Source organism: Hippocampus comes, unplaced genomic scaffold, assembly GCF_001891065.2.
Source record: "Hippocampus comes isolate QL1 unplaced genomic scaffold, H_comes_QL1_v1.1 scaffold122, whole genome shotgun sequence".
In the NCBI taxonomy this organism is placed as follows: Eukaryota; Metazoa; Chordata; class Actinopteri; order Syngnathiformes; family Syngnathidae; genus Hippocampus; species Hippocampus comes.
The window spans coordinates 1582336-1647722 of record NW_017842059.1 but is presented as its reverse complement, the minus strand read 5'-3'; the positions used below and the strand labels follow the sequence as shown (position 1 = coordinate 1647722).

Genomic DNA, 65387 nt, shown 5'->3' with positions numbered 1-65387 from the left:
GTGGGCTGGTGTGTGGTGTGTGGGTTTTTAAAATATTTTTTTTTTGGGGGGGGGGGGGGAGAAATAGTCCATCCCTCCCATTCAATTCTAATTATTCCTTGCGACTCTCTCAGGCTGCAATGTGTCAAATGGGAGTACCTCAAAACAGTGGCGTGGTATGTCTTCCCAATTTTTGAATCATGGAAAAAAAAAACGGGAACTGCTTGGTGGAAATATGGCCTTCATGGGTTTCTTCTGGCAGTGGCATAAAGGATATAAACATGTTAACAGAGTGCGCCTCTCTGTTAATGACACGTGTTGATTTCCTGAGGAATCTGATTGTGAGTTGGTGTTTTTAAAAAATTGGTGGAGTATTTGTGTTTTTTTGTAACAGTCAAGGCAAAGAGCTTGATTTTCAGGACACCTGCTTAGCACTTGTAAACGGGAAAACAAATGATTGGGCCTACAGTGACGTTAATTTTTTTTGGTGACGTCAAAACCCAGTAGCACCAGTAGACCAAAATCCTTTTTTACTAGACTTTTATTTCTATAAAAGTGATTTTTGTTTCAAAACTACTTTTTTTCCTGAGCCTGTTGGACTGAAACCATCATTTTGCAAAAATCATTTCACTGAAAAAAAAACCAAACTGTGTCCAACAAATGATATATATTTTTAAACTGTATCTTAATTCGACATTGTACTGGGAGCTGAACCCTGGAATGTTCTGGTCTAGTTTGCATACCTATAGTCGTGAATACCCTGTGTTTTGCTGGACTTATTCACTCATATAGTCCAACCTCTTGTACAATATATTTAAAGGTATTTTCATCTGCATCCTAAGGTCAAAAGTTGAATATGTTGGGGTTATCCAAATCTTTTGGGTGTCTGTTGAACTACAATCACCGAGTTGGTATTGTATCTGTACCGTCTGAACACCTCGGTCATTTATATACACTTGGCATTGTGATGCAATAGCTTGCGCACAGAAACATTATGGAGTTTATTTTATGTTCTCATAATTTTAAAAATATATAGATATATATATAGATATAGATATATATATAGATATATATAGATATAGATATAGATAGAGATATATATAGATATATATATAGATATATATCTATATATATATGTGTATATTTAAAAGTTATTGTTGAAGGAAACAGAAACATGCTTAATCTATCCATTCCACATGCAGTTAAAAAAAAAATCTAAATCAAATGTTGCATATCGCTTTGGCAAGGGAGGCAACGTAGCATATTTTCTTTGAGTCTTTTAGGCTTTCCGTTCTTGTTAATATTTGTATCTTTTGTTCTTTAACATACAAAAACTTTCCTTTTTTGACATGTTAGTGCACATTAAGAGCAACAGACAACAACATGAACCCACACGTCGAAAAGATAAGCAAATGAGACCCCCACAACCCTCCCAAAATAAAAATTGCATAATTTCACATTGACAAATAGAAAAACGGACTGTGTGTGGAGAGTAGTTGAATGTTGGAAGAAATTTGCTTTGGGTAGTGGTGGACCACTGAAAAAGCACACATTTTTCCCCGGTGTCCTTTTACGTCCCACAATGACAGAATCTTAGGCAGCTGCACGCCAAGTTCAACGTGTGTGTCCATCATATTCTAAAAATAGAGTCGGATGCCAGAAGTGACCTGCGTTGCGGAGATGAGAGCAGTTCTGGGTAGTGACTGCAGAAGGAGCTGCAGATAGTACAGGACATTGGCTTGGCTTTAAGGCTCAAGGTCAGTGATAAGCCTTTTACTACAAGTGCGAGCTCGAACTGAGGAGCAAGCCAAGACTCCAACTCTATTCTTAGCTATTCTGGAGTGTCCTTGTCAGCGTATCTGCCCAGCACAACACATCAATCCCAAATGAGGAGTATCCAAGATGCTTGGAAAGAGTCTAAATCTGGGGATAATCACCTGGAAGAATCGGAGAGATAATGAGAGTGTGAGTGAGTGGCGAAGTGAGATTTTAGTGTCATCCTTTGTCCTTTGTCGTTCCAAGACAGACTGGAGCGTGCGCTTGTTGACAAGAGAAGGCCCTGTTGTGTTATGACACACATTTACAAGGCTAACTCTATTAGCGCTAAGCGCGCAGTCTTGACTTTAATGGATGTTGGACAACGGTTGTTGAATTCACCATTTGTTATTTTCAAGAAAAGACTTCAGATAACTTTCATGAGTCATTGGATTAAGGACAACTATTGCTGGTGGCTCACAGAAGTACAAGAATGGACAAGTAACCGCTCCATGGCTCTGTACTGTACTGTATGCTTCTATTCTCACAGATTTAAGAGGAAACGAAATCCTGTATACTTTAGAGTCGCAATGTTGGCATTTAATGTTTCAATATGAATACAGAAGCAGAAGGCAGTAATAAAGCAATTCAATTTGCAAAGTTAATGTTGGCGAGGACCACCACGACGGTTTTGGCTCCAATTCAGCGAAGTCATTTATCTTCCTAAATGATTCAGGTTGGGGCTTTTACAAACAGTCTTGAATTAGAGCCCTCTTGAAATCTAATGCAAGTACAGTGGAGGCTCAATAGTAGAAACTTGGTTAGGGTTACGGTTGCTCTATTCGCTCAACTGGAGATAAGAAAATATTCTTTCTGATATCGGCAGTGATTCTAAACAAGGAGACTGCTTTTCCCTGTCGACTTTTTCTCCAATCAACTTCAGTTTTTCTACATATGGATTTCGAAAGACTGGTTCCATTGTGTCGATGTAATGAACAGGTGTCCTTATAGGGAGCTTTTTCACTTTCAACTAGACATAAGTAGGCCGATGACCAGTAAGACTAACAATGAATAAGGCTTCTTTTCGCGTTTTCCGTTTTGCGAGCAGGCCCTCAAATATGGCGCCGGAAACTGAACATTGTGGGTAAAATGACATCATCGAGAAGGGCCGAGATACGATGTTGCCAAATTGAAGGCAGTGTTTTATATTTTGGTTTCTGTTCTCACCAGTGGGGAAATGTTGTTAGGAGCCCTAACGAATCACTTCAAATATTTCAGTGCATCAGACGTGTCTGATTATAAATAAAACGTAATATGTTGCAGTCGCTTGATTGGAAGAACATGGAGAGCATCACCTTTCAAATATTTGGCATGTGTTTTTTTGTGCCAAGTAGCTATTACGATGTTGTGTACGTCCTCGTGTTGTGCGTGTCCTGACATTTTTCTTGAAGTAATATTCAAAAATCATAACAATTACAGTCATGTTTATGTGGGCCACACCTAATTCGGAAATCTTCTGGCAATATCCTCAGAAGCTCTAGTATTCAAGTTTGAAGCTGATGCAACGCCGCAGCTACTCTTAATTCGGAAATCTTCTGGCAATATCCTCAGAAGCTAAGTTCTAGCATTCAAGTTTAAAGCTGATGCAACGCCGCAGCTATTCTTAGCTGCAATCTGGATTTTTTTTTTTCGTTTGTCTGGTTACAACTGAGATCGCCACTGCGTTGAGACATTTCTTTGTCTCTGCAGCAGAATCAGCAAAACTATATTTGCATCATCCTTTGCACAACCTCTTGAAGCTTATTCCTGACAGATGAAGCAGTCCAAAGTACAGAATCACATGTTGTGTCTTTCCACCACTGTAATATACCGTATATTAGAATGACATTTTCAAAGTGGGGACCAAAGCATCCCTGTACTGTGTCTTATTTCATAGGCTCAGTGTGTTAACTGTATCTGTTTGTCTGAGAACCAAGAATTTTTCGAGACTGCTATCCCAGCTGACTAGTCACCAATCAATAACAGGGCACAGCCTCTCACACTCACATTCACACCTGTGATCCATTTATTTGTTTTCAATTAACCTCAAATGCATGTTTTGTTTTGTTTTTTTTTTCGAAGCCGCAGCACCCAATTGTAAAATTCCGCACAGGAAGCCCGAGATGAGATTTTGATTCCAGAATCTCTCGCCTGTGCGGCAGTATCACTACCCACTACACACCAATATACCCCCATAAACTGCAATTCACAGCCAAAATTCCTTCAGTCCACCACTCTCCCACTTGTCTTGAAAAATCAAGGTGCAACACTTTGAATTTTTGTTTTTTTCTGATACTTTCAGAGCGCTCTCTGACTTGTCTTTTACATTGCATGCATGCTGAAATAATTCCTTCAGTCCACCACTCTCCCACTTGTCTTGATAAATCAAGGTGCAACACTTTGAATTTTTTTTTTCTGATACTTTCAGAGTGCTCTCTGACTTGTCTTTTACATTGCATGCATACTGAAATCCGCTCACGGGTTTCAATGCACAAAAAAAAAAAAAACTCTCCATACAACAGCTTGATTCTTCAATAAAATTGCCTCACGTAAACATTTTAGTTGCTTGAACCCCATGCAGCTGATTTTGAAAACGCAAATCGAGGCTCTTTGTGGAAAAACAACATGTTAAATTTGATTGTTGCGTTTGAAATGTAAATTAGCAAGGTTTGTAAAAAAAAAACAAAAAAACATGTAAAAGCATTGGGTCAAACAAAATCAGGTGCATATCCTCAAAAAGATGGACAAACAAACAAAGCTCATAACCCTTCCCTCCATGGGCCAATTAAACAGTTTAGTCAGTGAAAAAGATTGAGAAAAATAAAATGAAACAAAAAAAAAAAAATTCATACAGTAGGAAAAAAAACACGAAAAGATGGACAAACAAACAAAGCTCATAACCCTTCTCTCCATGTGCCGATTAAACAGTTTAATCAGTGAAAAAGATTGAGAAAAATAAAATGAAACATTAAAAAAAAAAAAAAAAAGACAATTCATACAGTAGGAAAAAAAAAGCAATGCCACAAACGCCCCACACATAAAGATAAATAAATCTATTTGGATATACTCTAAATGGATAAATATCACTCATATACTCTTTTCATCTTTTCAACGATAAATCGGTCTCTCACTGATGGCACCATTGCATTCTAAAAAGAAAATGAGAACCCATTGTGATATTTTGGATACATTTGAAGTCCTCTGTCCTCCTTCTGTTCCCTTTTCCCACGCGTCCTTCTGGACGGGATCTCCCTCGACCCTCAGCACCCTGGAACGCTGCGAGGAGGAACGTTTGCTTTGTGCTTTGGGAGAGACAAACATTTACAACACCACGTCCACGTGTTCATGAGTTCATCTCCAACATCGACGTAGAAGGAGAGCAGCGAGGGTCGTTACTGTCATCCGAAGCCCCCCCTGGGCGCTACATAGCTGCCAACTCTGGTGTAAAAGCGAGCGAGAGATAGGAAAGAGGAGTGAAAAAAAAAAGTGCTCACGGTACTAGCTGTGTTTGTGTTAGAATAATATTTTGCCAAGAGACAAAACATAAACACCATCATTCTTCTCTTGGCTTTGGCTTGGATGGGGATGACGATAATCAGAAGCAGCTCCCTCTCGCTTGGCTTCATTTTCAGCCGCGGGAGGAAGCGACGGAGCCACGCACCCTCTGTTCCCCTCTTTCACGTTTTGCCAGAGCGTCATGTCCCCCTCCGAGTCTCTCACACTCACAAACTCTTTTCTCCTATCGTGCCTCTGACAGGTCTTCCGTTCCTTGTTTTTCTGCTGTTGCCGCTCATCATCTCTGTTCCATCCATCCGTTTTTTGTTTTTTTTTTTTTTTGGTTTTTTTTCAGTGAAGCGGACATAGTCCAGAAAAGCACCATGGGATGCGTCAAGAGACTGCCATCATCTCCCCCAGTGTCCCCAAATAACACAAAGCAGCCTCATTTGCTTGTTCCCTGTCCAGCCCTGCGAGCATTTGTCTCTCACAGTTCAGAGAGAGCTCGTAGTAGAAAATGGCAGTTAGAATATCTCTCGAAAATGAGATTAAAATGTGTTCATCGTGATTTCTGTCTTTATGTGTCTCTTGAGTCTTCCGTTTCTTGACTTAACTCTTGAAGTGAACGAGGTGGCTGCTTGGGTGTCGTTCCGTCATCACAGAGAGTGATTCATCCGGTTTGAGCCTTTGCGGTATCTTCATTGCACTCAAATCATAATAACTTCATTGTCACACTCTCACGTTCATCCCACTCCTCTTCCTCTACTCTTCACCATCAGACATAGGCTGACTCACTGGACTGTGTGCGCCCCAGGTTGGGCGGTTGGGACAGATGCGCCATGTCTTTCTTCCTGATCTCACAAATGGATTTCCTGCGGGCCTGGACGCCCCTGATGGCCGCTTTTATCTTGCGCCAACCCAGATGGTTGAGCTCGGCCAGGTTGAGCACCACGCAAATGCCACTCACCGCGAACATAAAGACCAGGAAAACCGTTTTTTCCGTGGGCCGCGATACGTAGCACTCCACCTCCTTCAGACACGGGTAGCGGTCACATTCAAAAATCCCAGGCACGCTAAAGCCATAGAGGAAGTATTGGCCTGCCAAAAATCCAATCTCGAGTGCATTTCGGAACACCACTTGAATGATGTAAAAACGAGAGATCCCTTCTTGTCGACGTACTTTGGAGCTCTTCCCGTGCGTGAGGCCTCGCGGGGCGTTGGGGATCTCCTTGACTTCCAAGCAGTCAGGTTCTTCCTTCCCACCGCCGCCGTCACCGCCGTGCTGAACCAAAATTCCGTTAATGTTGCGGAGCTTCCGTGCTCCATCCCGTCCACCGTAGTCCCGGTCCATTATGGGATAGAGAAACGAGTAGCGTCGGTCCCTCTGTTTGGCCGACTGGTGGACCGAGTAGGTAATGAAGCAAAGGCTGGGCGTGCACACCAGTATGATCTGGAATACCCAGTAGCGGATGTGAGAGATAGGAAAGGCCTTGTCATAACACGCCTGGTTGCAACCCGGCTGCAGGGTGTTACAGATGAACATGGTCTGCTCGTCCTCATACACCGTCTCGCCTACAATAGCCACGATCAGGATGCGGAAGATCACAACCACTGTCAACAGGATCCTAGAGAAGGAACAAAGAAAAAAAATCAATGATTTATTTTTCATTGTTGCATAATCAATCATTTGGATCTTAGTTTACCTAAAGGGAAATGGAAAACCTCTGGAAATAATCCACTGCTTGGTCATTATTTGACCTGCCATGAGTAACGCCTTTATGGGCATTTGATGGAATGCAGAACACGGTGTCTAGTTTGTTTCCTGTGTTGCGCCATCCTTCGGACTCTGTTAGGCCCCATTCACATCTAGTAAACGTTTTCAGAGAACCCTCACACGTTATTATTTTTGTTTTAAATGAATAGCATTTCCGCTGCATCCGCGCAGTGATTTCGTCGCGTGTGCCCAGAACCAAAATCAACAATTGAAAAAATAGTGCCAGGCTATATAAAGTATTGGCCCGAATATAAGATGGTGTTTTTTGCATTGAAAATAATAAGTGGGGGTCGTCTTATATTCGGGGTCTAGACATTATACCCATTCACGACGCTAGATGGCGCCAGATATCATTGAAGCGAATGCTGAACTTGACTCCCCAGGCCAAAGTGATCCCCTGTCACGAAGAATAAAAATAAAAATAGCGGTAGCACGAAGAAGAAAAATAAAAAATAGCGGCAAGAAAGAAAAGTGAAGAAAATAATAAAAGAGATAACAGAAAATGGAGAAACGTAGCGACAATCTGGAGAAAAGTGGGTTGAAGATCGGCCAGGTTAACCGGCAAGCTGAGAAGTTATGATGTAATTTACATTTCAAAAACCAGAAGCCATTCATTTACGAATGTGATTGGACTTTAGTTTACATATTGAAATGTTCAGATATTAAGATTTGAATGAGGCAAAATAACATGCTTTTTCTGTTAAATATATTGTTATAATCATTTGTTTCAGATGTACTGTCATTATTTTCTGTATAAAAATTAATGTGGTGTTCAAAAAGTCTTTTTTCAAACTGGAGTCTTGAAAAAGAGGGGGTCGTCTTATAATCAGGGCCGTCTTATATTCGGGCCAATATGGTAAATCCCTCAACAATCCTGCGGTATTTTAACATGGACAGGTCAGAGACCAACCACGATCTTCTGCTCTCTGGTGAGCAGCAACAGATCAGACGCTCCTAGGTTTGGGGAGTATGGAGTTTAACGAGAAGGGTAAACAGGCGACAGAATACTGCAAAAGGCTGTGTACGTCCGACATACATAACAAGAAACATGCTAGTGTCGTCGTAACCACGCTTTGTTGCAAGAACTGATGAAGGCTACTCGGATGAAAAGTGAAACGTAAAACAAACAAAGCAGTTCCAGTTGCGATCGAGTCGAGTGTTTTACTGTGTCTCTTCTACATTCCTCGTGGCATTATGATAGTTGGGGAAAAAAACTAAACATAAACGTAGGTACAGGTCAAGCAATCAGCCACCATTTCTAGTATTTTAATTTCTAGCAGATGAATGCACCACTTAACGAAAGTGTGTAAACCACAGTGACTTTGCAAAGGAAGGCGGTGCACTCTAGTCAACAAAGAAGATCTTGACTGACTTGTGACCTACTCTCCAACCGCTCTGTCGAAGCGGTTGAGACACCAAGTAGCTCTGAAAGAAATGGCCCATGCATAAGAATAAGGGGGAAAAAAACTCCAAATAAAGGTCAGGGAAGGCATCCCCTTCACCAGCAAGAGAGCAAAAGTGCTAGATCACATAGGTAAAGAAAATGGAAAACACCAAGTTCATGATGGAGAGCGACACGCTGTCACTTCTTGGCCACTGTTCATCCTGATGAGAACCAGGGAAGAAAAATTCAGTTCATCAGCAGGGTAGAAAATGCCACAAAATGTCCGCGCTTGGGCACTCCCATGACTCAGATCCGCTTTGTTTGTTTTTCTTCAGGTTTGTGTTCAGTGCCGTTCTGAATATGTTTAACCATGCCAAAAGTAAACAGAACACAGCAAAGGGGCTGTGCAATGAAAATCGTAAAACTGACAAGATGAACATGAGGCTAGTATAGAATGTGTGGTTCATACATGATTTCTTGATACATATTTTACTGTATGCAATATTAATTGTAGGAATTAATCTCTGCGCTGTAGGTAAATGCTAACTCCTCCATCCTCTCATCTCTAGAACTTTTAATGAGGTATAGGGGAGACCGAACTAAACCTCGGTGGCCACCCGCTGACACCCATCAGATTTACCGACAGATGTTCAGCTATCCCACTTCTGACACCAAATTCAGACATCCTGACATTTAAACACAAAATGAACTTCAGACGATATGTCCTCACCATGTCCTCAACTATTAGGCCCTCGGGAGGTGGAACCCCCCTACTCTGTTGCTTTCCAATTCTAGAAGTTGCCTTCTATTGTGAGATCAACAGTTAATATTATCTCTACCCATCCAACCATTTTCCAAACTGCTTTATCCTCACAAGGGTCGCCGGGGGTGCCGGAGCCTATCCCAGCTGTCTTTGGGCAGTAGGCGGCTCAAACCAGCCAATCGCAGGGCACACATAGACATACGACCATCCGAGCTCACACTCACACCTCGGGACAATTTCGAGTTATCATTAATATTATCTCTCACAAGAGATTAGCGGTTTCAAAAGAGATTGACAACTGAAGACAAAGACATCTCTGTAAATCAGGCACGAAGAGAAAAGTCAGCTGATCAACTGCCCACATGTAAAAAACAATTTTTTTCCCCCCTTTTCTTTTAGAACAGCCTCTTTTTCCACAATATATTTGTGTTTGGGTTCTCTCCAGCAAAATGATTCCCTTTGTTCTTTTCTTCCTTCATTCATCTCTCATTTATTTTTCAGATCTAAGGCCAAGCAAATAGCACGTCGATAGCAAGCTTTTTGCGTATCGCTGATTGTGCGTGAACGTTGGCTGCCTCACTCTACTCGTACTGTCGGTCTAAATACAGACTGCACGCAGACAAAGATATTTTTGCTGATTGAGCGCTGTCTTGAGGTTTGAGTCCGTTTCTACTAAAGATCATCTCTCACTAATCACCACCATTTATTTTAATGAGAATCTCATGAATAACAACATGATGAATGGCTCCATTTAATTCATGTGACTGAAAGTGCACAGCATTAAATAGCCCATCGAACGTGACCTCATTACATTAATCATGGATTTATGGCTCTGTGTGCATACAAGTGAAAAGATGATTTGTGTGTGTGTGTGTGTGTGTGTGTGTGTGTGTGTGTGTGTGTGTGTGTGTGTGTGTGCGTGTGTGTGTGTGTGTGTGTGTGTGTGTGTATACATGCAGGGTTCTAAATGAACTTTTTTGAGTCACCAGCCACATTGGCTGGTGACTCTAAATTTACCGGCCAATCAAAATTCCCGCTCGCCGCTTTTTTTTTTTTCAACTCTAGCTCAGTATATTGGGGTCTTGTTCACGAGTGAGGGCAGGAGGGAGCGAAAGATCAACAGGCGGATCGGTGCAGCCTCTGCTGTGATGCGGACTTCGTATCGGTCTGTCGTGGTGAAGAAGGAGCTGAGACAAAAGGCGTAGCTCTCAATTTACCGGTCAATCTACATTCCAACCCTCATCTATGGTCACGGTCATGACCGAAAGAACGAGATCCCGGATACAAGCGGCCAAAATGTTTTTTCTCCGCAGGGTGTCCGGGCTCTCGCTTAGAGATGAGGTGAGAAGCTCGGTCATCTCGGAGGGTCTCAGAGTAGAGCCGCTTCTCCTCCATGTCGACAGGAGCCAATGAGGTGGCTCGGGCATCTGATTAGGAAAGCCTCCTGGACGCCTCCCTAGTGAGGTGTTCCGGGCATGTCCCACTGGGAGGAGACCCCGGGGACGACCCAGGACACACTGGAGAGACTATGTCTCCCAGCTAGCATGGGAACGCCTCGGGATTTCCCGGGAAGAGCTGGAAGAAGTGGCTGGGGAGAGGGAAGTCTGGGCTTCACTGCTTAAAGCTGCTGCCCCCGCGACCTGACCCCGGATAAGTGGTAGAAGATGGATGGATGGATGGAGCTCAGGTGTTGTTATCTACCTCCCTCATACTATTTCTATTCATTTCTCAACATTGGTTGCACTCTAGTCCAGGCACGACCAGCTCCGATGCTCAAGGACTGCTGCCCTGCCTGTTTTCCATCTCTCCCTGCTGCAACGCACCGAATTCAAATGACCAGAGTCGAGTTTGGACATCACTGCTCCAGACTGTCGCGTGAAATACGGCATTCGCATCACCAATGGGCATATTTAATGTCATTATGTAGCATTCCAACACAGTATTTACTGGAACTATGAGTGTCACTACCAGGGGTGCAACGGACGGAAAACAAAACAGAGGTAATTAGAATTTGAATGATTCTAGTTTTCCTTCTTTTGATTACGGTTCCAAATAATTCTCAATTTGGATTGGAAAAAAACAAACAAAAAAAAAAAAACGACATAAACTGAGTTTGAGAGTGAATAATTGACCATCTCTGCCCAAGCAATCCTTTATTATCAAATTTATGATGCTGAATTGATAAGTTATTATTTTCTGTTTCCCTCAAGCTTTCTTTCTGAAAACCTCATGAGTACACACCGGCCTCACACTGATGGGCTAACTTGCTGTGTAGACAGACACAAGCAGATCAATTTGGTAACCTTTTTCAGATGAACAGCAGGTACAGTGTGTGTTTACAAAGAGCCCGTTGTGGACACATCATGTCTTTTCGTGCAGGTGAGAACACCAAAAATACTCTATATGCTGATGTAAGATGATTATTTGCATTTGAATTAAGTCACCATTTAGTTGTGAGATATGTCAATGTTGGCACGAGACATATTTTTAACTCACTTAATTATGACACTAATGTTCAACCTACTGTAGACTGATGCTGAAAGTGGGAGACTGCCAGACACAGCGCTCCGTCAACTGATGCACTTCGTCAACCTGCTTTGCGCAATTTTGTCTTATAATTTGTAAGTGTTGCACCAACACTTAATTTAGTTGAACTAAATTAAGTTGTGATTGACGTCTGGTGCACACGTGCAGCGTGAGCGTGCGCACTCTTCTTCCTTTTCTACTCTCCTGCATCTCCTGCCTCTCTGCTTTTTGGGTCTTCTACCATCTCGCCAAACCAGATGATTTTATTTCATGCAAAATTCAACAAAAACTTGAGTGTACATTTAGAAAGTTAAGTTTAAATACATGAAAAAAAAAGAGACGGCACGGTGGGTGATTGGTTAGAACAGTGGTGTCAAACATACGGCCCGCGGGCCGGATCCGGCCCGCAAGGAGGTTCAATTAGGCCCGCAGGATAATTTAAAAATGAAAAAAATGCATTAAAGACAGAATTAATATTTTTAATAAGGTGCAATTCATTGAGTATCCGCAAGGGGACACTGTTTTGATCAGAGAAGAAGACAACAGCAGCCTCAGTCCGTCACTGTGACAGACCCATGACAGCAGACGCTATCAATAGCACTCTCACATTTACACATTTAATAGCACTCTCCTTAGTTTGTAAGATTACATTTAGATTTTATATGCACGTGTAAATGGTTTAAAACTTCCTTTCTTTATGAATCTCGTTTAATCTTAAAGTGCATTACTATATTTTTCAATACCAATTACTTGTTAATGTTTGTACAATCAGTGGGATCATTTGCAATGCATATATGTGAATGATAAAAGTAAATTGCACATTTGTCGAAGGAAATGTAAGGTGCTTCATGAAATATTTTGTAAAAGATATGTTCATTAAATTTCAACATTTTCCTAATGTTCTTGTGCTTCTTTATACCAAAACAAAGGAAAGACATTGTTTTGGTTATTTATAGCAAAGTATGGTATCATTTTAATGGTCCGGCCCACTTGACATCTACCGAGGCCGTATGTGGCCCACCATGTGAAATGAGTTTGACAGCCCTGGGTTAGAAGGTCTGCCTTACTTTGCGCTTTGGTTTGTGGCCTTCCTGTGTGGAGTTTACATGTTCTGCCTGTGCCTGCTTGGGTTTTCTCCGCATGCTCCATTTTCATCCCATATTCCAAAAACATACATGGTAGGTTAATTGAACACTTTATATTTCCCCGAGGTGTGATTGTGAACACGAATGTTTGTTTGTCTATGCGTGCCCTGCAATTGGCTGGCAACCAATTGAGGCTGTAACCCGCCTGCTCGGATAGGCTCCAGCACACCCGCGACCGTTGATAGGATAAACGGATCAGATAATGGATGGATGGATGGACATGAAAGAAAGGAAGAAATATGGAAAGAAAGACAGAAAGAAAAATATTCTTCTTCTCTTTCAATTCATCTTAGTAGTCAGTGTCCCATCAATTGTAATCTATTTTTGGAACAGACCGACAGGCTACTCATGTTAAATAGTACCCACTACCACCATGTGTGTTTGTGGGGTTTTTTAGGATACTGTACACGTATCAACATCTCAAAAAGGCTATGGAAGCAGGAGTGATCGCATTGACCCTCTCTTGTCCCCCTCCATCCCTCCTTTCCACTCCCTGTGACTTCTCACCCCTCCCCTCCCTCCACAGCAAAAGAGGAAGGAAAAAAAAAGCTGCTGGACTTTTGTCATTAACTAAGAGGTAGCGCATTCACTGATTTCTGCAAGCTGTCTTTGCGGCTATTGATAACTTGATTTATTAAACCCTTGGTAAAACGGTCAAACCAGTCATCAATCGATACCGAGGGTGAACAGTACACCAGTGTAGTGTGGATTCATTCATTCATTCATTCATTCATTCAGAACCGCTTATCCTAACTACTGACTGCAAAGGTTGACAAGGCGGAGGGAAAGATTTGAGGCCACACAACACAAACGACTTCCGAATAAATGGTTTTGTCAGTAAATAAAGCGGGAAGGAAAGGCTGATGGACATCACATTCTCATGACATTGCACGTGTCACACTAATTAAACCTTAATGGTGGCACTGAGCGTTCCCCCTCAAAGGGTCTGACTCTGAAGCTGAGCCCAGCAAGGGAGCTTCATTCAACTCTGCCAGGGCTGTAGCAGAAAGCGTTGCCCAAACGTGGGAAATGTGAGAGTTGACATCAGAATGCGATCGGCAAGGCTGAATGTGCTGACATCTGTGGTTAGACTGCGAGCGGAAGCATACTGTGTCTTTGAGCCTCCTGGTCTCAGCACCCTCACCCATCCGCACTTTGTCACAGTGATAAACTGGGAGAAAATTTAACAACGATTGAATTTGGAGAACAAAATTAATCAGGCAAACGGGGCTGTGGCGTGGAATTTGGTGTTAACTAAGCATTTATTGTGAAGCGGTACTGAGTTTCCTTTGTGTTTGTGGGTGAAATAGTCTGGCTGTTCCTGTTGATCTCCTTGTGCTTTCCCTGATAATTGGGGCAGCTAAGTCCTCCACCCAAGGAAAAGGTGCCAAGGAAATCACATCGTGAGTGTGACTGGTGCATGCCTGGTGTTTTTGATGGTGCTTGGGAGAAATTCTGCCCCCCAACAAGTGCCTGCACACATATTGCATGACCTGGGAACACTCAGTTGATCTATGATAATATGATTGCGAACAAAGGAATCTCTTGTTAAGTTATAACATTGTACAATTCATGTAAAAATGTTGAATTTTGCTGTTTGTTGATTTCCCGCAAATGCATTACCCACAGGAAGAGAATAACACAGTGGAAAAAAAGTACATCAAACTATCAAAGAAAATATAGTACTTTTCTTTAGTAGCGATCCTGCTGTACATGAATACAATTGTATTGCTACTTTGTTAAATGTGAATTGAGGAAAAGGCCCTGTCCACTGAACCCAGGTCAGATAACAGTTGGGCTGAATTTGGAAGTGTGAAGGGAAATCTACCAATCACAGTCGTGTTGCCAGTCTTGTGTGGCACAGATGTGGATTCACAGGGCGGAGGTAATCCTTTGCAGCGCGTGAGGGCACGCAGTTGACATGCGCGGCTCATCAAAACGACAGACCACTCATGACCTCTAAAGTGGAAAAATATGAGGGCATTTTTTTATGCCAGTCTTTCCACCTGTGATGAGCTGCCAAGACAAAAAGTAAAGGGGCTGCAAAAAAAAAAAAATGGGGGTGGGTGGCTGGGAGGGGTTCTTTGTCATCTCAATTCAACTCAACTCAACTGTATTTATAGAGCACTTTCAAACAGCCATCGCTGCATACAAAGTGCTGTACATGGAGCAATTTAACATATACAACAAACAGTAAAGCAAATCGGTAATAAAGACGGTAGAAAGCACCGAACAGCAAAACCAAGAACAAATCTAAGTCATGCTGAGTCAAATGCATGTAGTCATGACTGTATTAAGAAACTTGGTGCAGGTACTTCCCAATTATGCGGCATAAAACACAAAAACATTTTGTGTCTCATCACAAGCAATACAAAATCAACTAGATGGTGATTACAAACGATTTCCACTCGCCGGTTTCAGGAAAAAAAAAAAAAGACATCAAATTGCGTTGAAGAATGAATCTGCTCCAGACTGGGATCAAAAGATTATAAAGTCACCCAAAAAAAAAAAAATCCAGTGCGGCTGAGACGACGACATCTCCTTAAATTAAAAGACAAACTTGCCGGTGCCAGGACAGTATGTGAGACATCGAGGGGGGCAGTAAGGAAACCAGCAATGGAAGAAAATCTCATCACAGAGAATGAATTATGTAATAGTTTCAACACGCAAACCCACTGCATGTAATCTGTGACTGGGCCAAGGGAGGATTCTTGCATTAGGTTTTTTTTTTCATTGTTAATGCATTCAAATAGCTTGAGATTATCCTAACCCATACAGTAAAACCCCCGCCTACCCAGTCCCCCATTTGTCAGAGGAGAGCCTTGAATTAACATCTACATTGGAGGGAGACAAGAAACCCTTCTGAATAAATACTGTATTAGTTTCAAATCAAATTGTGCAATTAATCCTTGCTTATGTTATAGAATTTTTTTTTTGTTTTTGCATACACAAATTACTGAACACAGATTCTCACTCCCATAAATAATCAAGAAGTAACCACGATTCATTGCTCCGCGCATTCGCTTTCTTCAAATTTAGATTCCTATGAGCAGGTTTCAGCACGCTCACACCCTCTGCTCCCAGCAGACGCTGTTTGTTGTTCCTTTTGAATAATATTTTGCCTGTGTGACCACGCCAGCCAGCGTTGGGGATTATGCAAAAACCACCAACGCATTGCACACACGTAAAGCAAGTGCAGCAATTGGGTTTCTGCCATGCGACTGTATATACCGTCTATTCATCCCCTGCGACCCCCGCTTCGCTATACGGGGTGTTGAGGAAGTCACTGTGCAAATGTATTTTGTATTGAAACGCGCTGGTTCATTTTGAAAACGAAAAAAAAAACAAAAAACAACAAGGGCAAAATGACTTCTCAACCATCATGTATAATGTTCTGGATGTGCAAAGCTGCTTCTAATAATGGACAACATATAGTTTTGTTAAAGTCCAGCCAATAGACGCGCCGCTTATTATGATGTTGTACAGTTCTGCAAACTGTCAAAACTACACACCACACCATATGTGTCAAGGCTAAATTTCAGTGAGTGTTGAACAAGAGGGCGGTGAAATCGGATAAGACTGCGAAGTCGAGGCAAAGTGGAGGAAGTCATTGACAGTGAGAAATAAGAAGACGTGATTGTGGAAATGAAATGGAAGAAGAGCAGCTGAGGTTCCTTACCCAGAAACCCCATCGCAACCCCCTGCCCCCCCCTCCTTCCTTTCCCCTGGTTTCTCATCCTTTCAATACCCCCCTCCACTCAACATCCTTCTGCTAGTTACCAAGGCAACAGGCAAGGAGCAGAAAGGAGATGAGGGGAGAGAGAAGTGTGCCGGCGAGCAGCAAAGTAAACTGAAACAGCTTGCTTTTGCTGAAGTTCTATTGGACGAGCCGTACGCTGCCGGTTGACTGCAATGTTGAAGACGCTTTGAAGATTTGGAGGGAAAATAGGCTCTATTGCCCTGATTTTACTTCATCCATAATTTATTTCGAAAGCTTGCTGGAAACTTAATAATGAGATACAGCTTAAAGATAATGATGCTCTTTTCAAAAGAAATTGAATGAGGCATTGAGTTTAGTGGTGGCGCTACGACGTGAGATTTTTCTTTTTGTTGGCAGCACTTGACAGTGATTTAAACCTCTTGAGTGTTATGGTGGATCCGTTAATCCTTTTCAGACTCACGCCTTTAACCTTCATCACTAACCTGCTCCCTCTCGACTAAGCTCTGCCTTTTCCCTGCTCAGCTCTGCCTCTCCTTCTCTGTCCGTCATTGTGTCTCTGGTTCAATTTTCTTTTTAATATTAAAAACATTGAAACATTCCCACAAAAAAACGGGCGGTAAAATGGGCAATCAAAAATCTGAAGAAATCTTGGGGGGGGGGGGGGGGAGTCCTTGAAAGTGCAAACGCGCAGGTGCCGAATGGTGAAAATACAACACAATACAATATCATACATTTTGCAAGGGTTGACTTTAGGTTTAAGTTGGAATATCACTGATCACCACTAGATGGCATACATATCTTGATTGTACTTACATTAGGTTTTTTTAGGTTTGCCCTATACTACAACATGAGTCGGCCTAAGAATGGTTGCTGGATTTGGAACGAAGGAGAAAAATAGTTCCTAAATAATGTTAAAACTTTGAGTGAGTGGAAAAAAAATGTACAGAATGACTTTTTGCAATGGTGGCTTGCCGTTCAGCAGTTTTGTGCCGTCTTTGAATTGCAATTTTGATGAAAGAGATCCCTTTCTATTGGGGAAAAAAAATACAGTATGTGGTTATTTTGTTTGCTTCCAACCCGTTATGTTTGGTTAGAATAGTGGATCTTATATACATGCACAGCAAAATGTATACTCAAAAACTACGTATATGTACAGCTCATATTGTGCATGTATGTCCATATTTTGTCCATATCTAAAATTGAATTTTTGTCATACATCTGGTTTGAAAGTGTCTACATCCTTATTGCAAAAAGTTGTAATCAGTAAATGGAAAAAAAAAAAAAAAATGACTGTCGCAACCACAATGTCCGTTTTTTTACACTTTACCAAATTGTTTTATGAAGAGTGGATATAGTGGCATATCTTAACGGCGTTTTCCATGCAGAGCATGTGATAATATGGTGTCCGCGTCGTAGATCAGCCTTCTTCATCTCTGTGAAACTAGGCCTGCCATGTTCTGATCAGGTCCCTCACGTTTTTTACAATTCTGTCAGAGCTTCTGTATGGATGAACCATGGACGTCGGGCAGCATTGGAGCACATTTGTGGCCTTGCCTGCTATACAGAGTCAGCGTTCGTGTCATAACACCGCTCAATAAAGGTTTGATTAAGTTTAATGATAATAGTTCTCTGTCAGCAAAACAATTGCAAATCCTCCTCTTGGATAAAAATGATTTACAGAGTCTCCCTCTGTTTCTCAGCATTATAAACAGGTAGGACATGGCGGCAATTGTTGGTAAATGAATCAAATGGCATCGCTTGAGGAGAGTTGTGGGCAGAGACTTTGAGATGCCAAGGAATAAATATTCTCCCGTCCCATTGCAGAAGACCTTCAAGTTGTGTTACACTCTATTTATGTACTGGCAGATTTTGTAGACGCGGAGCTTTAGATGGACAAGGCAGCACGTAGTGTTTGAAATCTGACTAGATACGCAATGAATAAATCAATAAATAACCACTTATACGTACTGAAGGCAGTGCAGCCTAGAGAAAAGATTGAAAAGAAGAGAACAGACTGTTGGGAATAAATTAAAACTATTTCATGGAACAAACACCGTATTAGAATTCAGGTTGTTAATGTTTTGGCCAGTAAAGAAGACCTTTGCATAAAGTTGTGTCATTTGAATGAATTTATTTCAGCGTCTGACTGTATGCAATTGGTCATTCCAACACAAAATAGCAATACATCGCATCTCTATTCCATCAAATATCAAGTTGAGAATACTGTAGCTTCACTCTGAGACTATCCTGCTGTGGTTTATCAATAGCTCATAGTTCACAGCAGGTCATCTGGCGTGAAGCTATATCCAAGCATACACACACACACACACAAACACACACACACAAACACACACACTCATAAGCCCCACAGGGATGTTCCGAGGCTTGAGGCCAGTAACAGAAGGGGTGAGGTGGCTGCACTCTCTCCTGCCGTCAGACCTTTATGCTGCATGGCCACCTTCTTCCTAAGGGGCATGCGCCACTCATACACACGCAACTGCACTCAAATGCATAGAAGAATGTAGTGTACTTCGGTCATAGAGGCTGACTATTTATCTGATACAAGGTAAGGACACCTCTTCAGTCACATGTGCATGCAAATACTTTTTAATCACAGAAAAACAAACTCTCCCAGATGTCGCAGGGCGTCACAAAGCCGATTGTGTCTGACATTGCCATGTTCACCCAATCCCCTCAGAGACGGATAAAACTACATTCCATGCCGACCAGGAATAGTTATTTTAGCATTAGTGTAACCGTTTGGGCTCTTAAACCTCTGGTAACTTTAATTAAAATGGTTTCCTATCAGGTATTCCAAATCATCTCCTTTGCTCAGATGACGTCAGTTGTATTCATTATTTTAGACACGATACAAAATACACACCTGCACAAAATCGAATACGACTCAAGTTGAGTTTTATTGCGTGCTATTATGTTTGTAACTTTAATGGGGCGGAACTCCACTGCCCCAAATTATTTGGTAAGAGCTGTTTGTAATACAGCGGTAAATAGACTGACGATGTCATCTCAACGCAATACAATGACATGAGTATGTCCCACCTCCTCGACAAACACAATCTGTATTTTTGATTACAAAAGTAGCACTCTACTGTACTGGACTGAAAAATGGACAATGCTATTCATTATTTTATCCCACGATGTGTGTGTGTGTGTGTGTGTGTGTGTGTGTGTGTGTGTGTGTGTGTGTGTGTGCGCGCGCGCGCGTGTGTGCACGTGTGTGTCTGGGGGTGCATTCAAAGAGCATTGACACATTAGGATTTTTAAGAGGGGACTGAAAAAGACTCCATCAATGCATTAAACGTTAAGAACCACAAATATCTAAACAATGTGTGCTTTCGAACAACCATAAAACCCAACACACAACTAAATTGGCGTGTGAAGTGCTTTCTTGCACCTGGAGTGGTTGTGAAAGTGCCATGTAAGTCGTCACTTGTGTTACAATTCAAATCACTGGTCATCCAACCACAATTCCCACAGTGGTTTGGGATGTCAAATGTTAAATATTTCACATTGTATAGTACCTGAAGGGAATCAGATATAAAATGATCCAGCATAACTTACTATGTCATCAGAGGCAAAAATTTCTCCGAACAGAAGATTCTTAGTTAAAAGGTACAGGTATTCAAACTTAATCGGATGTGTTTTTATTTTTATTTTTTATTTTTTTTAAACATACACACTGGCCTCTATGAAAACCCCCATTTGGCTGTTGGCACACAACATGTTCAGTGACAAGAACTCATACTGTTAAGTTGTAACAATTTCAATTTCAATTTAATTGATATATGTCTTGGGCAGTTTATACCTTTGTGCTTCATTTTATGAAACATACATTGGCATATGCCAACTCTCAACAAAGAGCTTTATGTTGAACGACCTAATTATTTCTTTTGGTGCATCACACTTAGGCTCTATTGAATATGTTGTTTGCTATTAAAAACAACAACAACAACAAATACCAAAAATTCATTCTGATCATTTAGTAGCACCCAGAGTGACGACCAGTTCAGTGTGTACCCTGGGGCACGATGCCCTGACTTAAATACTGGAAATTCATCTGGTTCTTTTGGTGAGCCCCGCCCACTGGCTGAAGACTGCTGGGATATGCTGCGGGATGCCTGCATCCCTCATGATGATAAGCAGCTCGGATAATGGATGAATATGTCAGCTAGAAGGCCTTTATTGGGGCATCGTGAACAATAGGACAAAGAGCAGCATCGCAATTCATGTATCTCATGACAGATTGTTAATAATGCTATTTATCATCATATACTTGCATTGTCTATTTGTGCAACCGAATATTCCGGGCCTTACTTTGATTCCGGGCACAAGTCTAGAGCAAAGCGAAGTCGAACTGTGCGCCTTGGTGGGGTTTTCTTTCTTTTGGTATTTTGCTAGACTTTATGGCAGTAGAATTAGGTGTAATGAGACATTTGCGCCTTTGTGCACCGTTGGGGGATGGAAGTACACGTTTCGGCGGCATCCCTCATTTGCGTCAAATTCAAGGAAGTCGTAGCGCACACCTGAGTGTGCTTTAACTGACATTGCGGAAACAGAAAACCATCAAGTCTTCCGGCTCAGTTATACTGTGTATAACCCAAAATACTTTCATATTCGGGATGTGGAGGGACCATTATCGCAGGATAAGCCCCCTCTATCCCAGCAGAATGCCCCTTCAGCATTCAGATTAATCTATTATGGATCAGCCGATCAACGTGCACCTAATACATTGTACGTCGATGGGGACAATGGGGGGCGGGCGGGGGGTGGGGGGTTGCATCGCTGTGGAAGCCCACTCCCAGGTGGCCACACAGGGTGCTATTAAAATATCTTTTCAGACAATGGTGATTATTATCAGTTCAATTGATAATTCAGAGGAACTGCTCTATGCATGTTGGTGTCATATTTATGAATGAAATAAAATGACGTCCACCACACACATCCGCAGAGTTACGAATCTGTCGACCTCCGCCTCGATCAAATACACCAATAGCGCGTTGGACCACTTGCACTGCAAAATAGACCTCCTTTTAGCCCATCTAAAATGTTGTCTACTCCATCCATCCATCATCTGCCCGAAGTTAGGCTGGAGCCTATCCCGCCTAACTTCGGGCAGGAGGCGGGTTACGCCCTGGACTGGTTGCCAACCAATGGCAGGGCACACATAGATAAAACACCATTTGCACTCACAATCCCACCTATTTATAGTGTTCAATTAAGCTATCGTGTATGTTTTTGGAATGTGGGATGAAACCAGAGTACCCGGAGATAACCCACACAGGCACGGAGAGAACATGCGAACTCCAAATAAAATGGCCGGGGCCCGGAATCGAACTCCTAACCTCTGCACTGTTTGGTAACTATTCGACCATCATGCTGCCAATTTAGTCTGCTATTTGCAACCAAATTTGCAGATGCGGTGGGGGACGAGGCATAAACAGCCAGTGAGGCATAGTGTGTCTACCAAATTCATAAACACGTTGAACTAGACCGTTGCCCCGGCAAGAAAATCACAATGTGCCAGTTTCTACGCCAAGCGTAGACAACTATTTGCTACCAAAATGTCAGATGAGTTGGAGGCAAGACAACACCGTGCACCGAAACACCCAGTTGGGCGCAATGTGGTCCCAAACACGCGAGAGTAGACTTGCATTGGCCCAAAAATTAAGTGACTCCCCTTTTTTACACCAGTCAACCAAAATAGAGTCGATTGGCATTATTTAGCTCCGTCACTGACAAACAACTATTGTAAGTAACATGAATGTACCCACACTCCCATCTATAAATACATTATAAAACAGTGAATATACCAGATGGGTTTCAGCAAAATGAAATGAGCCGAACTTGTTGGCGAATTAAATGAGTTATACCATGGCTCAAAACTGGTATTGTTTGAATGATGAATGGCTTGCAGATTAATAAAGGGGGGCTTTCTTCTGAGAAACATTCAGCAACATTGTACACCACAATCTCTGTGAAGATAAATGCTGCAGTTACCTTGGCAACAGATTAAGGGATCAAGTAGAGGTAAAAATAGAAACGCAGACACCAAAAATAGACTCACTAAAATATACTTCACAGAGCTCATTCACAGTAGATCAATGGCACACGTGACAAGCACAAGAAGTGACATGATGTGTCACCATGGAAACATAACAGCCATTGGGTTCTTAGTTTCGGGTTTTGCTGGTAGGGATGAGATTGAAGTAGGAGCAGGAGAAAGAGCAACGGAAAAGGGAAAGAGCGCAAAAGCCTGGGAGGCAAACTGGGAGGGGGAGGGTTGACGAGGGAAACACAGATAGAGGGAAATGATGGGCGTAATCCAGATTAAAATTGTGGGTTTTGGACAATCCCGAGTAAAGAGTGTTGTGTTCCTGCCAACTCCCCACCCACTGTACTTCTCCCGTGCCAAACTCCAACCCAAATCAGCTGCTCTGGCACATGCAGGGAGCCTCCATCACACACACATTCATCCCAAAAGCAAGTATGTTCATCTACCACCAGCTCTTAACCATAAATGGTCCAAACTGGCATCACCATCACTTCACGTTTTATTTTAATTCACCCTTACTTATTGAATGGGAATGTAAATGCAAACATTCAGTACAAGAATAAAATATGGACTGATCAGAAAATGCAAGGTAGGCAGGTGGCTGTGTAGAGGGTGTGTTGTGATGGAAGTACTTTTGTTTCCTTTTTGTTCAAGTTTATTTTGTACTTTACTCAATACTTAAGGAGTATTTCACTGCACAATTTCTCATTCCGTTCACTGAGCCTTTTCCAGAAGTGAGGATTCTGTTTGGCTAAAATAGACTTACATTTGGGCGCTATAGAAACCTTTGCTCTGCCTGGCAGCCAGCAAATGCATTTTGATCAGCACTGTACTGTATTCACATGAGTATCGGCTCATTAAAATGTTATTAGAACTCATACTGTATGAGAAGTAATGGACAATATTTACTTGGTTCATGTCTTATGTCATTCACAAAGCATGTTCAATTTAAAAGACGTCCAACAGCAAAGGTTTGCTGTTGAATCGAAAGTTCTGCAAACCAAAACATATCCGTCTCATTATTGCAGTTGCCACCAAAAAAACTCGCCATAATTGGGTAGGAGTGCCAGTGTAACATATTGCCCAGAACACTCCTGCAACTTCAGTGCTTAATTGAAGAGCTTGCAAATGGGATTTTGTGTGAGAGAAAGTGTTAGTGTGTCTAGGTGTGAAAGCACTCATATAACTCTGGATATGTTTGTGTGAGAGAGAGAGAGAGAGAGAGAGAGAGAGAGAGAGAGAGTTTGTCTGTTTTTTGACCCTGTATAGTGATTAAATATAGTAACCACGCTGCTAATCAGATGGCTCCTTTCTTATTGTGTTTTTGGTTTTCAGGTTGTATGCATTTATTATTCATGTTGAGTCAGTCACACTGCAAAGATGATACTGCCTCGAAGGAAAGTGTCTCACACACACACACGCACACACACACACACACACACACACACACACACACACACACACACACACACACACACACACACACTGGCTCCTCTGATTACCTTTAAATTCTGTGCAGGAGAGGCACGTGGTCTACATGGTGTAAGCAGAACTGACTTGCGCAATGTACAGTATGCTTATCAGGATCTGCAAGAAAATCTCCACTTGATGATGTAAAGTTGTCCGCTGTGAAGTGGCCACTTGGAGAGATGATTTTTAAAATGTTAGACATTAATGCCTTCAATGAATTGATTTCTACAATGATTCAAAGGTTCAATGCACGCTGTTATCATATTTGGATAGTCATATTTAAGAATGAAATATGATGATATCCACCGCACACATCTGGGGAGCTCAGAATTTTCTGCCTTTGCCTTGATCATATTCACCAACATTTCATTACTCTCTTTGCGCCACAACTTAGACTTGCTTTTCGTTTGTCAAAAGCAGGAACGTGCTCGTAGCATAATTTAGCCCGGGAATAGTCATCGATGGCAGCCGTCACTTGCCAAAAATAATTGTCTAAGGGTGTGGTATTTGCTGGGAGGTTGTGTCTGATCATGTGCTGAAATGTCGTCAATGGGTTGCAACAGTCACATGCTGAAACGTAATCATTGAGGCGGGGGAGACGATAGCGGGGGTCGGGTGGGGACGAATGGTTGGAGATGATGCTACTGGCTGCGATGGCCAGGATGGGCCCAGAAATACACCGCCCGTTCGAGAAAATTAACATATAGCATAGTCTGCCAAATTCCCAAATATGGTAAACTAGACTTGCCCCAGCACAAAAAGCAAGATGCGGCAATTTTTATCCCGAGCGCACACACTCTGTGTACGAAAATAGAGCCCATACAGTCCTATGTGTTCATTGTTCTAATAGCCTAGATACATCCTTCTTCATGAGAAACCGCAGTGTAAAGATGCAGCCAATGACACGAGTTGAGCAGCGTAAGGTTAAGTAAAAATAAATCAAAGCTTGAGCCCGCATCCTTTTTTTATCTTCATATGAGAGTTATTGCTATAATGAGCAGCGTAAGGTTAAGTAAAAATAAATCAAAGCTCGAGCCCGCATCCTTGTTTATCTTCATATGAGAGTTATTGCTATAACGGAGCAGCACAGGTATGTATGAACAAACGATTGACTGATGCAGTAAGATGTGCAGGGCAGCAGTTGTACTTTAAGCTTGCCATACAAACATCCAATAGAATGATGAATTAACCAGAGGTGGGCATTCCATGACTGTTTCCGTTAGTATTTCAGGCCGACCCACGTGGGTCCAGTGTGTCCCTTGTCAGGGACAGCCACTCAGCATCAAGAATGTAATTACCACGTCAAGCACAAATAAAGAAGAAATAATATATATGCATGTATAGATCAGGGGTCGGGAAACTAGGGCTCGCGATCCAGGTGTGGCTCTTTTGATGATTGCATCTGGCTCGCAGATAAAACAAAATATTTTCTTTTGTTTAATCCATCCATCGATTTTTCATTGCTCATGTCCTGTTCAGGGCTGCAGTTGGCTGGAGGAGCAATTATCCATGATTTTAATTGGATGATACTGGCCCACGTTGGCCGGGAAACAGATAAACGCCCCCTTTTGAATCAGCCCGCTCGGTCATTAGCTCAAAGCTAATCCTTCGACGAATAAGATGGTGAAAAGAAAAAAAGATGACGAGTATGCTACACTTGAGGACGAATGGACCAAAGGATTCGCCTTTGTGGAGAGAACAGGTTCTGCGGTGTGTCTAATTTGCAATGACAAAATACCATCGATGAAACGGTCGAATGTAAAGCGGCACTTTGACATGCGCCATGCTACGTTCGCGTTAAAATACGCTGCGGGAGACACCAGAAAGGAAGCGAGAAGGCTACTGAGCAGGGTGCAAGCTCGCCAGCAGCAACTCCACGTATGGACCCGGCTGGATTTTTAGCAATAGTGAGGAACGGAAAACCATTCACATTAATGGTGTGCATGGTAGAGGACCCGAGCTGAATGTCGGACGGACACCACCCGAGGAGTGAGAGGAGGATTTTTTTTTTTTTTTAATATTATATGGCTCTCACTGAAATACATTTCCAAATATTTTGCCTTCATGGCTCTCTTAGTCAAAAAAGGTTCGCAGCAGCTGGAATGGATAGATAGATATCTATAAAGAAAATAAATAAAATACAGACACACACACACACACACACATGCACACGTACAGCGAGGAGCGTGGTGATTGGCGAAACAAACACGATATGGGCCGCAAGCTGTTGACTTCTGTGGAACTGAAAGGTACACAACACAGCTTTCTTTTTTTTCTGTATTTGTCTGGGTGTTAGGTGGGCGGCACCTGTGTGTGACGTGGTATCTCTATTCTCCATACCGTTTGGCTGTCGGCAACAACATGGATGGACTCGACCGGCCTGAAATAATGCCGGCAGCTCACTGACGGATTCACCGAATGACGATGCACACCTCGGGAAATAACTACACCACCTGCGCCACAACTTAGATCAGTTTCCAGCTGGTTTTAAGTTCAGTCTACGTTGAGCCATCAAATTGTCAGATGTACCGGGGCGTGTAAAAGAAAAAAAAAAACCCTCGGTGTCTGACAAATTCTCAAGCATCAAAATCAAGATCAACAGTTTTGCTGTCTATGAAAGTAGCGTTTAGTAATCGAGATTACTCACTGATATCAAGCGTGTGTCTGTGCGCATGTGTGGCTCACATGCATTCATATTTTTGTGTGCCAATCAAAACAAAAGCGTTCATGTTCTCATCTCGAGTGTCGTGGCAGCTTGGGTTCCTTGAGAACTTGCTGTACAAACGACGCAGGAAGAGGTAGACCTGATCATATACTTTAACTCAAGATCAGACGAAGAGGATGCAATGGAGCGGAAATGTGATAAATCAACATGCCAAAAATTAAACAATTATTCTGTTGACCAAACTGCCGTAAAAATACTCATCTTCAAGCAAAATGAGAGTAATTTCTCAGAGTTTACAGCATCAAACACATTTATTCGATTGGGGTCGTTTTTGACCCCACTCATTGAAACGCATAGGTAAGGGCTATTCTGCTTTTAGAGCATTGGCACATCGAAAGGCTATTTTGCAAAATACTGGGAAAGAGCTTTCTTAACATTTTATACATCCATCCATCCATTTTCCGAACCACTTAATCCTCACTAGGGTCGCGGTGGATGCTGGAGCCTATCCCAGCCGTCTTCGGGCAGTAGGCGGGGGACACCCTGAACCAGTTGCCAGCCAATCGCAGGGCACACAGAGACGAACAACCATGCACGCTCACACTCACACTTAGGGACAATTTAGTCCGTTCAATCAGCCAGCCATGCATGTTTTTGGAATGTGGGAGGAAACCGGAGCACCCGGAGAAAACCCACACAGGCCCGGGGAGAACATGCAAACTCCACACAGGGAGGCCGGAGCTGGAATTGAACCCGGTACCTCTGCACTGTGAAGTCGACGTGCTAACCACCGGACTACCGGGCCGCCCAGCATTTTATACATTAATACTGAAATTCAAAGTAACTACAGGGAAACATTACAGCAGAAAAATATGACATTTTTAAGGGTGAGCACATATTTCCAAGAATGATGTCATCTTATGCTCATCAACACACCCAAAATGTATACATACAGGTAGCAATACAGTGCACATCACTACCAAGTATTTACAAGAGTACCAAAAAAAAAATGTACGGAAATCACTTCTGCCATGAAGGCCTCAAGTGTGGTGGCATGTTTGCCCCTCAGTGAATGATATATAAGCTGGCCAAAAGTCAACCTGTTCAATCATGACATCCCTCATCTCGGAAGACGGTTGGGTTGTTTTTCACGGTGGTGTGTTCATCTCAGGATTTACAGCTGGTCAGCCCATTGAGGACGCTGACTGGCAATGTCTTCATCTTGATAACAGACACTTGAAGTCATCGAGAACCTTATGGATGGATCAATGGATGGATGCATGGATGGATGGTAACAATAACTGGACTCTTCAGAATCCAACATTGGGCCTTACCAGCACATTCATATTGGGAACACTTGCCGTTCACACCATTAAAACTGCAATTGTTCAATTATTTATCATTCTAAACACTTAGATTTGAAATATTTTGACACATGCTTACAGATGGATGACTAAAATGAGTTGCAGTAGGGCATACTCAGATACAGTACAAAATGCCTCCCACCCGTGATTCATAATCTCCCCCCGTGGAGCTTGTTAGGTCATTTTAATAACAAGCTTCTTTCAGCCTTACCGTAAAGGCAGTGACATTACAGCCCACGGCTACCCAGGGGTGATTACATATGGATGGAGGAAGTGTGAAAGCGGAAAAAAAAATCAAGGGATGAAATGAATGAAAGGCAAAGGTCTCAGTTGGCCTGCTGTGACGAGTCACTCAAAAACACTATTGCAATTGCGCAGCCTATTTCTGGTGTCGTGCCTTTTATTTTCTTTGTCTTTTTTCTTTCTCTGCTCACGTTTGCCAGAGCAGCTTCCTGCCATACAAACAAAATCATCCATCAACTCCACGGGGGTAGTGAGTGCTTCGGAGGGATTTGCTAGACAACGGCATGTAATGATCTAAAGGTCATGTGATGACAGAGCTGTGCCCATCAACAAACACACACAGAGGCGCATGTAAATACTGCTCACTGATTAATATTGGTTTTAGGTTGGTGTAGACCAGGACCGCTGAAAGAGGACATGTGCCACAGACACGCACGCATGCTTTCCTAGATGGACGATTATACCTGAGTGACGAAGCCCATTTGATTCAGTCATGCAGACATGCAGTAGGCAGAGCGGGTCAGTCTATGTCATGATTAAAAAAAGCCACTTATGTAAGAAAGAACAGACGCACTCTTGATCACCTGCACAGAAGTGTACCAAAAAAGACACAAACAGATTGTTGTCCTCAACCAAAGCCTCACTCTGGACAGGAAATTGCTCCAGGCTAAATGTATTGTTTACTTCAAAATTTAGCCTTAGCCTTTGGTCCTTGCCTTAATTAACGAACAGCAATATTGTAAATGGCTTGCCCTAATTAGAGTATAACGCCTAATTTGCAAACAACAAACAGCGGCTATATCTTATTATATGAAATTGAATGAAAATATGTTATGACTTTAACTATGTCAAGGCGGCCCGGTGGTCGACTGGTTAGTGTGTCGGCAGTGCAGAGGTGCCGAGTTCGATTCCGGCTCCAGCCTTCCTGTGTGGAGTTTGCATGTTCTCCCTGTGCCTGCGTGGGTTTTCTCTGGGTACTCCGGTTTCCCCCCACATTCCAAAAACATGAGTGGCAGGCTGATGGAACACTCTAAATTGTCCCTAGGTGTGAGTGTGAGCACGGATGGTCGATGTGCGATCGTCTATGTGTGCCCTGCGATTGGCTGGCAACCGGTTCAGGGTGTACCCCGCCTACTGCCCAAAGACACCTGGGATAGGCTCCAGCACACCCCGTGACGCTTGTGAGGATGTGCGATTCATAAAATGGATGGATGGATGGATATAACTATGTCATCTGCTCTAATTAATGGAAACTCAACGGGATAGCTGATCATATTAATACACTTAATGAAGAAAATCCCACAAAGCGGGAGAGCACAGAAAAAAAAACAGCTGCTCTCTGAGGTAGTGATGTCTTATTTTATGACTTGAACTTTCTTGAGCTTCTTAACGCTTTCATTCTTCACTTCCATTTGCAGTGAGCCGTGAGTACCATTGCAATGCAAACGGACAAGCTCAAAGGCCAGTCTCCCGCACCTTCTGTCTCGTTGCACTTCCTTTGTCATTAGTGAAAATCAATATCCGTTGAGTGAGAGGACACATTTGTATATTTCGCAGTGCTACGGTGGCCAATAGTGGCTCACAAATGAGACTGGGACCAGTGGGCAAAAGACTATAGAGACATCATGAGTGATGTGTTGACAGCGGTTAGGTATAGAGAATCCTTATCCTCAATGGCGCCTGTGTACCGACGGGAACGCACTCCCACAGAATGCCACGTGGTCCTGTGGAAGTCGATTTCCAGCTGGACCGCAGCCAGTAATGGCAGAAATAAATCACGGGTAACAGGTGAATACACAAGGGCTCTCCCTCACACGCTGAAAACCCCTGAACAGAAACCCATTTTAGCTGAACACACACACACACACACACACACACACACACACACACACACACACACACACACACACACACACACACACGAGCGCTGCAGTTTTCTCTTATGAGCACTTATTAAGTGACTCACTGTCATCTCATGAAGGCAAAATGTGACAACCCGGCCCAAGCGAGAAACGATTCAGTCATTCACTTAACTCTTCATCTATTCTGAAAAATATTTCAGATTCATTCCCATTTGGTTTGACGGTGCTATCGGAGAAAATAAATAAACGCAGCATGGCTCTAATCATCCATAGGTAACTGATTCCGTGCTTATTTCACTCTGTCACGATTTGATATTTCAAGTTCCGCTCTTGTAACATCACGGCTATCTGGGCAACAAAAATAAACGGCAGAAATTTGTGGGAGGATTTTTGCCTCCAGATGTCCTGAGCGCCCCCCCCCTCCCCCGCCTCCCGCTGAGGTCACGACACACAGCACCATCTCGTGACGAGACAGTCCTCTTGGCTTCTTCCCAACGCCCAGCAGATAGTAGCCATGTGCCTGCGTGCTTATCTGCGAATAAGTGCTCCTTGCTTCTTTTGCCTTCACTTTGGCTATTTCTCCATCAGCTGCGGTCGCCTTCTGCAGCTCTTCGGCTCAGCTTCTCACTCTCTTTTGCTTCTCAACGTTCCTCGAGTTTCTTCTCAATTTGTCGTTGTGCTCTTACTACTTCACAACTTTTCCTTTCAATCTCTTTTCCGTATCAGTCTCAGAGAGCGCTTGCGGCATTGTCACAATTCAAATGTATCTCCGGCGTCTCATGGCAACACAACACGAGCAGCAAAGTAAAACCGTCAACAGGTCATATTTGACTTTCACAGCCTAATCAGGGGTCGGCAACCCAAAATGTTGAAAGAGCCATATTGGACAAAAAAAAACCCAAAAAACAAATATGTCTGGAGCCGCGAAAAAATAAAAGCCTTCTATAAAACTTACAATGAAGGAAACACATGCTGTATGTATGTAGGAGACTGGACTGTCTCAGAATTGTTTTTGTTATTCATTCCTTTGTTGTGTGTTCACAAACGCCCCCATAGAATTTATTTTGTAATTTCCTCGCTTGATTTTTTTTTGTTTTTTGTTTTGGTGCATTATTTTCGCTTTTCTTAGTGTCAGTAAACTGATCATTGATTTCCGTTTTTCTGAGGCTGTCTTTGAACACCTCTTGAGTCGAACGAGAAGAAAGAAGGCACGGAGTCGGACGCAGACGTGTCTGTGTTTGTCGAGACTGTTAAAAGCATAAATAAAGTGTACGTTTTAAAAAAACAACACCACAGCTCTCCTTTTTCGGAGCTGCAACATGTATCTATATCTATTTGAGCTATACAGTATTAGCCTACTATGAAAATCTTTTTCCATTTTCAAAATTTTTTATAAAGCTCCGGGGAGACACTAGATGTCGCTAAAGAGCCGCAAGCGGCTCTGGAGCCGCGTGTTGCCGACCCCCGGCCTAAGTGAAATAATAACATGCAAATGCAAATAAGCGTGACCGGGTTGGTTCATTACATCATTGTCAATATAATATGGAAGATGTACCAATGTACAAACACGGGTTACATGAGCGCAGCCCATTTTTCTGTTTCATGAATAGACTCGAGAACATATTACACTCTGGGCAAAATACTCATCTTCAACTCAACGTTACTTCATAAAACGCCTTGCATGTTTTCACTCAATAATTCAAGATTCCTGCTAAAACACAGTGAGTCACTTTGCTTTCGGGAGGGGAAGTTCATTTAAAGTGCTAATTCATACATGCTAATAAGGACTCAATGCTGAACCTGATTTTTTTTTTTTTTTTTAAACATGACCCAAGAAAACCCCGACGTCAGGAATACTCTAAGTCCCTGACGAGTTGTAAACTTGTGTTTTATACTGACTATTGAGCTGATGCGCCCATGGGGCTAAACGCACTCATAAATAATGTCCTTTTCTGCGGCCTACAAGAACAAGTTATTCAAAGTAAAGTACAAGACATTGCGGCATGTAGTTGAATTCATAAATCATATCCTTCATGACCTTACTCAAGTGACTCGTTTTTAGTTATATTTAGGAATGACATAATCGAGTGACTGGAAAAGGGGGACAACTGCTGTGCGCACGTGTGAAGAGAAGGAGAGGCAGTGGAGTATGACAACAGCGGAGAACGTGAATGAAGGCGGGCGTTGGACTCTAAAGGCGAGATGTCCTCACACCGCCCATCTAGCAGCGATAGTCAAAGCCTTTGCGCGGGCTAATAGCGTCTCTCCTGTTTGCCTAAATCTTCCATCGTGTCACTCAAGGGGATTAAAGAAGCTAAAGCCCCCCTGGCTCTGCCAACAGCCCCTCTGGACCAGCAATCACTTAACGGGAAGCAGGACTTGATTCCTGCTCAGGACATGCAACAAGTACGTTTGCAATTGAACACGCTACCCGCTAAGGATAAGAAGCACAAGCTCTTGGGAGGATGCGCGAAGTGATTTGTTCCGAATGTGCTGATATTAATCCATGCGGACTCTCACCTTCCTATCATAGTAGAGTGCTGTTGCACGGCGGCCTCCAAAAGGCGCTCGAGGATGGTCCATTCTCCCATGGTTGCAGTTTGGAGGCATACACCGGGGAATGGGGTGAGAAGGCTGACCGCCAACCGTTCAAAAAGACACCAGGGTTGGTGTTCGAGTCTCTTCTTCGAGTGCACTTGAGGGTGTCACTGAGGCAGTACAACTTAATGTGCTGTTGTGAACCTGAAAAAGCAAAGAAACTGATTTGACACAATAGCTCATCTGCTTGTTTTTCATCTCTAGGGTTTAACCACGAATGCACTTGAAACGCCGAGAACGTACTCAAATTAAAAAATAATGGTGCTTGTGTTGTGCGCGTGCACGTTTTAAATCCGTCCGTACCTGCTGTCCACGAGGGTCTTCACACTTTCCTTGGAGTGCACCTGCCAGCATCTAATCACACACTCGGACCGGTGCTTGCCTCCAGATGATTTTCAAGAAGCGGCCACAATTAGTGTCAATGTGTATCCATCTCCCGAGCACAACTACATTGTCTCCACACACTCGATGAGAGCAGCTTGTCACACCGAACCGGGGTCATGTCCACACGCTCATGTGATCCTGAATGAAAAGAGAGATGCATCTCCCTCCCATCCTCTTCATCTTTTCCTCTCATCCAAGCTGGAGTAAGTCCTTCCTACTCTCCTGCTTGTGGTTCAGGCAGTGGAGAAGAGAAGCATCATCCTGTTGCCTTCCTCCAACACAGTCTCCTCCACTCCTGCTCCCTCAACCGCTCTCTCCGCTTCTTCTGATTGCTCCACTTCAAGTCGTGCAAGTACTGTACCACACTGCCTCCTGCTCTATCTCTCTGTTTCTCTTAATAAGAGACAGCTCCCTTTTCTTTTCCTCACCTCATCTTCCTTTCACTTGGTTCTTCTGTTTTGCACCCTCCACCTGACTCGCTTTCGCTCTCTCTCTTGCTCTCAGAGCTAGTAGGCAGCCAGACCGAGCGTGTGTCTAGAGGATTACAGAAAGGATTCATCTCTCTGCTCCTCCCCCTCCTCTCGCTCACTCTTCATCACCGTATTTATCCCCCAAGCACCCCCTCACACACACACACACGATTATTTATAAAATATTTCAAACAGCCACATCACACCGTTGTCAACTAACACTCTCCTCATCACAATCATTTTTTTTTTGTCTCTGTCTGTTCTCATCACCTTCCTTCACACTGTGTCATGCATCATTGCTTCCCTGCAAAGACAACGCTTGCTGTTTACCCACTTCCAGAGCCACAACGAGGCTATGCAAGGATACTGAACAGGCACACGGGGAGTGTGAGACAGAGAGAAAATGTGTTGGAATGAGTGAGTGAGTAACTGGCTGACCAGCGTGACTGTGTGTGAAATGACGATGAAATTAGCAGCGCTCATTAAGATTTGGAGTCATTTACATTGAGGATGCTCTGATGTAACTGAAGTGTCTATACTCTCTGATGTAATACATTTTGCTTGGCAAAAAAGGATTCATATATAGAGAATGGAAATAACTGCACAACATATATCCATCCATCCATCCATCCATCCATTTTCCGATCCGTTTTATCCTCACAAGGGTCGCGGAGGTGCTGGAGCCTATCCCATCCGTCTTCGGGCAGTAGGCTGGGGACACCCTGAACCGGTTGCCAGCCAATCGCAGGGGCACACATAGACGAACAACCATTCATGCTCACACTCACACCGAGGGAAAATTTAGTGTTCAATGAGCCTGCCATGCATGTTTTTGGAATGTGGGAGGAAACTGGAGTACCCGAAGAAAACCCACGCAGGCCTGGGAGAACATGCAAACTCCACACAGGGAGGCCGGAGCTGGAAATGAACCCGGGACCTCTGCACTGTGAGGTCCAGGCGCTAACCACTGGCCCACCGGGTCGCTGAAGAACATATAGTGGATAGAAAAAAGTCTAGACAACCTCGTGCAATGACACTCATTGTGATATAAAACAAACAAAAAAATAGCCTCTGATAAATCACCCATCCATTATTGAATCGCTTTATCCTCTCGTGGGTTGCGGGCCTACTGGAGCATATCCCTACCGTTTCCAGGCAGTAGGCGGGGTACACCCTGCCCTGAACTGGTTGCCAGCAAATTAAAGGGCACACATAGACAACTATTCACACTCACAATCACACTTAAAGAGAATTTAGAGTGTTCAATTAACTTATTCTGCAAGTTTTTGTCATGTGGGAGGAAACCGTTTTTCCCACACAGGAAGGCTGAGGCTCGGACTCAAACCCATAACCTCTGCACTGTGACGTACTAACCAGTCACCCACTGTGCCAAATCATTTGAAAACTGTTTTCTATCACAAAGCAAGATCAGTAGAACCCCGATAAATGCTCTTGATCATTTGAATTAGGTGAGTTGGAGATGGGAAAAATCTAAAACATGCAGAATAGGGGCCCTCGAGGATGGCTGGTAAACCCTGGTCTTAGGCAAAGAGCCCTTGTCATATCGAAAATATGCTTATTTACTTTAAATACAGTCCAGGATTTCTCTGTGACCTGCCTTGCAGCACTTACGGTACTCACGGATTTAAATCTGGCAGCGTAAGATGGCCGCCGGTGGCTTCACCTCTGCCTAGAGCGAGAAAGCACAATTGTTAGTCCAGTCATATAAAAGTCTGCGCCCTCACTACACTATTGCTTGCCTTATTTGCACACGGAGCGATGATTAAAAGCAGAAAAGAGAGCAGGAGAACGTGAAGGATGGACGTGTTTCATGAAAGTCCTCAGGACCGCTGTTCATAAAAATGAGTTAGCTCCTGCCTAAAAGCAGAATGTCAGAATGTGAATCAAAAGGTTTTCACAGAATAAAGTCATCTGTGATGCAGACAGTCAGCAAATCATGTGAAACTCAATATCGATATGAAATACGAATCATTTCAACCAAGGTGCATCGACTTGAAGTACCTAAAACGTTATTAAAGAAAGTAATTTTTACAAAGAGACACAAACAAATTAGCATGTCACACATATTTTCTACACTACCAATTGAATCTTACTTTTGTTACTGAATTAAAACATCACTGAGTAAAATTTTTCTTCAACAGATAAGGCACATGTGCGCCAAATTGTGATCTCTATAACTTTAATTGTATTTCGGAGCAAACGTTTTTTGTGCTGTGAGCCAAAGTCACGGGGGTCACAACAGAGTAAAGAGGAAATCTGCCAGCCTTAAAAAAACAGACTGCATTCATTGATGCTTTAACCCATCAGGTCGCTGGCAATTTCAGCTCTTAATGTGATATTCATTACATTATTAACTCCTAGAAGGTACGTTTTTTTGTTTGTTTATTTATTGGCTTACTTTGTGACAATACATTCATTCATTTTCCGAACCGCTTGATCCTCACTAGGGTCGCGGGGGGTGCTGGAGCCTATCCCAGCTGTCTTCGGGCAACAGGCGGGGGACACCCTGAACCGGTTGCCAGCCAATCGCAGGGCACACAGAGACAAACAACCATCGACGCTCACATTCACACCTAGGGACAATTTAGAGTGCTCAAACAGCCTGCCATGCATGTTTTAGGAATGTGGGAGGAAACCGGAGAACCCGGAGAAAACCCACGCAGGCCCGGGGAGAACATGCAAACTCCACACAGGGAGGCCGGAGCTGGAATTTGAACCCGGTACCTCTGCACTGTGAAGTCGACGTGCTAACCACTGGACTACCGGGCTGCCCCTGTGACAATACAGTGATGCTATTTTGCATACAGTTTTGCATATACTGTAACAATGTATGCATATTTTCTTTTTTTTTTTTGTATGTATGTTTTTGTACTGGATGTGGCCCGGTGATCCAGTGGTTAGCGCGTTGACCTCACAGTGCAGAGGTCGTGGGTTCGATCCAGATAAAGCGATTCAATAATGGATGGGTGATCTATCATAGGCTATTTATTTTTTGTTTTATATCACAATGAGTGTCATTGCACGGCGTTGTCTAGACTTTTTTAAAATCCACTATATGTTGCACACCGGCCCGGTGGTCCAGTGGTTAGTACCTCGGCCTCACACTGCAGAGTTACAGAGTTCATTTCCAGCTACGGCCTCCCTGTGTGCAGTTTGCATATTCTCCCCGGGCCTGCGTGGGTTTTCTCCGGGTACTCCGGTTTCCTCCCACATTCCAAAAACATGCATGGCAGGCTGATTGAACACGTCTCTGTGTGCCTTGCGATTGGCTGGCAGCCACTTCAGGGTGTCCCCCGCCTACTGCCTGAAGACGGCTGGGATAGGCTCCAGCACCCCCCGCCGCCCTTGTGAAGATAATGCGGATCGGAAAATGGATGGATGCATGGATGTGTACTGGATTAAAAAAAACGGACTGAAATAACTGAAATTGAATGTTGATTTTAAACTTTGACACAGTACAATTAGTCTTTGTTAGCTGCTTGTGAAATGTGCTTTCTAGATTTGTTCACATCTTGTGCATCTCCTGGGGGCTAAGCCCTCACTGTCCATAAAACCTATTTAAGCCCCTGGTTGATTATAAACACAGCCACATCCTGGTTACAAGAGAGTGTGCACATTTGTGCGACCGCGTTTTGTCGGATGTTAATTTTTCAGCACCTCTTTCAAAAAAAGCAAGGCATTTGAACAGGGGGGTGTAGACTGTTCACTGTTCATATCCACTGTATAATGGAAATACTTTTACAATATCTTACAGAAACAGGCAGTATCACATTATAGGGTGGCGCACACACACACACACACACACACACACACACACACACACACACACACACACACACATGCGTCATGTCAATCGGACTCTCAAAGGCAAATGAAGGCAGCAAAATAGAAACATTTTTGTGCATGCAACAAAATTTGAAAATAAAAACTCATTTATAAGAATACTGCCAAATTAAGACATCGGAAGCTGTGCATTGATATCAATGTAATTTTATTTTATTTATTTTAATTTGATTAAAGGTCATGGAACGGATTGTCCCGTGAGTGTATTTGTTTCTGAAACCCTGTGCATTTGTAGTAATTGACACATCCCCCCCCCAAATTACAGATGATTCATCATTAATCTCACGTGCAAAACGTTTCAAACATCATCGAATTAACTTGCAATTAAAGAGTCGGACGAAAACAGTAACTGAAATGGAGCAAAGTAGGAAATATTGGATTATGTATAACAAATTATTATTACCATGACCATAATGTAATACAGTATCGGCATTTTTGAAGTATTTTACAACCAAATGTTGTGCTTGTGTGAGTGAAAGAGAGAGAGGGAGAGAGAGAGAGAGAGAGAGAGAGAGAGAGAGAGAGAGAGAGAGAGAGAAGTCATGATGATTCAGTAACAAATAGAATCACCTGCCTCTCACCTCTGGCCTGTGTCGGGGTCACAGATGCTGTGCTGAAGTCGAGCACATTGACACGCTCCAGATGTGAGCTGAGGTCAGGGGTAGCAATACGTGCCACATTATTTAAAACACACACACACACACACACACACACACACACACACACACACACACACACGCGCGCGCGCACAATCCTAAAACAATTTGGCAGCATTGTGACTCCCACATGAAGAAAGAGAGACAAAATGGGGGGGAGGGACAAAACACAAACAACTTGGCTGCCATCTGCTTGTGTCTGTTATGAGGAAAAACAAAAAAAACAAACAGATTTCCCAAATGATCAGACAGCTTTGAATTTAATTACTTTTCTTTTTTTGGGAGGTGGGGATGCAAAGTCCTCATTCCAGTTGATGTTCTGTTTTTTTTTTTTATTACTTGCTAGTTTGGGTAATGTAGTGATGGCAGAATCAATACGTTGGCAAGGCTTTGCTCCAAAGTGAAATGGAACAGCTGCTGGAAAAATTAGAAGCCATGAGACAGTGTGTGCAAAAGAGGAGGATGAATACTAATTTGGCAATATTCAGACTGCCCGTTTTTTTCTGAGTCTTGCCACTCTCACCAAGATACCTGCGACAGAAGGCACTTGATCTATGTGGCGTCTCGCTCCAAACACCAAAGGCACTATGTAAAAGACGTATATTCAGCAAATAAGGAACAAAGGCCAAAGACTAATGGGTACATGCATATGTATACCACCCATATTTCCTCTGGGTGTTAACAAAATAGAGTAAAAAGGTTCACAAGACTGCCCTTGAGAACAAAAGTGATTAAATAAAACTGACGGAACAATTCATGGTGATACTTTATGCCCGCCTGGCTTTCTCCACTGAGGCTTGATGAGGGGAGCGCGGCTTGCTGAGCCGTAGCTGAGCTGGAGAAGCTTGGTGCTCTTCCAGCTCGCTGCTCAAATGAAGTTCATCATCCGTTTTTCAGAGCACAAAAGTGGTCATCCATGTTTACCTTTACGTCATCTCCAAACGGCTGGCATGACCCCTTCTACAACTCCCTGTTAATTGAATGTCAGGCTGTTAAAAGTGGTATCGTATGTAGTATTGCAGCATTTGACTTTGACGTTCACAATTGTAATTTGTAGTGGTCAACCATATGAGTGCAGTGCAGTTCTGTACCACTACAAACTTTCCACCAATAAGCACCTCTCTCATTGCTTCATTTCACTCAATAATTAGATTTTTTTTTTTTTTTAAGAATTATTCACACTGTGCTTAAAAAGTATGGATACTTAATACAACAAACGAAACATGGCACTTGTGTTGCTCATGTTAAGAACTAGCTAGCATTAGCTCATCCTTTATGCCAAGAGTGTCAAACTCATTTTTTGTCGTGGGCCACATTATAGTTCCCGGTTCCCTTGGAGGGCCGTTATGACTGTGAAACCACATAAGGAAGTCAAGAATAATGGTTTATTCAACTGTAGTTTAAGTTACTGTAATGAGGGTTTTGGTAACAAGAAAACGTACAATAGCTCTCTTGTTACATGTGAGAATTTGAAATGTTGGTTAAAATTTTAGCAAGCATCATAGAAGTCAACATGTTTGATTTGCTTTCGTGGGCCACATCAAATGATCTGGCCCCCGGGACTTGAGTTTGACACCTGTGCTTTATGCAATCACGTTATAACAGCTCTGCCAACGTTGTGAGTAGAGAAACAAAGTGCTAAATGAGTTGACGATATCCTGCCCTAAACAGCCAAAAGTAGGGTTTTTTTAGGCTGGCACAAAGTAGCCATGAATCATTCATGTTGCTAACATCAAACAATAATTTTAAAGTCACGGATGGAAAATATCTTGCTTCTTCCTATCTGAGTCTTCACTGATGCGCCCTGATTCATATTCCATGTCACAGCTCTTTTTTTTTTTCCTTTACAAGAGCAAAACCTTAATCTCAATCAAGATCTCAGCCGTTGTCTTCATACCGCACTCCATTTACATTTTTTTTTTTTTTTTACATCATCATCATGTGCGGGGGGGTTGAAAACAGTAATTAGTCTATTTCAACAAAATAAGGACAGTTACTCTTTTTCAAATGTAGGTAGTAAAAAATAAAAAAATAAATACCGGTACTCAAGTACAGCAAAAAATGAAGTGACTGAGGGTGACATTCAACGTGGGTTTGGCTCCTTGAAGACAAACTGCAGTGTGGGATTAAATGACTGCAGGCACACTGCACCTGTGTTCCACTTCCATGTGTGAAAGCAGCGACATATCTGTTGGGAAAAGGCATGCAGCCATCTCTCAAACGTAAAGGCCTACATTTTCACACCGTTAGTGAATAAGAGGCTTTGCTGAAACTCTAAGCACCAAGGACAAAGTGGTTGCGGCTCATTCACCTCTGCGGGGGCACTGAAGGCAATTAAGCTTTTAAGATGATGGCCTGAAATCAATTACCCCATGCAAAGACGACTCAATCCCATCAGCTTGCATTTTCCTTAAATCAGAAACATAAAAATAGTCACTCTACTTTGAATGTTTAGTCAAATAAACTGTTAGTAAGTCAAAACTCTCAAATGAAGTAGAAATATCAGATATTTATTTATACCCTGCTCTAGACAGTGAATTCAAATCTGAAGAAATTTGCTACACGATTACACTTGACATGACTGAGCTCGTTGTTGTGCTTCGTTGAAAATCACACTTGAATTGTAGCACACCATGGCTTGGCATGAAAAGTCATTTTCTGATCATTACAACAATAATGGAACAATTGTTACTGGGTCAAAAGTCACTAACCACACTGCCATTTTTAATTTGTGTGGAAAACGGTGGTATTTTCTGAAAAGGTCAGCGGGTCATTATGTTGTGTATGCCCTTTGGTTCACGTTGGTTAGAGTTGGTTCCATGATGTTGCATTTGTGGTGTTCACTGCGCTCCCTTCTTCTCAGGCTCCGCGGCGTTAAGTGATGGCTCTAAAAGCTCTCTTTTCCACATACTTCAGCTTGTACCTCCTCTTGAACCTAAGGGCGAGGGAGACGCTCGTTTGAGGAAACACGCATTTTGAAGAATCTGGATGTCCCCGTGACCCGAGGATGAAACGTTATGTAAAACTAAAGCAGATTCTTACTTGGCTCTCTCTCTGGGTTCTATCAGGTTCCTCTTCTGCAGACTCTTGAAACGGTCCTTGAGGATGCTGCCCTCTGGCTGTAGCAGCACAGCATTACATGTCCCAAAAAGACAGCCAGGTTAAATTCTTACTGCACATTATGATTCCTCCATTCATTAATTGGCTTATTTCCAGAAAATGGCCAGTTATTTTCTGGAGAGGTCCCCAGGCCCCCCACCTGGATGATTTAATTAAATATTTTAATTTTATTGGATGTCATTTAATTGCTATGAATGTCTGTAGAGTGCTCCAGCTTTGGAGAATTAGTATTTTTTGGACTACAAGTCACACTGGTCAAAAAAAATGCATTATGAAGGGGAAAAAAAATGCTCTGCAGTATTTTGTAGGTAAATTTACTCTACAAAAACAGACAAAGAAGTAAAGTTTGTACTCGCACTTAAAATTTCAGTTGCCTAATCGTTGGTGTGTTTGGAAATACACTCAGAGTGCGCATTGCTTTACTCCAAGAGTTTGAAAACTCGGTGCTGTTCAAATGTACCGTCTGATTATACAGAGTGCCCCAAAAAAGGAGCACCGGAGTCCAATACATCAGACAGTACAGATGGAAACAGTTCACTCATGAGGTGCAGATTTGTTTGTAACAGGGGTGCCCAAGTCCGGTCCTCGAGAGGTTCGATCCAGGATGTTTTGTTTTCTTCCAACACAGCTGATTCAAATGATCGGGATCATGATCAGGCTTCTCAAAGCTTGCTCATGAGCTGATCATTTGAATCAGGTGTGTTGGAAGAGGGAGACATCTAAAACAGGTTGGGTAGTGGCTCCTGAGGACTGGACTCGGGCACCGCTCGTTTATAACATAGGTTGCCTGTCTGGGCTCTAATTTTAGTCAAACTTGAGTATTTGTAGGAGGCAGAGCCAAACTAAGAAAAAAAGTGAAACCAAAAAATATGGTCTAAAAAATACTGTAAACACGTGGGGAAATTCATCGAAACCCAACAATTAATGGCAATACTATCCCGGCTAGTAACAGGCAAGCTTTGATTGGAAAGCAGTACCTTTAGCTGTCTTAAGGTACTGGTGAGCTCATCACTTAGTTTGATTTCAAGGTCCTCAGGCTGGAACCTGAAAAGGAAAAAAAAAAGTGACATCTGGTCATTGTAATCTGCCAAATAAATTGATTTTTCTTTTTTTTAAACACAAAAATCTACAACTGGATAACCTTGAGCAGAAGAGGACAAGTACAGTTGAAAATGCTTATCTAGCTAACTGCTAATACACATTAGAAAGAGAGCAAGACTGTTCAACAATTTTCCCACAAACAAAACTTGAGCAGGGTTAAAAAGTCAAAACCAATTCTCATTAGAACGATGGCATACTAATAGATTCTCACATGAGAAAAACTAACTTCTGAGTAAATGTGAAATCATCAAGTACTGGTAAATCATGTGCAAGCTGCTTAAAATGTGTTCGCCAGCACCAACGGTTCTCCTCCTGCTCTGGTGGGATTCTCAGTTTACAGAAACCTCCACTACCACCGCAAACATTTTTTGCAAGCCATTTTGGGGAAAAATTGTTGTGAGGGGGGAACGTTTGGGGCAAGGGGCAATCACTAAATACGACAGTGTGGCAGGTGGATGTCAACTACATTGTAATTCTTTTTCCTTTGTGTATTTTGATGGAAGAATGTCAGAAACCTTTCATTAAGACACCAGTAAATTGTTTCAAAGGGTAAAAAAATAACGCCAAATATCCTCTCGAATAAATGTGATTTGGTATATTCGACTAGAAATCTAATGTATCCCAGTGGTGAGGTTGACATTTTGTCACTAGAGGGATGAGGTCATTTACCAAAGAAGGTGGGGTTTAATGGTTTTGTTAAAACTGCATTTGGGGACTTAAGGGATGCACCACAATGCAACTGCTCTCCCCATGTCATCACAGAAAAGCTTTGTAACAGACTGAGACAGATTAGAGGAGCATGTTAAGTGCATACTTGAGTTTGCCAAGGCGCCTGGGCTGAGCTTTCTGGGCCTCCATTTTGGCCTTGCGTTGCTTCTGTCTTGCAGCGGTTTTCTTTTCTCGTTTTTTGATCGCGGTTTTGATGGAACGAAGCTGGAAGAGTTGCTGTTGTTTGCTTTTCTGATTTTTCTCTGCCACCCGCAGTTGCTCCTGTTGGAACAAAAGATGCAAAGATGGCAACCAATGCCACATGCTCGCTTTTTGTACATTTCACAAGCATTAGGAGAGCTGCATCCAGAATTGCAATAGTTAAAGACAAGACGGATTACTGAAAGCCACGCGAAACCAATTTGAACATGAAGCTACCTTTTGTATGTAATAACTCTGTAAGCACCTTAATTTTTTCCGCCTTTTCTCTTTTCCTTTGTTTCTCAGTCTTCTTCTCTGCCAGTGTGATGGCTCCTCCCACGCATTCCTGCTCTTCCTCCTTGACAGGAGCCACCTGCTCTTCCTCCTCGACAGGAGCCACCTGCTCTTCCTCCTCGACAGCAGCCACCTCTTTTTCTTCTTCTTCCTCTACCAAGCCTTCCACTTGCTCTTGGAAGATCGTCTCCTGCAGACACAAACACATGGTTACAATCAAGGCTTGCCCCAAATTGAGATCCAAGAGTGATAGTGGAGCAAGACGGACTCAGTACCTCTGTTGCTCTGTCTTCCTTGTTGACAGCGAGCTGCCTCTCAATTTTGCTTTCCGCCTTCCGCTTCTTAACCTCCACATCGTGGGCTTCTTGCAGTAAAGCCTGTATTCAAAATGGAAGGACATGCGATCATGCAAGTCTTTTGTTTATTATCTGCTGATTTAAGAGCAAATATCCTTCATATGTTAACTTGAATTTTTCCATTCATATCTTGTGAAGTCCATGAGTTATATTTGACTATCCTAATGCTGGAAGATTAGCGTCCATGAGTGGCGCTTACATGAGGAGAAAGACGCACTGACAAGGTGTTGAAGAAATTATTCAATAAATAAAAAGTAGCAAGCACATTTGGTGAAATATATTTGATTTACATAGCTAGCTGCAGGTTTGCAAATCCTAAGATCTCAAGATACCATTTACACTATCATTTTCAAAACGGAAATACTGTACTTGAAGTGTAAGGATGGTCACTGGACACACTCAGAAATATGAATCAAAAATTCCTTCAAAGTAGAAAAACACCCATACCAATATCTGTGACGATAGCATATATCTGAAGGGTGTGCGTAAAAATGCACAGATATTAAGGTCACCGATACCACTTCAGCCTGCCATGATCTTCCAGGTGCAAGCCATGTCAGCCGTGTGGAAATACTATACAGTAAACACTTTGAGCCAAATGCAAATTGTGCCCTGCTCAGGTGACGACTGAGGTGAGTCAGCTACCTAGCAGTGAGTTAGTGTTAAAATTGCTGCTGCTACCAGGCAGGATCTGCACTCCTGCGTCCAGACTCAGAGGGCACTGAAGCGTTATGAACACCGCTAACCCTAACCCACTTTAACCCAAACAAACTTATTTTTATTTTGCACAAATGTGAGGCATATTCGGAATGGTCATCCTGTTTGATCTATGACGCCCACCTTTTCTGCCTGCATGAAGCAGCCAATCATACTGCAGTGGTGGAGGGGGGGCTGCCTAAAACCACAATGGGATTCATAAGGCCCCACTAATACACTGTAGTGGGGCTAATTTACATAACCACCCCTTCACAGTGTCCACTGACTTGAGACCCATGCCGATTTCGATATTTATCCCGATAAAGATTTGGATCGATTAATTGGCCAGTTATACAATCAATAACAGTGTTTACACTTAATCAAACAAACACAATCCGATCAATCGGGCACAAGGGAGTGCGAGTCAGGTCGTTTGCATTAATAGTTCTTTGAGTCAAGCTACAGAAGAAGGAAAACTTACCTGATGAGAGAAGAAGTCTGGATTGTAGGAACCTCCAGGTGCGATTACCTCCACTGCAGGTAGCACGGATGGCTTCTTGTTCAATTCCTCTGGCCGCTACCGCAATATAAACCAAGAGATTACTACGTAGGAAGGATTCATATTGGGATACTACTGTTTGATATGGTTTCTTACCTTGACCAGCTTCTTGCCAGTCTGCTGAAGGTACCATGGATCTGCTGAACTTTTCGCTGTTCACAAAGACAAACTGAGGATTACCACTTAAGTCTTTTCAACAAGTAAATAGTACGGCTTGGCACAACTACACTTTAAAAGCTGCCCGTTAAACGTTTTGAGCATTGTAGCTGACAAATGTGCAATGTCAAAGACTCCTTTTCTTTCTATCTTTCGAAAGTGTTTATTGGAGTAATCATGAAACATGACAAACAGCCTGATTACATATTGAGGACAAAAACGAGAAAGAAAAAAAATTCGGAATAAAATATAAAAATGTGACTTCAAAAAATGATTGTCAACAACCAAGAGCCTAAAAACTGGTCAGCATTGTCCTGATTTTCTCAACCATTAATGGTTGCACATACCGTCTCGTAGTTTAATAGGCGTGCAGAGCAAATACTAACTCGGCAACCGGCTTCACTCGATAATTTAACGTTTGTACTCTCTGCCTCGGCAATATGTTGAAGAGATTTAAATTGAGCGGTGTGCATTCCACAGGACACCTCCAAAGGCCATCTTCAAATGGTGCAGAAAATAAATCAAACCCCAACGAGCTTCTACTTTGGGCTCGTTTGATCACACCAGCGTGGCAGACAAAGAAAACGGGAGGATTATTTTAGATCAGGCAATCTTAACATTCCCTACCAACTGAACATCAGCTCCAAAATTCATCAAGGAAAACCACGTTGTCATCTCAGGCATGGACAATAAAGGAAGGACTTTAACCCACAGTGGATTCTTATAAAGAAATTAGCAAGCATGATTTGCACCATTGTCAATCAGCAAGACAAGCGAAGAAACCCCGAGGATCAGCTTTGCGGCACAGTCAACTTGTGCATGTTGCCACACTGTCACTGCACCCATTGACAAATAGAGAGCCTGATTCAGTACCCCTGTCCTATTTAGACCCGCTTCAATTCCAAACGCCGACACTCGCGTTCCAAATACACATTCCCGCTCGGCGCTGACGCTCCTCTTTCATCCTCCTCAGCTGCACTATCCATCCATCCAGCCACACCCAAAACAGACTGTCCAACAGCGCCCACATCTCCACTGACAAAAATGGGGCTGTAAAAATGGTGCCCATCACAAGTGCAAAACAATACTAGCACCTGGCGTCAGTGAAGCGGCGACCGTCAAATAGCGCGGACATTTCCCCCATTAAAATCAGTTCTGGTCCACACATACTGCTGAGAAAACAAACCCGACTCTCCTTCAACAAATAGCACAGCCTTAATGCTGAGAACGGTCCACAACGGGTCCACACGAAGGACAACGAACATCACATGACAAAAAAAAAAAAAAAAAAACAGTCGAGCTCTTGAAGAAATTACATTTCGATTACCCCCCTCCCCCCACAGTTCCATGTGATTTGGTCACTTCTTCCAATAAACAGAATAGAGAGCAGGCTAATGTATGACATCATTGTTGAACAAAAAAAGTTCACTTACACTCTTGACCCCAAATGTCATAATAATCTCTCTTTGGGTTGTTGTTGGCCTCTGTCGCCGCCTTTTTAGCTGTTGTGTTCAACGTCTGTCTGTTGAGGAGCATTCTCTGTGTCCGTGGTACTACGCCTTTGGCTGCAAGTTGCTCTAGCCTCTTGGCATGACCACGAAGTTTCTTTGCATTGGGCTGTTGGTAGGACAGTACACTGGTGAAGCATACAGAGGGGAGATTATCAGTTTGTGTGGTGAACAAGCAGAGGAAGAATAATTCATAGCAAGTACATTTGGTTTAAATGTATTTAATTTACACCACTAGTATTTGGATGCCCTCAGATCCCAAGATACCATTCACACAATAGTTTCCTGAGCTCCTATATGTTGTCTTCACATTTCCAAAAAGGAAATACTGGGAGCGCAAGGATGAGATCATCACTGGGCAAACGGTTTCAAAACAATTCAAAATCTGTTCAGGTCTAATGTTTTGGAATATTTTCAACAACATACAATATGTTTACAAATATTGCAGACCACAAGAGATTAAATTCACCATATTTAAAATGAGGGACTGGCAATCCAATTTGACAGAAATCAGTAAGTGATGCATACTGACTCTTTAATTGGTGGAACAAGTGAGTCATGCTGGAGGATCAGGTCTATCCTGAGAGGACGCTGTGACTTCCCTTTCCTCTTCTTGCCCTGCACTTGCTCCGACGCTTCAAAGATAAAATTGTAAGATTTGGTTCAGTATGTTCCCAACTATTATTTCGAAAGAGTTTCAATGTAAATGCAAAACATGAAATTGTAACGTAATACCGAACTGATATTATTCTGTTTGGTTACCTTTGTGATCTTTTGGTTGCTGCCCAACATCCAGAAAGAACAAATTGTCATCCGACTTGTCAGCCAACAGGCCACTGCAACAAATAATAACATTTAAATAACACACTTCGCATGCGTATAATGTGGAGTCGTGTCAACACGCGTTAAAATATGGACGATATGTGGACACGGGAGATCTGTCGTATTTTCTCAATGAATTTTATTTAACGTTTCACAATAAGTACGCGGAAGGCCAACTCACCCGGTGGTCCTCTCCTGATGCCTGATGTCTTCTAAAAAATCCTCTACGTCATTAATGTCGCTGTGTTTGTTCCAGTTTTTTTTCTTATTTTTGTTAACGCGCTTTCTTCGACTACTAACCTCGCCTGTAAGATCCGAGGACTTTAAACTTAAAAAACCTGGCTGCGATGCCACCACGCGTTTCAACCTTCTGGAAGGCGCCATGTTGGAGTGGAAAGAAAATTAAACACGTGTCTTCTTCTTTCATGGCTGTTGTGGTGTACTGCGTGGAAACTGATTTTGGCGCCCTCTAGAGGATTGATATCGTAACTACTACACAGCCTGCGTTACTGTATATGTAATCTGTAAGAGTACATACAGCACAATTATTCTAATATGTCGTATAGTAGGTTTGACCGTTATTTCCAGTTGTCTATGAAAAATGTTCTTACATATGATATATTCCACGTAATACAACATTATTAAGTGCCCCTTTCGGTTTGGCTGTAAATTGCAATAGTGCGTTTATATTTGTTACAATAATACCCAAATAAAATATTTTAAAACACAAAATGCTTTATAACATTAGGCCCATGACTATAAAATCGGAGTTTAGGTGCACGTTCTTTCCAAGTGAAATGTAGTTTGAAAACCAATAATATTTTTGAAAAGTTAACTAAAATGTATAATTTCTTAAACTAAGAATATGGTTAGGTTCGCATGGTGTCTTTGTTGGTAAGCATGTTGCGGCATGTGTGTTTGTCCCAAATGCATCATGGGAAACTTCCCTCCAAACGGGCTCCAATATTCTTTTTCTTTTTTTCCCTCCCTTCATTTTGTTGCGAGAACAACGCGTAAGAGACTCAACAAATTAAATCCCAATTGAAAGCTGCAATTTCTCACAAAAAAATTCAAAGGTAAGAATCACATTTCCACTCGAACATCAATCTATGATTTCCAGCGGTTCAGAATTTCGGATGGACGTATATTTCCTTGATTTTCGCTAAAAACAAAATAAAACGTAGAGCCGTCGAGCCTTGATCTGGCTGCGAAAGAGAACCTGAGAAGCTTTCGTGACGGCTCGATTTTGTCTCGGAAGTGCGCCTTGACTGAAGGGTCAGCTGACAAAATAATGTCCACCAAGTGGACCCTTGACATGTCTAATGTCGTCTTCAAAAATAATATTCCACTTTCATTCGACGGGAATGACACAATTCGATCATTTTCTTTCACCACCATTGCGATCACTAGTGAATTTTCCTTCCCGTTTACGTTCTTCATGGCAGAGTAGGCAGCCATTATGTGCGGGTGTGTTGGTGTTTCTACATAGGGCAGCCAACAGGGGCGGTGTCACTTGGATTTCTTCTAAAATAGCTCTTTTTGAATTGGAAAATATACGCTAGTGCCACATAAGGATTAGTCGTGCTTCGAAACGAACATACCCTTACTAGTGCGCAATGGGAGGGTTTTCAGCAATGCTGTTGTCATTGGTCGAAACCTCCATAACAGCCCTCAAGCTCGCTCGTGATTGGACGATTCCCTTGTCATTTATGACGCAAGACATTCTGCGATTCCACTGCCCCGAAAATAGAAAAACATTTTTGACGCGCACATTCAATCCGAATAAAAGCATTCCTAATGTTAATTTTTACACAACATACTACTTTTGTATTATTGTTCCAATGTGTATGCCCGCCATATCCTCAACCGTAAGAGTATATTCACATTAAACTTATAATTTGGCATGCATTAATTGAACCAAAACGTTGTATACTTTCAGCTTTGATCCACAGGAGCAATGGCCCGTACTAAGCAGACTGCCCGTAAATCCACTGGAGGTAAAGCTCCACGTAAGCAGTTGGCCACAAAAGCTGCCCGGAAGAGCGCCCCTTCCACTGGAGGTGTGAAAAAGCCCCATCGCTACAGGTGAGAGCCAGGCGACTCTTCATTTAGGTCAGACAAGACTATAATGATCTTCAGTAACACCTTGCAGGTGTAAATTTCAGTTGCTCCATTATGATGTTTTAGTTATATTAGCAGACCTATTCAGGATTGCCCTCAAGGATTGATGTGAAGCCTCAGGAAACCAAGCGCAACACTTCTCCTGTCTACTACAGGCCCGGGACCGTGGCTCTTCGTGAGATCCGTCGTTACCAGAAGTCCACTGAACTTCTGATCCGCAAGCTGCCCTTCCAGCGCTTGGTGAGAGAAATCGCCCAGGACTTCAAGACAGACCTGCGTTTCCAGAGTGCAGCGATTGGCGCTCTGCAGGTACGTGTCATTCAGTGAAGATGTGGAAGCGTTTCAATGTGGTGATGTCATCTCACTAAAAGGCCTCTCTATTTTTCTTTGGTCATAGGAGGCCAGCGAGGCCTACCTGGTGGGTCTGTTTGAGGACACCAACCTGTGTGCAATCCATGCTAAGCGTGTCACCATCATGCCCAAAGACATCCAGTTGGCACGTCGCATCCGTGGGGAGCGTGCCTAAATTTTTTTTCTTTCTCATGAAATGCTCTTCTCTTGTCCCATCACCATATTTTCCTTCTCCCTACATAGATAGTAGTTTGGTTTGAGGTTCTCAATATATTATGACTGTGATAACTGTCAATGTGTGATTATGTCTTGGTTGGTGCTACAAGTAGAAGAGTTTCTTTCGATATATCTTCATTTACATTTGAAACTTTACACTCCTCACTTTAGCTATTGCTATGAATACTGTGTTTTTGCTAGCCATAAGTAGTGTGTAACCTGGAATGAGTATAGTACATAGCGTTAAGACATTTTCACCTTCAAATGGACATATTCATTGATATCATGGGTCTTCTGTTTTTTTTCTTTTTTGTAATTTTAAAATTGACACAAACACAGTCAGTTCTATTTTTACAACAGTGGTGTTTAATATTGTATCCAAATGCTTTATTCTGTTTGTCAATTTCAAATGTCATTGCACTATAATGACAACATGGTTTGACACTTCTACGCGGCATATATGTAGCAGACACGATTTAATTTTACACTTGGCTTTCACCACATTATTATGTTCATGCAATGTTCTGATTTTTTTGTTTCTCTCTCAGGTCGATAACCTATTTTTTTCTACTGTTTTTTTTATTTGTGTTTTTGGTCATTTTGAAGGCTAAAACATTTGTACTCCAAAATTCACATACAAACATAAATAAAACTTATTGTGGTTAAATAGAGTAATTGTATCCTGTCTTTCATATTGAATCTTAACATTTTATTCACAATGACATAAACACATTTTGCTGTCATAAATATCCTGAGTGTCTGCAATATAGTATCACATTACATGATTATATTACATTAAGTCCCAAGAAGGTAGTAATTGGGTACTTGGGACAGCCCATGTATGCAGCAGAGTTGCTGCTGTTATATATTGTTTAAAAAAAAACCCGCTGATAAAATAGTTTGATAAGGCAGGAAGAAAAATAAACAAGTTAGTTGCAAATTACGTTTGAAAAACAAAACTTGTTTTTTTCCAAAAATGTAATTTTACAAAATAGAATAATTACAATTGCAGGTTTTACTTTAATTAGTATGTCCTTTTACATACACGCCACATAAACATTACATCAAATTAGTATGTCATTTTACATACACGCCACATAAACATTACAACACGCCACATAAATAAAAACTACTGTCACGAGAAGTAACTTCTTTTCCCATGGCACTCAATTTACTACCGGAAATCACACACATGCGGACAAATTATAAGAGGCAAAGCAGCTCACTAAATCATAACAACGAGCGCCGAGTTTTTGAACAAACAGAAGCGAGTGTGGTTGATAAACACGTTGAGACTAGTCTGAGAATCAAGCGCAAGTGAAACGTGACCCTAACCAAAAATGACTTCAACCCTGTTGCATTTTGGGACACTTGATTGATGCGGCGGCCATTTTACCCGCTGGACGCTACCTCTCATTGTGGATACGAAGAAGAAAATAGGCAAGCGAAAGCTTTCTCACCACTTCTGTTCACTTTTTCCTGAGGTAAGTCATTTCATATGCGCTATTCTAGTCGTCAATTAACTTTAGAATTGGTAGTGTAACTTAAGTCAGTTCCCGTGTTACTGTTTTCTTTGAATAAACGTTAGTATTTGTCGTGTTTGAAAATAACGCGTCGCGGAGGAGACGACGACAGTGAAGTCGCAGTCTTTCTACAGCTGCTCCGACGAGGCGAATTTCTGTTTCGAATTGTGCGCCGGTTCCACTCGGCGCTGTACTGCTAAAGGGGCCGTTCAAGTCTGCTTTAAATATTCCTGAAATCCTTAGGAATCTCTTCTGTACAATTCTTTCGTCTCCTGTTAACCGGGAGTATCGGCAACTTGTGAAATCGAAGTTGTTTACGTGCTGCTCAGTCTGCCTTGGTCTTCATTCCGTTTGCGCATCAAACCGCCGCCATCACCAGAGCGAGGGAGGCGGGCCTCCAAACATTGGAAGCAACCGCGAGGTCCGCCTACTTACCAAGACGAACGCGCTGATTGGCTTATTTTTCATATTTACATTTGAGTCTTGGCTGTAATGGCTAATAGTGTAGCTTTTCTATTTTGATTGACGTCTCATGCGTGAATGACGTAATAATTTCTTGAAGTTCGAAACGTTAAACTGCATTCGGTGGCCAAAACATGAATACTTGCCTCGCTATTGTGACTTATACAATACAATAGCTGTACCAAATGATTGCCATTTGAAATACACTAATGCACAGTATTCCCAGACATGGTCATAGATCAGAGTTTCGCTTGCAGAGCACCATAGTCAGAGCTGTGTGGAATATTTCGATTCTTCATCTTGCTCCACATTGGGAAGGTGTCACCTTGAGTTATACATCAATCACATAAAGTATGAAAGAAGGAAACGAATCAGTATTTCCAAAGCATCTTATTTAGTGACAATAATAATAAGTGATGCAAGATAAAATGTGTCTTCATATTGTTTCCATCATCCTCAGGCAATCTTAATTAAGTAGCAATGGCCCGTACCAAGCAGACTGCCCGTAAGTCCACTGGAGGTAAAGCTCCACGTAAGCAGCTGGCCACAAAGGCTGCCCGGAAGAGCGCCCCTTCCACTGGAGGTGTGAAGAAGCCTCATCGCTACAGGTGCATTTTTTAAAATTACTTCTCATATATGTCAAAATGTATTTCTTTTTTGTATGAATAATTTTTGCTGGGACATTATTGGGGTTTTTTCAGCCTATGCCTATTTTTGGCAGGAAGAAAATACTGATTTCCGATTAATTGGTCAATTAATTACAAACTGAATAATGCATAAAACCTATTTCCCTCTACAATGCATTTCAATGGGTAAAAAGGCACAATATAGAAAGAACAAAATGTTAATTTTATTGTTAATTATTATCTTTATTATTCATTTATTTTTTGCCGTTCCAGATGGAACACAAACAATACGATGAACATTGTTGTCTTCAAATGAGCACATTGTCATCCATATTTGACGGCATTTTAAGTACGTAACCACGGATGTCCGAGTGTCCTCTGTTTTCCTCGTCATTTCCTTCTGTTTAGCTCGCGCGTGATTACATGTATTGCTCTGTGAGACAACTTCCTTTCCTGGAGGCCGCAGTGCATGAAAACATAAGATGAAAAGGAGAAATAGACTCGTTAAAGTGATCCCAGAACTGAAAATTATCATTATATTTCGATTACAAAGAGTCACAAGTCTAGATCTGATATCATCGTCAGTCAGCCAAACATTCAGACTGTAAGCTTTTTTCCATGCTGCTTTATGGACTCATACCAGATAGCCTGTACACTGCCCATGACTTTATTTGACATGCTTTGGAAAGCCAACCAAGGATTTTGAAAAACTCAAATAGAGAGAGAGAGAGAGAGAGATTTTTTATTTATTAATTTTTTTTTAACAGTGCATTGTGTTCTGCCTCCTAATTGGCTAAGGGACTGTACACTAATATCAACCGTCTCCGCGCCTCATCATCATGTTTCCCCATTTTTTTTTTCCCCCAGGCCGGGTACCGTTGCTCTGCGTGAGATCCGTCGTTACCAGAAGTCCACCGAACTTCTTATCCGCAAGCTGCCCTTCCAGCGCTTGGTAAGAGAAATCGCCCAGGACTTCAAGACAGACCTGCGTTTCCAGAGTGCAGCGATTGGCGCTCTGCAGGTACGTGTCATTCAGTGAAGATGTGGAAGCGTTTCAATGTGGTGATGTCATCTCACTAAAAGGCCTCTCTATTTTTCTTTGGTCATAGGAGGCCAGCGAGGCCTACCTGGTGGGTCTGTTTGAGGACACCAACCTGTGTGCCATCCACGCCAAGCGTGTCACCATCATGCCCAAAGACATCCAGCTGGCACGTCGCATCCGTGGGGAGCGTGCCTAAATGCTCTCACTTTATCTTTCTACTTTTCACCCATCTGTTTGTCCATCCCTGCATTCCTCTCTCCCGTGTTGGTAGTATGTTGGGAATACTGTTTGTATTAATCAAATGTGTAGTCCTGTTTTTCATAGCGTGCTCAACAGAAGACTTCTATGGTACCTCCCCCTTTTTTTATGTGCATGTATCAACTCTTTGGTAATGAGGTCACCTTATGGACACTCACTGACTCTCTGGTGGGGCGAAGACTATGAAGATGAGAATACCACCAATCACCACAGTGCAAATTTCGGTGGGGGCAAACAGAGGATGGGGAGTTGATCCGCTGTGAGGATGTGCTTCTTCTTCTGACTTCTTTCCAGCAGGGTGCGAGATGATCCTCTTCTGCTCTTGTTTACGCACCAGCCTCAGCTCCCAGGTGTGCAGAGACCTCAACACCGGTCTCAGCTGGACTCTCTGTCCCTGAATTTGTCTGGATGAGTGTTAGCTCTGATCATCCACAGAGATCTCTAGGCAATCCATCCACATCCCTGGACACAACACTTATTGATGGTTTTTGATCTTTATATTCTTTTTATTTCCCTCAAATAACACTGTGGATATTTGTTTTCGCTGCAATCATTGCAACATGGAGAATAAACTAAAATAGGATTATAATTGTCCCTCTTTTCCTTTAAGAAATGGACCTCAACATTTTTGTTATTATTATTATTATTATTATTATTACTTCTTTTTTCTTTTGCTTTTCTTTCAATGTTTAGCCAAAGCTTGAGAGAGTCATTCGTGCTAATACGTTCATATTCTTGGCTCGCTCTATTACATAAAACTTTATGAGATTATAGTTCCAAAAGGACTGTTCTCAGAGGTGGAAATGGGTATTGTTTTTGTTTTTTTGTAAACAAAATGGGAGGTGTAGTGTTTCTTCAAATATTGTTGCCCTCTCTGTATCAGTTTTCCCTCTGCTTCCATTTGAATTTTGTTTCCCTTCCTGTTATTTGATCATCTGTCTACTGGTTCCAAGGTGTAGTTGTTACCATACCACTTTTTTTTTTTTTAATCTCGTGTTCCCTCATTGAAACATTAGTGGTGGAGTTTTAATAAAGCGATGTTTGTAATTTCCAAATTTGTCATACAAACTGGTAATAAATGGATGTTACACACCAGCTTCAGGTGTGCTCATTTTCTGCTTATTATTAATGCATGAAGAGTTTTGTTTCGAACAAATGTTATTGTGGCTAAAGTAATAATTGTTGAAATAGACTATGCAATATATCGTTCAGTGTATTGAATTTATTGGAAAGAACAGCTATAGTTCAAAAACGACTGAGGCCAAGCAAGCTACTTGCACTATGTTGTTGTTTCTCCACAGTTTGGTGTGAGCAGTTGTAATGTGCACCGCTAGATGTCAGTACGAGACATGCCATTTGGTTATGGTAGCAGGGCAGACAGGAGAGTTCTCACTACCCGGGCGTTTGAATTCAAGGCCTACCAGGAGTCTCCAGCGTGTCCTGGGTCAACCCTGGGACCTCCGGGTGGAACATAGTTGGAGCACTAACCAGGGAGGCATCGAAAACATATCCTAATCAGATACCCGTACCATATCAATACAGAAGAGCAGCAGTATTATTCTGATCCCCTCCCCAATGACTGGACGCTTATCGATGATCTTGTTCTTGAAAGCATGACGCACAGCTCATGACGATAGGCGAGGGTGGCATTCATGGCCGCCTTGACCTACACATAATAAGTAATCAAAAGTTAATTTTTAATCATTGCCTGATATTGTCCTCCATCATGAAGGAAGCTTTCGTGCAATATACTACTATTGCCTAGCAAAATATCGAAACTGTAATCTGACAAAGAAAAAAAAATTCCATTCATGACTAGAAGCCACGCGGGCCAAGACACAGTATGAAATGAAGACAAAAAAACTGCTGGAAATTAATGTCATTTTTTGTACGTCAGAAATGTAGGTCTTTGCTTCTGACAGTGTTTGGGTTTGCAAAGAAATCTTTTCAGGCCCTGCTGGCACAAAACTGACCAAACCATGCATGCAGATGCCTTCAAAATCCTGGCTGCACCTGTCCGTAAGAGTTATCAACAGAATCAGTGAAAAAGGGCAGCCTTTGTAGGATCAAACCCTCACTGAAAACAAATCCAATTTACTGCCAGCAATGCAGATCAAACTGACACTGGTCCAACAGGCATCCAACAGCCCCGTACTCCCTGGACAACCCGCCAGATATATAAATATATACTGTATATATATATATATATAGCAGCACAAACAGAAAAGCTACAAAACGAAGCAGAAAGACCATTTGGAATTATTTTATAAGTATTCATGGACAAAGTATAATTAAAATTTGTGATTCAATCTAATGATTGATTCAAGGGGAAAACGGATGTTTCAATATACAATACTGTACATCCCTTTCGTGGGTTGAAGCATAACTCCTCAACGTTATTTCAATTCATCATTCTACTCCCTTGATTAAAAGAGATAAAGCCATGTCCTCAGCCATATTCATTACAATGAAAGAGACATGCACTCATGTCTCTAAGGCCTTGGCTATACTCATTACAATGAAATACACAGAGACAAACAAAACATCTCCTCAAACGGCAGACTTTAATCCTGTTGTTTTGTGTGGACATCACTGTGCACGCACACACGCACACACACATAAACACGCACACACAGCTAAACAGATTTTTTTACACACAAACACACACACACACACACACACACACACACACACCCTAAAATCCCTAATACTTGGTCAATCATTCCAATATTTTCAGAGTTTGATGTCAGTGTAAGTAAAAATGTCAACATACATTTTGGTGACCATCGATCACAGTTTTTTGCACATTAGGCAACATTTAGATTCCTACATTACAGGTTTAGACTGCCATGTTGTACGGTAAGTGAGGAAGGAGATATTACATTCGTGCTGGCAACAAAAGAGGCATTTGAATGGTTGAATCCAAGATTGCATGCAAGCCATAAACTCTTCGGAAATGTAAATTGAATATAGATAATCTTTTCCTTTTCTTGTCAATTCTGAAACAGACAATTGTTGAACCGGGTCGAAGCAATATGTCATCTTATTCATCATTATCATATGTGGCTTTAATATTAGCTATACATTCAGCAAATGCTTTTGTAATACTGAGCTAGGATGATATCATACAATCAAAAGCAATAATTACGTATTTTGCTTGAGGATACATCCCCAAGGAGGAAGCATATACACAATTTGCTTCACTTTATCACAACCAGTACGGCTGCGGCATCGACATACTCAAGAAGGTGTCTTTGTATATGTAATGTAAATGTTGTCTATGATAATGCTTGCGGTTGTCAAGATGGGATCAGCAATGCTACGCTAATGTATGGAGCAAAGTAAGTGATGTCTCGTCTGTAGGGTATTAATTTAAAAACCATTTACCCAATAGATGAAGATTATTTGTTTGTGAAAGACATCAACTGGAGATCAAACCTTACATATCTCCGATCACCAAATAACTTGCAACAAGAACATGAACACTTGTGTCTCTGGCTTATGGATGATGTAGTTGCATGACGCTGATGTTCGTCATCTGCCTCAACATGTAATTGATTGAATGCAGCCACTGGTACGCTGATGCAACCACGTGTGCGAATGAAGCACATGCATGCATACATATTTCATTCTAATGAGAATTCTTTCTTTGTAGGTGTGTGCGTGTGTGTGCCATGCATGCACGTGTACAATAGTGTTCACCTTCCCCAAGGTCTGTGTGGTGGCCCTCCATCTGTGGCACTCAGGGGATTATAGCCAATCTGTCTGTCTGCTGCTCAAAGTGCTGACCATCAGAGCAGCACCAGATTAACACAGTGTTCAGATTGGTAGACGGGGGTGGTGTGTGTGTGCGGCCGAGGAGAGATGAGGGGGTGACCGGGGGGCCTGTTGGAAGAGAGGGATGGATGTTGAGGAAGCGAGAGATATTTGTATGGTGAATTCAGTGGTGACAAGGGAGCAGGTTGAGAGGCTGGGGACAGATTAGTACACAACTGGTACACGACGAAGGAGGGGGCATGGAGTTTGGAGGGCCGCAATGATGGGGCGGCTTGAGGGGTTGGGTGGTGAAGAAGCATACCAGATGTACAGTACTGTGTGTGATTTATTTATTTATTTATTTTTGCATGTCAGTGGTATGAAGAGTTGCACATTTGCCAGAGACATATTCCAATTTCAGCAAAGTTGCCATTTAATCGATACAGTACACATGTATTATGAAAAAATAAAATCTCCTGGTCAATTATTGCCAGAAGATTAAATACTTACTTATTCACCAACTATATATATATATATATATACACTGTATATAAGTTCTGCTGCTGCTGCTGCTGCTGCTGCTGATGATGATGATGATGATGATGAAGATAATGATGATGAAGATAATGATATTACAAATATGGTTGGAAAGGTCAAAATATGGTTTCTGACTGTATGTTCAAATATAAAAACATTTTTGCTTTTACTTGGTTGCTACATTTGTGTGTAAACATTACAATAATCTTCTTTCTGGTATGGCCCGCCCCTTTCAACATGGCTACTAAAGACCAAAAGTCTAAAGTTTAGACCATAAAAGCGGTCCGGTGTAGACTCCATGTACTGTAATCCGACAAACAGATGTGGGTGAACAACATATGAACTTAAAATGCACTGTTGGCCTGAAGCCTCGCCCTATAGCTCCATAAACATGACAGCTTGAAATATGAGGCTCCATTACATTCACCCTTGTTTCATTCTGTGCCTCTGTGTGTTAGATTTTTTTGTTTGTTTGTTTGTTTGTTTGTTTGTATTTCTGTACTTCATGACTAGTGCCCAGCAAAAGACAAAAATAATAGCGATGATTAGCATAGTATGGGCAACCTGTTGGGGTGTTCATCAATCCTAAACTCTAAAGTGTCCATGATTTGAATAGAATATCAAATGTGAGTTACAAGGAAAAGTACAGAGAGAAAGTAAAAGATAATGCAACATCTGTATGAGGTATAATAAATACTTTGTAATATGCTGCCTAGTTGGTTGACTCCGTGTTCACTCAACTACGAATTGCATCAACTTTTGGATCTATGTGTGTTTGTGTGTGCCCTCTCATGAAGGTTTTGTTACCATCAATGACCCTGCAACTGCAGGACCATGGACAAGAGGAAAAGTTCTGGTATGCGCATCCACACCGCCCCCTAATGACCAGTTCAAGTAACGACAACAGGCAAAACTGTAACAGTACATTTCTATTTTATTCAACTTGACTGATCAAAAGTTCCAAAAGTAATAGTTTGATTAACATTTGTGACACATTCGCTTCAAATTCACACAAAATGTTTTTTAAAATATTGCATATAATCAGAAGACGGCATGAGGAGTTTCGCACCACTACAAACACAATCTTAAATCTATTGTTGAAACTTCTTTGAAAGCTAACCTTTTTTCGTAAACATACACATGTTGGTGCTGATATTTTCTCTTATAATGTTGGTCTCCTCAAGTGTGACATTATTGTGACAAAACAATGGCAGCCTTACTTAAAATAATAATAATAATAATAATAATAATAATAATGATGATACATTTAATTTTGAAAGCGCTTTTCATCATAGTCAAACACACTTTACAAGAGTTTATAACACGGAATAAAATGTACACTTTAAAGCCAAGCGTACATGATTTTAAACAAACACATTTACAAAATAAATTAATAGACTTAAAAAAAAATACTGCATGTGGTCTAATACAGACAACCACATATAGGCATAACAACAGAAGCTATACAAATGCATGACCCTAAATTCAGTAAATATTTGTAAGCGGGTGGCCTTCACTCACAAAACAGCAAATGTCGTATTGTTGTGTGTTGGCAGCATGCAGACTTTAATAGCCTCTGAGTCCCTGAGATGAAACAAACATGTTGACTTGTTGTTTTCACATTGTGTCTGTGCTCGCATGAGTACATGTATGCCTGTGCGCCTGTATATGTGTTTGTGTTCTTTGTGTGTGTGTGTGTGTGTGTGTGTGTGTGTGTGTGTGTGTGTGTGTGTGCCAATGAGAGAGAGAGTGCAAGATCATGTGTCATATGGGGCAATTTAATGGAGGCACCCGCTCACCCCTCACCCATCCCACCAGTTTGGGATTGGTCTTTGGCTCCAGCTCTGAGGATTAACGCACGTTTCCCCACTTTTTGTCCTGTTCCCCTCTTTCCTTGTTCCATTTCTCCCACTCTTTTCCCCCTATCACATGATCCGTTACATCATGGGATTGAGGTCAACACTGGATTAGGGCGAGCGACACAAGCGAGCGAGGCAACGCTGGAATTACTAAAAGTGAGGGAGGAAGTGCAATGCGTGTGTGTGTGTGTGTGTGTGTGTGTGTGTGTGTGTGTGTGTGTGTGTGTGTGTGTGTGTGTGTGTGTGTTATAGGAGGTGTACAGCATTCAGATGAAGAGAAAAAGAGACGATGAGAGAGGACACAAAGAGAGGAGGATGCATTGGAAGGCAAAGCCAGGGGTTGAGGACAGAGGTTTACTCTAAAAGGGAGCTTGAACGTGAACACATGCAAAGGTCATGCCTGATGCTACAACCGCAGAAAAGTGTCCATTTGGACAAAATTGAATTCGATTTTTTGTTTGTTTGTTTTTCAAAACTAAAAGCTAAGATTAAAAGTGCCCAAACTTCTTAAATCAGTCAGATAATGTAATATGACACACACAATACATTTGAACTTCCTCGGACTCACACCAAAAGTAAAAGTACTCACATTAATGAAGTACACTAGATGTACAGGTACCTGTGTAAGAAATGTAACTCTGGTAGTATCAACCCATCCATTTTCCGATCCGCTTCATCCTCACAATGGTTTCATTAGCTTTAAAGGGGAAGTGTAAAGAGACAGACAACTACTCACACCTTTCAAGGAGTGGGAACTGAACCCAGACTGCCTACACCACTGGTGCGGTGTCAAACATACGGCCTGTGGGCCGGAACCAGCCCCCGAGGAGGTTCGATTAGGCCCGCAGGATAATTTTACAATGAAAAAAACCATACAAGACACGGAATGAATATTTTTAATAAGATACAATTCATGGATTATCCACTAGGGGGCAAATAGTTTTCTCTTTCGTTTATAAAGTGTAGGCAGGGATTAAATTTGGATTTATATGCACGTGTAAATGGTTTAAAAATCCTTTCTTTATAAATCTCATTGTCTTTAAATGCATGACTATATTTTTCAAGACCAATTACTTGTTAAAGTTATGTGCCTTTGTTCAATCAGTAGGATCAGTTGCAATGCATATATGTGAATGAAAAAGTAAATTGCACATTTGTCTGAGGAAATCTAAGGTGTTTCATGAAATGTTAGGTAAAAGATATGTTCATTAAATTTCAACATTTTCCTCACATTCTTGTGCTTCGCGATTCCAAAACAAAGGAAAGACATGATATTTTGGTTATTTATAGCAGAGTATGGTATAATTTTAATGGTCCGGCCCACTTGACATCGACTGAGGCCATATTTGGCCCACAATGTGAAATGAGTTTAACACCCCTGGCCTACACCAAAGTCACCATCAGTGCAACTGCAATAGTCACTCATTAACATCCCGGTACTCCATGATGTGAGAGCAGACCATCAGCAAAACGACCAATATCGTCATGAAAGTGAGAAGATCTTAATCCTGTTTATTAAATGAGATTCGTCCAGAGAAAGTTGGTCGCAGCGCTGAAGCGATGACTGACAGTATGACAAGGAATTGCAAGAGAAGGACGGGAACGAAGGGGAGGAGGAAGAGGTAGACAATAATCCTGTCTAATTCACTTAGGGTTGCGCTGAGGGAGCAGGACACTAAGAGGATTTTGGACATTCTCTAAATTAGATCAGCAAGAATAACAAACTGCCAGAAGAGGTGGAGCAGAGGGCTCGAAGAGGGCGCGCTGCGAGAGGTGGCATGACCCAAAGGAAGCGGGCATGAAGGAGGCAACATGTGCCATGAGTATGAAAAAAAAAAAAAAAAAAATCAGAAGACGTGAAGCAGAAGATGACATTTTTTCCATTTTGGGTTTCCACCTCAAGACATGGAACAAAATCAAGAAAGTCATGTCAACGTACACTGTGCAAAAAACTCACCGACACAATCTAAGAGGAGTGGCCATCGACACAAATGGACAGTGGTCAATCAATGCCATAATCCAAATAGTTTGGGGCAACGCTAAACTCACACTTTTAAAATTAGTGATATTTAACAAGGTGTCGAAATTGTAATCTGCGGCAAAGCCCGCAGCAGACGTGTATGCTGAGGATGACAGTCGCCGGTTGATCCATTCATAGTGTAATGCTGATCCTGTTAGCACTGCTAGCTGCAGATCATTCAAACCTACTTACACCGCTGTAGGTGTGATTTAGCAGCATTACTGCGCGATTACAAATCTTCTTTCATGACTTCTGGTTTTGATTATGGTTGGCAACAGACATCAAAGTCACGCAGAAAACAGCAATGGAAGTAGCACTTGGTATTTTTACAGGGCTGTCATTATCCATATTCTTGATCTGTTGTTCATATATAGTACACATATGTGCATTTTGCATGGAATTTTACCATTTGGGATCATGAATATTACTTAAAAAAAAAAAAAAAAAAGACTGAATTTGGTGCTATATGTGTGCCGTGAATTATATGTACATGGATGAGTGCTCATCCTCGTGCTTGGCGCGTGTACGTTTGGCGGCATCGGGATTAGGAATCGATTAAGATGAAATTGGACTGCGGGCCAACAGGAGGGAGAAAATGGTGCGGATGGAGAGGGGGAGGAGGGAGCCTGCGATGGCAGAGAGGCTGGTCAGCTCTTTCAGCCTGTGGCATGATTACAGTGTGCCTTCGGAGCAGACTGGCCGCCAGCTTGTTTCCAGAGGATTAGAGCTCGGAAAGAAATGAATCATATTTCTAAGTCCAGAGTGTATCTGTGTATCTGTGTGTCTCTGCACTCCCCTGTCCATATGTTGCCACTGGGGGAGGATTACAGGACCCTGTCTATCTATCTATCTATCTATCTATCTATCTATCTATCTATCTATCTATCTATCTATCTATCTATCTATCTATCTATCTATCTATCTATCTATCTATCTATCTATCCCACCTCACTCGACATATTCACCTGGGATGGAGCATGATGGAGGTCACCTACCATCACGTCCAACTCTACTATCCTTTTTCGGCAGATCTACTTGTGCTCGTGCAAATCTTGTGTGACAGTTGACACCTCCTCCAAATGTGCAAGGGCCAAAGACAGGAAACTTGTGCATGGGACATTCAAAGTAGTCACACTTGGTAAATCACGCTTGGTGTCACTCACTGTCTCTGACCAGTACATTTTGATGAAGTCAAAATGTCCAAATATGGGGACAGTGCAAGAGCAGCAACTTGTGTTTTCAGTTTTGGCAATTAGTGACATTGTCACTGTGTTTAACTACTTTTCAAACATCTTTAGCTTGAGAGCTTGACTCTGAGGGATACAACAAAATGATCTTGCAAAGGTTTGGGGAACGGGTGAGCCACTGAAGAGCCTCAGCGCCCTCATCACGCGGGAACTTCTCACACACTCCTGCCACACGAGTCTTGGCATCATCATGCAACAGAAGGAAGCCAAGGCCAATAAGTCTGATGATGACGTCACTGTATCGAACAGCAGCCAGGGTACCCGTATCGAGCAGGTATGGTTCTCCAAAAACATGCCTCACTTGAACATTACTGTTAGACCACCAGATATGCCTGCTGGAGGATGCTGCAATATAGTCTGCACTGTTTTGGTCAGAGCAGGGCTCAAACCTTGCACCTCCAGTTCCAAAATTCAGGTTCTTACAGATGCAGTCAACATAACAGAGATAGCGCTCTGCATGTATGCTCTGATCAAGGAGCAGCAGCATGCTGGAAGAAGCCAGACAATTTTTACACAAGGTTATTTAATGTCTCAGAAACATTAAAGCTATCTATCGTGGTAGTGGTGCAGAGTGGTCAAACAAATACAGGAGACAAATGAAATATACAAAAGAATAAGAATCATTCAGAAAAATAAAGCAGAGATGATATTATTATGCAAAAGACAAAAGTAGAGTAAATTTAGAATGAAGAAGCAGTTACCAGCATTGTTCCTATTACTGCTACTTTTATCAGATAAAACCCTGAGTTGAAAAAAAAAGCAGATACCAGAAAAATATAAACAGGGGGGGAAAAAAAAAGAAAGAAATTGGCAGTTTCCTATGATTTGAGAACGAGCAATGCTGTTGTATGGAGTGCTTACATGAGAGGTGGACGCATTTCCAGGGTTAAATATGTACAAAAAGACAACACAAAATATTTTAGCAATGGCCGTGCTATCTAAAGAAATAACATCATCGATGTTGATCACAGTCGTAATACCGATAACATCACCTCCAAAACAAATGACAACGATTTTGACTTTTACTTTGACAAATCCACAGATATTTCAAGAAACAACCATTTTTAAGTCTAAGAAAAAAAAAAAAAAAAAAAAGATACATGAACTACATATATTGATACCCATCACATTTTGACATGTTGGATGGACACTTTGAGAGAGACACCAAACTCTCTGTGCTAAGGGTGGGCAGGTGCTTTGGCACCTCCTTTCCCTTTCCCTGGTGCGGTCGTTTTGCCCATCGGACGTGGAACAAAAATATAACAAAACAGTCATTGATAGATTATCGCAGGAGCGCTTAAATTCTGCCAACTTCCTGTGAAAAGGAGCCGGACGGGGGCTATTCGTTGGGTGCCAATGGCCACAATGCGGCCATTGTTGCCCACCGGTTGATCCTATTAAACTAACAATGCAAGAGCCATTCCCCTCATGATTACAAGCATGCTCAAAGGCAACAAGTTTGTACTGCAGTCACTTCAGGGACTCGATCAATCCTCTTGACTAGGATCACACGCAGGCTGAAGAGGGTCAGTATCAAACAAGGCTACTGGGGGAGTCATCGGCTTTGATGGCCCTATTGATCCGCACCTCTTAAAGGTTCCCGTTGGGAGAGCTGATC

The 65387-nt window shown here is 42.1% G+C and overlaps 4 protein-coding genes across 4 annotated transcripts; 2 read left to right on the top strand and 2 right to left on the bottom strand.

The window, feature by feature from the left end:
* Nucleotides 1-4649: 4649 nt before the first annotated feature.
* On the bottom strand, nt 4650-33861 carry gjd1b (gap junction protein delta 1b). The gene is made up of 3 exons (XM_019861543.1): nt 33160-33861; nt 32779-33000; nt 4650-6893 (listed from the first exon to the last, which is right to left on the bottom strand). Exons 2-3 carry the CDS (start codon nt 32847-32849, stop codon nt 6044-6046), a joined length of 921 nt encoding a protein of 306 aa, XP_019717102.1. The 5' UTR covers nt 32850-33000; nt 33160-33861; the 3' UTR covers nt 4650-6043.
* Nucleotides 33862-40719: 6858 nt separating this feature from the next.
* Nucleotides 40720-48421, bottom strand: nop53 (NOP53 ribosome biogenesis factor). The gene is made up of 12 exons (XM_019861523.1): nt 47933-48421; nt 47692-47765; nt 47462-47564; nt 46855-47057; nt 45362-45417; nt 45188-45283; nt 43930-44031; nt 43626-43844; nt 43266-43441; nt 42328-42394; nt 41273-41349; nt 40720-41165 (listed from the first exon to the last, which is right to left on the bottom strand). Exons 1-12 carry the CDS (start codon nt 48133-48135, stop codon nt 41105-41107), a joined length of 1437 nt encoding a protein of 478 aa, XP_019717082.1. The 5' UTR covers nt 48136-48421; the 3' UTR covers nt 40720-41104.
* A 280-nt stretch (nt 48422-48701) lies between these two features.
* On the top strand, nt 48702-51110 carry LOC109510881 (histone H3.3). Its single transcript, XM_019861555.1, has 4 exons — nt 48702-48827; nt 49691-49836; nt 50028-50181; nt 50270-51110. Exons 2-4 carry the CDS (start codon nt 49709-49711, stop codon nt 50396-50398), a joined length of 411 nt encoding a protein of 136 aa, XP_019717114.1. The 5' UTR covers nt 48702-48827; nt 49691-49708; the 3' UTR covers nt 50399-51110.
* Nucleotides 51111-51766: 656 nt separating this feature from the next.
* On the top strand, nt 51767-55445 carry LOC109510882 (histone H3.3). The gene is made up of 4 exons (XM_019861556.1): nt 51767-51923; nt 52885-53032; nt 53918-54071; nt 54160-55445. The coding sequence occupies exons 2-4, from the start codon at nt 52905-52907 to the stop codon at nt 54286-54288; spliced, it is 411 nt and encodes a 136-aa protein (XP_019717115.1). The 5' UTR covers nt 51767-51923; nt 52885-52904; the 3' UTR covers nt 54289-55445.
* Nucleotides 55446-65387: the final 9942 nt, after the last annotated feature.

Bases quoted from the DNA above. Each gene is read 5' to 3' on its own strand.
- LOC109510882 (XM_019861556.1), top strand. From the start codon at position 52,905: ATGGCCCGTACCAAGCAGACTGCCCGTAAGTCCACTGGAGGTAAAGCT. The intron at 53,033-53,917 runs GTGCATTTTTTA...TTTTTCCCCCAG, and splicing joins AAGAAGCCTCATCGCTACAG to GCCGGGTACCGTTGCTCTGC. The intron at 54,072-54,159 runs GTACGTGTCATT...CTTTGGTCATAG, and splicing joins CAGCGATTGGCGCTCTGCAG to GAGGCCAGCGAGGCCTACCT.
- nop53 (XM_019861523.1), bottom strand. From the start codon at position 48,135: ATGGCGCCTTCCAGAAGGTTGAAACGCGTGGTGGCATCGCAGCCAGGT. The intron at 47,565-47,691 runs GTAACCAAACAG...TTATCTTTGAAG, and splicing joins GCAACCAAAAGATCACAAAG to CGTCGGAGCAAGTGCAGGGC. The intron at 41,166-41,272 runs GTAAGAATCTGC...CCTCGCCCTTAG, and splicing joins GAACCCAGAGAGAGAGCCAA to GTTCAAGAGGAGGTACAAGC.
- gjd1b (XM_019861543.1), bottom strand. From the start codon at position 32,849: ATGGGAGAATGGACCATCCTCGAGCGCCTTTTGGAGGCCGCCGTGCAA. The intron at 6,894-32,778 runs GTGAGAGTCCGC...TTCCTTCTCTAG, and splicing joins CACTCTACTATGATAGGAAG to GATCCTGTTGACAGTGGTTG.
- LOC109510881 (XM_019861555.1), top strand. From the start codon at position 49,709: ATGGCCCGTACTAAGCAGACTGCCCGTAAATCCACTGGAGGTAAAGCT. The intron at 49,837-50,027 runs GTGAGAGCCAGG...TGTCTACTACAG, and splicing joins AAAAAGCCCCATCGCTACAG to GCCCGGGACCGTGGCTCTTC. The intron at 50,182-50,269 runs GTACGTGTCATT...CTTTGGTCATAG, and splicing joins CAGCGATTGGCGCTCTGCAG to GAGGCCAGCGAGGCCTACCT.